The following is a 72,089-nucleotide window of genomic DNA, read 5'->3' on the forward strand; positions in this document are numbered from 1 at the left end:
GTGTGCATAGGTGGAGGAGCATTGGATTGGCCCTGGCTTTACTACCGCAGCCGAGAAGGCACCCACCCAAACCGGAATATCCCTTTTAGCGCATTCAGATAGACTATATCACTTTGCCGGGGAACGAGCGTGTCTTGGTCTGTCCGGATATGTTTTCTGGGTGTCCAGAGGCTTGGTCCGTGCACAATGCCATTGCCACTGCCACCACGAAAAAGATCCTGTCTGAGATAGTTTGTCGCAAGGGGGCTGCCTGGAACGATCGAGTCAGATCGCGGATCACACTTCACTGGTCAGATCTTTTTAGAGGTATGTACGGCGCTTCAGGGATTAGCGGTAAGGTTGAACGGCTGAATAGAAAGAGCCATGGCTCGAATGTTTTCTCATTGCTCTTTACCCCAACAGGAATGCCCCATGGGTTATCACCCTACAAAGTTTTGTTTTGGAGTCAACCAGAGCCTGGATTGTGCTTTCCTCAGCAGCTGTCATTTTTACATTCTCAGCTGACGGGGTGGGTGCAGTCCTGGCAACGGGAGCTCCAAAAGGTCCATCATAGGGTTCGGGAGTCTCTCCCGGACCCTGACACGATAACCGGTGTACATTCTGTCCAAGCAGGTGACTGAGTAAACGTCAAGGGCCGGGATTGGAGCGGAGGAATTACCAGGTTCAGCTGACAACACCGACTTCCTTGAGGTTCTGGATCCATGCCAACCACTGCAAAAAGCTGCTCAACTCCATCCAAGAATGATAATGAGGAGTATCATTTTTATTTACATATTGTAGTGTAGGAGAAAATGGTACTAGATTTTCTGTTAGCTTCCAAGGGGGGTTTCTGTAGGGGAAGACTGCTGTTCCGGCATAGCAATAGCAGTGATAAGGTCCAAGCCCATATGGATAAGGTAACTTCATTGCAAGGCAGAGCCAGAGCTATAGCTAATGAGGGTTGGAATCCTTTTAATGCTTTGGGAGGTTCTGGGGATTTTTTTGTTCTCCATTGGATCTTGGTTAAAGGAAATGGAAGTATATATACTTATGTTGTTCTTATTTCTATTCCTCCTATATGGTCCTGTTTTCTGGTCAACCGAGTCACCAAAGATCGAGCAGATGACCTCGTCCTGATTGCTGAGACGAGACGCCCCAAGATTCCGCCCCTGCGTCCGACGCCAAGGACTCCAGCCTGACCGCTGGTCAACGCATCCCATCGTCTCAGGCCCTCCCTCTAAAGTCATCTCCCGAAGAACGGAACCCAAGTGTCGTTTCCTTTCGATGCATTGTCTTTACCCGTTATCTTTTTCTTTTTATAAACTTTTTGAAATGGATTGTTTTTATCGTGAGAAGAACTGTTCTGTTTTTCTGGAAGAAGAAGAAGAAGATTCATCAAGGGACACATGGGAGCATATGACAAAGAGGAGGGACTGTTGTGGATATTTTGATAGACATATTCTTTAGTTTAAAGTGTCATGATGTCTCCCAGTGTCGGTTTTACTGATAATCGCTATTCACAGCGATTATCACTTTAACTGTCATTGTAGGAAAGACTTGCTGGTGAAAATCTTATGGTCACTATCAAAATTGGTTTATATATATGAATCATGTTTGATGGAAACCCACCAACAGGTAATGGAGTGCATGTTTATGGATTGACATGAATGAACAATGAAAAGCCATGTGCTTCCTGGCAGTTTAGTCTTTTGTTCACTCTTGTCCATCTATGGGCGTGTACTCCACAGCTTCTATTGTGCTTTTTGAATGTATACGTATCTGTGATTGGTGGCCATGAAGCCACTCCCTGTAACTCACTTACTTGCTGTAAATAAACAAGCTCTGCACAGAACAGATCAGAACACAGAAGGAGACACACACACAGACACACACAGACACAAGCTCACATAGCCATTTAAGAGACACATAACCTCTCACACATAACCTGAAACACACAAACACTTGCTCTTAATACACATGCACACACATACATATCCAATGGAGAGATACCTGGCAGATGGCATCGAAATGACCCAGCGCATTTGTTCCTTTCTTTATCGCCGAATGCTTGGTAAATCGTTATGCAAAAGAGCGGGCCATTTGTACTTTTCAGTACAAGCCCTATTTATTTTCCACGACAGGCGCTTTCTGCTCGGGCGCTTAATTCCTTCTGGGGTTTTTCGCCGTCCGGCTTCTGTGCTTCAGGTTGGCGAGGCGGCTACCTGGTCGTCTGGTCGCGCCTTTCCTAAGTCTTATAAAGTTGATGTGCTGGCATCTGCGGATGCCTCTTTTTGCCGTAAAGTTGTGGGCTGCTATTTAAGGGGGGCCTTAGTCTCCCTTGAGGGTTTCTGTTTCTCAGATGGGTCTCGATGAGTCCTGTTTTACCTGGTGGGCTATGTTTAGCCTTGTGGATTTGTTTCTGCTGTCCCATCCCTCATTTATGGCACTGCTTTGGGACGTCCCTACTGATATTAATCAAGAAGTCTGCGTCTGTCGAGCGACAGAGAAAACTGGATTTTTGACTTACCGTAAAATCCTTTTCTCTTAAGCTCATTGATAGACGCAGTACCCGCCCCTCTGTTTTTTTGAGTTGGGTTGGTATGATTTCTCTGACACTGCTTTGTTACAGAACTGGCATCCTATAGCAGGAAGTGAAAGGGTATACTCTCTGGGACTGCCCATAGGCGTAGCCAGAACTTTTTTTCTGCCTAGTGTCCTACTCCTGTAGGGGGCAGTATAACCCTACTGATATTAATCAAGAAGTCTGCGTCTGTCAATGAGCTTAAGAGAAAAGGATTTTACGGTAAGCCAAAATCCAGTTTTTATAACATTATGGGGCTAATTTAGGGAGAATTATGGCTTTATCATGTGTGGAACAGACTATGGCAGTTTAAATAAGAGTCCAGATTTTTTGGAATAACAGCCACACTGTGAACATATCTATGCAGTGATGTGGATCTGTCATGATCCCATTATGAATAGCTAAGAGGTAAGGAAGTGGTAATATGACTTTAGATTTCATAATCCTATCCCCCTGAATGCATTTTTGCACTTTATAGATGGGGAGTAGAGTTGAGCAAACACCTGGATGTTCGGGTTTGGCGGGTTCGACCCAGACTTAATCCGAACTTTGTCCCGATCCCAAACCCCATTGAAGTCAATAGAGACCCAAACTTTTGAGCACTAAAATGCCTCTAAAACAAACATGGAAAGGGCTAGAGGGCTGCAAATGGCAGAAAAATCATCTTAACAGCATGGCAAGTGCTCTGCAAACAAATGTGGATAGGGAAATAACTTAAAAGATCATAAAAAACATAAAAATAAAAAATAATCATCTTGAATGATGTAGGAGGAGGACGAGGCCCATATGGAGTAGGAGGTTGGGGTGGCGGTGGATATGGCGGTGTAGGTGGAAGTGGCGGCGGCAGTGGAGGAAGAGGACGAGGTAGCCAACGCTGGTTTTGGTTTTTAATAAAAAAAAATGTAAATTCGGGTACACCCCAAAAGAGTAAGAAAGATCAAATCCAGCAATGGCTGGGTAAGGCCAGTATACATGTCTATTCTGCACAAGGTACGGACAAGTCCTGTGGGATCCATGCCTGGTTCATTTTAATGAATGTGAGCTTGTCCACATTGGCTCTGGACAAGCGGCTGCGCTTGTCTGTGATCACGCCCCCAGCCGTGCTAAATACCCGTTCAGATAATACACTGGCTGCAGGGCAGGCCAGCACCTCCAAGGTGTAAAGGGAAAGCTCAGGCCATGTGCCCAACTTGGAGACCCAGAAGTTGAAGGGGGCAGACCCGTCATTCAGTACGTCTAGGTGTGTGCACACATACTGCTCCACCATGTTAGGGAAATGCTGCCTCCTGCTAAGACGTTCCATATCAGCTGGTGGTGCTACTGCTTGTTGTGGCGTGCTGACAAAGCTTTTCCACATTTCGGCCATGCTAACCCTGCCTTCTGAGGTGCTGGTGGTGCCCTGGCAGCTTTGGTGACCTCTTCCTCCTGCTCTTGCCTTGTGCTTCCACTGTACCCCCGCTGTCAGGTGGGGATGCCAACAGCAGTGCGTCTACCAGCCTGCGCTTGTACTCGCGCATCTTCCCATCACGCTCCAGTGAGGGAATTAAGGACGGTACGTTGTCCTTGTAACGGGGATCCAGCAGGGTGGCCACCCAGTAATCGGCACAAGTTACTATGTGGGAAACTCGGCGGTCGTTGCGGAGACATTGCAGCATGTAATCGCTCATGTGTGCCAGTCTGCCCACAGGCAACGAAAAGCTGTCCTCTGTGGAAGGTGTGTCCTCTGTATCCCCCCAGCCATGCACCAGTGATGGCCATGAGCTGGCCTGGGTGCCATCCTGCTGTGAACATGGTTCCATATCCTCCTCCATCTCCTCATCCTCCAGAACTGTGCCCCTGCTGGACAATTGTGTCCCTGGCGTTTGTGTGTGCACGAACCCACCCTCGGAGCCACTTGTGAATGACTGCCCTGAAAGCCTTGAAAATGTTACCTCTTCATCATCCTCCTCATCCTGTGCCACATCCTCTTCCATCATCGCCCGAATTGTTTTTTCAAGAAGGCATAGAAGTGGGATAGTAAAGCTGAGAACGGCGTCATCGGCACTGGCCATGTTGGTGGAGTACTCGAAACAGCACAACAAGGCACACAGGTCTCTCATGGGGGACCAGTTATTGGTGTTGAAGTGCTGTTCCGCAGAGCGACTCACACGTGTGTGCTGCAGCTGAAACTCCACTATGGCCTGCTGCTGCTCGCACAGTCTGGCCAGCATGTGCAAGGTGGAGTTCCACCTTGTGGACACGTCACATGAGGCAGTGAGCAGGAAGGCCGATTTTAGGCTGCAGCGCTGACAGGCGAGCAGCAGCAGGGTGAGAACGTCGAAAGTGCGCACAGACGGCCCGCACTTTCTGCAGCAGCTCTGACATATCGGGGTAATTTCTAAGGAACCTCTGCACCACCAAATTCAGCACATGCGCCAAGCAAGGGATGTGTGTCAAACCGGCTAGGCCCAGAGCTGCTATGAGATTTCGCCCGTTATTGCACACCACCAGGCCAGGCTTGAGGCTCACTGGCAGCAACCACTCATCGGTCTGCAGTTCAATGCCCCTCCACAACTCCTACGCGGTGTGTGGTTTTTCACCCAAACAGGCACGTTTTAAAACTACCTGCTGTCATTTACCCCTGGTTGTGCTGAAGTTGGTGGTGAAGGTGTTACGCTGACCGGAAGAGGAGGCGGTAGAGGATGAGGAAGCAGAGTAGGAGGAGTTAGGTACAGGAGGCAAACTGGAGCACCCTGCAATCCTCGGTGGTGGAAGGACATGCGCCAAACTGCTATCCCCTTCAGGCCCAGCCGCCACTGCATTTACCCAGTGTGCTGTTAGGGAGATATAACGTCCCTGACCGTGCTTACTGGTCCACCTATCTGTAGTTAGGTGGACCTTGCCACAGATGGCGTTGCGCAGTGCACACTTGATTTTGTCACCCACTTGGTTGTGCAGGGAAGGGAGGGCTTGCCTGGAAAAGTAGTGACGGCTGGGCACGACGTACTGTGGGACAGCCACCGCCATAAGGCTCTTAAAACTCTGCTTCTCCACCAGCCGGAATGCCAGCATTTCAAAGGCCAGGAATTTTGAAATGCTGGCATTCAGGGCCAGGAATCGCGGGTGGGTAGGGGGGTACTTCCTCTTCCGCTCCAGTGTTTGGGAGATAGAAAGCTGAACGCTTCCACAGGACATTGTTGATATGGTTGTTGTTGACGCAGGTGGTGGTGTTGCTGGTGGATCCTCTGTTTGCGGGGTGGCAGGTGCCACTGTCACTACAGAGGTGGATGAAGAGGCCGAGACTGCAGCAGCAGAAGAGGAAGCAGGAGGAACCAGAGACATTTCTTGGTTTTTGAAGTGTGCTCTCCACTGCAGCTCGTGCTTTGCACTTAGCTGCTTGGTCATGCAGGTTGTGCTCAGGTTGAGAAGGTTTATGCCTCGCTTCAGGCTCTGATTGCACAGCACTCGTGTCCTGTCATCAGCACATTGTCTGAAGAACTGCCACGCTAGGGAACTCCTGTGTGCTGGCTTTGGTGTGTTCGGTCCCTTGCTGCGTTGGGCAGTAGCAGGTGTAGTGTCTAGGGCACGGCCGCTCCGCTTTTGCACCCTGCTCCCTCTTCTGTTGTGCTGGTGGCTCTGTGCGACCACCGTCTATTCCTCCAAACTACTCGGGTCACCTGCATGACGTTCATTCCATGTGCGGTCGAGTACCTCCATTGTCCTCCACATCGTCTTCCACCCAGTCTTCACCCCTGCAACCCTTGTCGGTCTCCACAATTCGGAACTCCGCAGCAGTTGGCACGTGTTTCGTCATTATCCGAGACGTGCTGCGATGGTCCTCCCATGTACTCATCTGGAAACATAAGTGGTTGGGCATCGGTGCACTCAATCTCTTCCACTTCTGGTGCAGGGCTAGGTGGATGGCCCTGGGAAACCATGCTAACAGAGTCCTCAAAAAGAAGAGATTGCTGCATGAATTGGGGCTCAGACTGCTTGGCTGATTTGCAAGGGGATGCGGTGACAGATTGATGGACATCGGCTGCAGGTGCCAACTCAGACCTTTCAGCAGAAGACTAGGTGGGAGACAATGTGAAGGAACCGTCAGCAACCCAATCTACTATCGCCTGTACTTGTCCTTGCCTCAACATTTGTAGAGGCACATTAGGCCCTGCCAAATACTGCTGCAGGTTCTGTCGCCTACTCGCAGCTGAGGAAGGTGTTTCACCTGTGTGTGTAGCTGGCACAGATCAACCACATCCTCTCCTTGCAACAGGAGCTCCACTAGCAACGCCACGACCCAGGCCACGTCCCTTATTTGACCTTCTCCTCATATTTATTGAATTTTGGATCTTCCCCGAAAGTGGTTTTTATTGCAAGGCGCAATACAACAGCATGCAATGGGTGTATGCCAATGTAACATATGCAGACAGGGCCGCAATCTCTTTTGTCCCCTAAATCGTTTTTTATATTGCAAGGTGCAATACAACAGTATGCAATGGCTGTATCTCACTGTAACACATGCAGACAGGGCCGCAATCAACTTTTTTTGCCCCCTAAATAGTATTTTTATTGCAATGCGCAATACAACAGTATGCAATGGGTGTATCTCACTGTAACATATGCGGACAGGGCCCCAATAAACTCTTTTGTCCCCTAAATAGTTTTTTTTTTTATTGCAAGGCACAATACAACAGTATGCAATGGGTGTATCTCACTGTAACATATGCAGACAGGGCCGCAATCAACGTTTTTTGTCCTCTAAATTGTTTTTTTTTTATTGCAAGGCGCAATACAACCGTATGCAATGGGTGTATCTCACTGTAAAATATGCGGACAGGGCCGCAATCAACTTTTTTTGCCCCGAAAATGTTTTTTAATTGCAAGGCGCAATACAACAGTATGCAATGGGTGTATCGCACTGTAATGTATAAATGAAAAACTGGAAAATCTTTTTTTTTACCCTAAATACTGGAAAATAATTATTTTCCCCTCACATTGGTGCTTTTTTGAAGAGCAATGTCTGTCTGGCATACAGTCTTTAAAGTTAAATAAGGAAAAAAATTTTTTCTTTTTTAAATGCAGATTAAGCACACACATATGCACTGAGGTTGCATGAAATGTGCAGCACCGCACGCCTAACAGACTGATAACATTTTTTTCTCCCTTCTCCTCCTCACTTGGCTCAGGTCAGGGCATAAAGATTGTTCACTGCACCCCCACACAATACAATCAATGTAGATCGCTGTCTGATTAAAGCAGATTGATCCTATCCTATGCTTTCCCATCAAGCAATCTCTCCAGCCTGGCCCTACATTAAACTCCTATCTCTCCCTCCGGGCAAAAAAATTGTTCACCAGTGGCGGCTGGTGAAGTTTTAAGATGGGGGGGGGGGGGGGGGGGCGCAAGACCCCGCCCTTCTGTTTTGACCCCTCCTATTTCTCAGAAGCCCCACCCCTTATAGACTCCACCCATTTTGTCCCCTGTATTTTGCTTGCGTGAACAAATTCTCCCAATATATCACATATTAAGGGGTCCATCAGTACTAGTATATCCCATAATAGGGAGCAGGGGCCCTATTATGGGATATACTGTGAGAGACACCCTATTATGGGATACTGACTGAGAGTGGCACAAACCCCACAGTACAGACCCCCTAGCACAAACCCCACAGTACAGACCCCCTAGCACAAACCCCACAGTACAGGCCCCCTAGCACAAACCCCACAGTACAGGCCCCCTTTCAATGCAGTGACAAGCGTACAGGCCCCCTTTCAATGCAGTGACAAGCGTACAGGCCCCCTTTCAATGCAGTGACAAGCGTACAGGCCACCTTTCAATGTAGTGACCAGTATACTTGCCCTCTTTCAATGTAGTGACCAGTGTACAAGCCCCCTTTCAATGTAGTGACCAGCGTACAGGCCCCCTTTCAATGTAGTGACCAGCGTACATGCCCCCTTTCAATGTAGTGACCAGCGTACAGGCCCCCTTTCAATGTAGTGACCAGCGTACATGCCCTTTCAATACAGTGACCAATGTACAGGCCCCCTTTCAATGCAGTGACAAGCGTACAGGCCCCCTTTCAATTGTCGTGGAAATTAATAGCTTGTACTGAAAAGTACAAATGCTCCGCTCTTTTGCATAAGGATTTTCCAAGCGCTCAGCGATAAAGAAAGGAACAGACGCGCTGGGTCATTTCGATGCCATCTGCCAGGTCTCTCTCCATTGGATATGTATGTATGTGTGTGTGTGTAAGAGCAAGTGTTTGTGTGTGAGAGTTTATGTGTCTCTTCATGGATGACTGATGTGTTCGCTGGTGTGTGTGTGTGTGTGCCGTCCTCTGTGTTCTGTGAGTGCAGGGCACAGCAGGTTTATTTACATAAAGTGAACAAAAGAAAGTTACAGGGAGTGGCTTCACAACCACCAATCACAAAGTACAATGGGCAGTGCTTATGTAGAAACACAGCCATGTGCAGAGGACAGAAATGGCTGCCATCTTATCACTAACAAGTCTTTAAATGACAGTTAAAGCAATAATCACTGTAAATATTGATTATCAGTAAAACTTGACACTGGGAGACATTATGACTATTTAAACTAAATAATATGTCTATCAAAATTTCCACAACAGCTCCTCCTCTTTGTCATATGCTCCCATGTGTCCCTTGATGAATCTTCTTCTTCTTCTTCCAAAAAAACAGAACAGTTCTTCTCACGATAAAAACAATCCATTTCAAAAAGTTTATAAAAAGAAAAAGATAACGGGTAAAAACAATCCATCGAAAGGAAACAACACTTGGGTTCTGTTCTTCGGGAGATGACTTCAGAGGGAGGGCATGAGATGATGGGATGCGGTGACCAGCGGTCGGGCTGGAGTCCTTGGCGTCGGATGCAGGGGCGGAATCTTGGGGCGTCTCGTCTCAGCATTTAGGACGAAGTCATCTGCTCGGGCTTTGGTGACTCAGTCGACCAGACAACAGGATCATATAGGAGGAATAGAAACAAGAACAACGTAAGTATATATACTTCTATTTCCTTCAACCAAGATCCAATGGAGAACAAAAAATCCCCAGAACCTCCCAAAGCATTAAAAGGATTCCAACCCTCGTTAGCTATAGCTCTGGCTCTGCCTTGCAATGAAGTTACCTTATCCATATGGGCTTGGACCTTATCACTGGTGTTTGCTATACTGGAACAGCATTCTTCCCCTACAGAAACCCCCCTTGGAAGCTAACAGAAAATCTAGTACCATTTTCTCCTACACTAAAAACACCCGGAGTTTCATTGGTGAGATGACTGCTATACCTGTCCCACAGGTTGTAGATCCTACAAATCTAGTTCCGGTGCCAAAACTAAAATTAAAGCCCAGCTGTGGACTACCTGATTGTCCCGATACCCAAATTGTATTGACCAGAAAAGAACAGGAGCCAGAGCTAACATTAAAACTATAACTGATGTTATCCTCTAGGAATGTGTCATTAAATTCTGTGCACAAGTGTCTCTTGGTTGTCTTCATGATGATACGAACGTCTGCCATTGCTTGGGTGTAATAGCTAGGTGGGGGTTTGGAGCACACCCAGCCATTAGACCTGTTTGCCGTCTTGGCCAGCTGAAAATGCATTACCCTTGCTAAAACACACTTGCTAAATATGTAAATAAAAATGATACTCCTCATTATCATTCTTGGATGGAGTTGAGCAGCTTTTTGCAGTATCTGGCATGGATCCTGAACCTCAAGGAAGTCGGCGTTGTCGGCTGAACCTGGTAATTCCTCCGCTCCAATCCCGTCCCTTGACGTTTACTCAGTCACCTGCTTGGACAGAATGTACACCGGTTATCGTGTCAGGGTCCGGGAGAGACTCCCGAACCCTATGATGGACCTTTTGGAGCTCCCGTTGCCAGAACTGCACCCACCCCGTCAGCTGAGAATGTAAAAATGACAGCTGCTGAGGAAAGCACAATCCAGGCTCTGGTTGACTCCCAAACAAAACTTTGTAGGGTGATAACCCATGGGACATTCCTGTTGGGGTAAAGAGCAATGAAAAAAACATTTGAGCCGTGGCTCTTTCTATTCAGCCGTTCAACCTTACCGCTAATCCCTGAAGCGCCGTACATACATCTAAAAAGATCTGACCAGTGAAGTGTGATCCGCGATCTGACTCGATCGTTCCAGGCAGCCCCCTTGTGACAAACTATCTCAGACAGGATCTTTTTCGTAGTGGCAATGGCATTGTGCACGGGCCAAGCCTCTGGACACCCAGAAAACATATCCGGACAGACCAAGACACGCTCGTTCCCCGGCAAAGTGATATAGTCTATCTGAATGCGCTAAAAGGGATATTCCGGTTTGGGTGGGTGCCTTCTCGGTACCGTTACCGTTTTCAGCTGCGGTAGTAAAACCAGGGCCAATCCAATGCTCCTCCACCTATGCACACATAACCATCTTTGACTGGTGCCCGGGGTAATGAGCCGAGTGGGCCATCATTGGAAAAAGGGATCTGGGTAAACACCATTTACCATCAAGACCCCAGATGTCATCTGGACCCTGTGTAGCCCCCAAAACCATCCATCTCCTCTTTTCCTGCACTTCCGCTTGGGACTGCAGCTTCTTAACACATCAGAGGGGATGGCTAGCATCAGGGTCTCTGTTACCGGACTCAGAGCACCTTCCTTAGCAGCTCTATCTGCCAAGGCATTTCCATTGGCTTCCATAGTCGTCTCAGTAGTATGAGCCTTTACCTTCAGAATGGTTATCACGTGTGGCAAGCAAAAGGCAATGAACAGCTCTATTAACCCCGCACGTTTCACCGACCTCCCCAAACTAGTCAAGAACCCTCTTGCCTTCCAGACAGGACCACAATCATGTGCCAGCCCAAAAAGCGTATCTCAAGTCTGTATAGAAATTGATCCTCTGATCTCTGTCTTACCATCTGGGGTGTAGTACCTGGAACCATCGACCAAAAGCTTAGCAACTGGAATGGGGGTCTCATTCACTGGACTGACAGCCGCTGATTGCCACTCCATCAAAGAAAGACAATCATGTTGTCCCTACTAAAGTTGGAAATTGATGAGAGAGAGAGAAAAGAGAGAGAAAGAGAAAGAAAGCAATTTGAAAATTACCATTTTTCTGCACGGCCTTCTCCCCCCTTCTCTTCCTCCTTAACAGGAAGAAGAGACGCAGGGTTCAAAAATAGTGCATCGTTTACGGTTACGAGGTCTTTGGGGGTCCTTCAATGTCTGCATTCTCTGAGTGGTTAGATGTTGGGTACCTAGAGAAATGCAATGACCTAAAAAAAAAACAAGCTTCTCCTTGCAAAGCTGGCCTAGCCTGCAATAGAGAGGTTCAGTCACTGACACTGTCTGGCCCGTGAGACCTACAGTGGGAGTTGTCTTCCCTGGAAGGGGAACCTTGCCTCTAGGTTTTTGAGATCTTAAAACCGTGTTGGCTGCATTGGTGTCAGCGAGGCAAGGGAGGGGCTATTTTAATTCCTCTAGGATGTGAGCTGACACCGGTTTATCAATGCCCTATGATAAGTCATAGTCGTTTCTGACCATACCTACCTTTGAAATTTCTGGATCCTCCGGATTAAATTGCCACTTACCCCACGGACCAGCCGGGTTGGTAGGACAATTATGCCTGATGTACCCTGACTTTCCACATCCATAGCAGACCTGTTAAAAGAACTTCTAGTTTGCCAAAGAGTTAGGAGAGGGTTCAGCTGTTATGACAGGCTGTTGAGAGATAGAGACACTGTGAGGTGGGAGGGTGTTACCAGTATCAAAGTCTGCACTGTGAACTGAAGAAAACAGAGATTAAAGTGCAGAGACAGTGACAGGTTCAGTGTCAGCGGATCTGGCTCGTCTCTGTAAAGTTAGCCCAGGAAGAGCTTCCTCCACTTCTCTCACCAGATCGCTGGACTCGGCTATCTCATCAGGCCAAGCGTACATAATGCGGTTCTTCCGGACTGAAACCGCCTCTTGCACGCCTTGCTGATTGACCATAATAGATCTCTGAAGCCACAATTGCGCTACACTTTGCATCTCTGTCACCTGGAGCCTAGTTCTGAATTCAATAGTGAACTCCTCCCATCTCCAGACGTCAAAAACACCTTCCAAAAGGGATGTACCAACTCTTTCCCTTGGTTATTCCCCTTCCTGAGGGGTCTCATGGCCCGAGCCCCAAACTCAGACTTCATGTACTGCGAAAGTTTGGCTAGCCTGGGGGACCTGTGTTACCCCCCATTGCATGGATAAACCATTAACCATGACAATTCGAATCGCTTCCTTGCACCTGGTTTAGGAGCAACACTGCCTAGTGCCAACTTTGACAGTGTTGGCCTGCTTCCGGACTCACGCGCCGGTCAGCTAGAAGACTTCAACCCGGTGGCTTCGTACGGCTATACAGCTCATCAACCCCCACACGTACCCCAACTTCCGATTATCTTACACGGCCAAATGTGGGGCGGGTTTCGGTATCTACTCCTCACACGTTGAAGGCTGAAACAAGCGTGTCGCAATCACCCGTTTCACGTAGACAGCTCAAAGTACACACGTTCGTTTCCACCTAACCCGTGCAGCCAAACAACCCCCGAAAGCACAATGAAAGTCTTCCCTATACAAACCTTGGCTTCAGTCTATTCCTTGATGTTGCATTAAAAATTTAAATTTAGATGCCGGTTACTGATTGCACACTGGAAAGTATAACCTCTCTACCTAAAATCCAACCTGCAGTACCGAAAACTACCTCTGTGAGAAACCAACGCTCAGTACAAAACAACCCTGAAAACTGAATCCAATATCAGTCACTCCACAATGTACACTTATCATTGTAAAAAAAACTTAGTTACAACAAAAATTAGACAAAATACACCACAAAAACAGCTTAACCAAAAACTTACAAAACAAAAAAATAGTTACTCCTGAAAAACAGACAAAAACACAAAAAACAAAAACTGATGGGTTGGATATGTATATATCTGTGCTAAATATGAACAAAAAGATGAACAAAGCTAGCTAGAAAAACAACTGCCTAGATGGCAAATTTCAATTAAAATGAAAAAACATTACTTTTAAACTGAAATACAGTGCAAAAATAACATCACAACGTTGCCATTTAAAACTACCAAAAAAGAGAAAAATGTTTTAAAGCTCAAAATAGCATTTCAGCCACATGGGTCTCAACTCCATTTAACAAAATGGTAATGTGGATTCCAAACAGAGTGGCTGCCACACAAAGGAAATGACATCATAAACACATGTTACAAAATGGCTGCCAAGCACATAGTCCACACAAAAGAGTTGCACAAAACAAAGAGTTTGAGCAACCATGTGCTTCTTCGTACACAACAACAAAGATGTATACAAAAGACAGGAAAAACAGGTTTTACAGGATCAGCTGTATTTCAGAGACAATAGCTATCCTGGTGGAATGCTGATTTTTAGACTGCTACTTAAAACAGAAACTCAGTCCAAAACTTTCTGCTCTATGCTCAATTCAAGCCTCAGAGTCCAAAGCAAAAAATAGTTTCACTAATAAACGAGTTCCCGCCAAAAACCAATCCAGCACACACACCAACCAATCTGCCGCCCCAAACCAACATCGCTTGATAATATATTGTTATCTCATCGAACAAAGCTGATATTACAACCCCAGGATGTATTAACTGAGAACGTAACAGACCTGATCCCTAGCCACAAATATTAATAGAAATAACCCCATTGTTATACAAAAGAGCGAACGCTGCAAATGAAAAGGTTCTTTTGCTAAGCTTTATTTCTAGCTTCCACAGCGGACAAAGAAAGTAAGCCTTGGTTTAAAACAACAAATTTTCAAAAACTGAAATGAAATGTCTTACCACACGGCGCTTTTGTTGTAACAAACTGGACTCACTTCCCTCCTGTTTGTCCGCTGAGAACGCTAGGAACTGTTAGGCCTACCAAGCTCGCCATTACTGTCGTGGAAATGAATAGCTTGTACTGAAAAGTACAAATGCACCGCTCTTTTGCATAAGGATTTTCCAATCGATAAAGAAAGGAACAGACGCGCTGGGTCATTTCGATGCCATCTGCCAGGTCTCTCTCCATTGGATATGTATGTGTGTGTGCGTGTAAGAGCAAGTGTTTGTGTGTGAGAGTTTATGTGTCTCTTCATGGATGAATGATGTGTTTGCTGCTGTGTGTGTGTGTGCCGTCCTTTGTGTTCTGTGAGTGCAGGGCAGAGCAGGTTTATTTACATCAAGTGAACAAAAGAAAGTTACAGGGAGTGGCTTCACAACCACCAATCACAAAGTACAATGGGCAGTGCTTATGTAGAAACACAGCCATGTGCAGAGAAGGACAGAAATGGCTGCAATCTTATCACTAACAAGTCTTTAAATGACAGTTAAAGCAATAATCACTGTAAATATCGATTATCAGTAAAACTTGACACTGGGAGACATTATGACTATTTAAACTAAATAATACGTCTATCAAAATTTCCCCAACACAATGTAGTGACAAGCGTACAGGCCCCCTTTCAATGTAGTGACCAGTATACATGTACCCTTTCAATGTAGTGACCAACATACATGCCCTTTCAATGCAGTGACCAGCGTACAGGCCCCCTTTCAATGCAGTGACCAGCGTACAGGCCCCCTTTCAATGCAGTGACAAGCGTACAGGCCCCCTTTCAATGTAGTGACCAGTATACATGTACCCTTTCAATGTAGTGACCAGCGTACAGGCCCCCTTTCAATGTAGTGACAAGCGTACAGGCCCCCTTTCAATGTAGTGACCAGTATACATGTACCCTTTCAATGTAGCGACCAGCGTACATGCCCCCTTTCAATGCAGTGACCAGCGTACAGGCCCCGTTTCAATGTAGTGACCAGCGTACAGGCCCCCTTTCAATGCAGTGACCAGCGTACAGGCCCCCTTTCAATGCAGTGACCAGCGTACAGGCCCGCTTTCAATGCAGTGACAAGCATACAGGCCCCCTTTCAATGTAGTGACCAGTATACATGTACCCTTTCAATGTAGTGACCAGCGTACAGGCCCCCTTTCAATGTAGTGACAAGCGTACAGGCCCCCTTTCAATGTAGTGACCAGTATACATGTACCCTTTCAATGTAGCGACCAGCGTACATGCCCCCTTTCAATGCAGTGACCAGCGTACAGGCCCCCTTTCAATGTAGTGACCAGGGTACATGCCCCTTTCAATGTAGTGACCAGCGTACAGGCCCCCTTTCAATTCTGTGACCAGCGTACAGGCCCCCTTTCAATGTAGTGACCAGCGTACATGCCCCCTTTCAATTCTGTGACCAGCGTACAGGCCCCCTTGCAATGTAGTGACCAGTGTACAGGCCCCCTTTCAATGTAGTGACCAGCATACATGCCCTTTCAATGTAGTGACCAGCATACAGGCCCCCTTTCAATGCAGTGACAAGCGTACAGGCCCCCTTTCAATGTAGTGACCAGCATACATGTACCCTTTCAATGTAGTGACCAGCGTACAGGCCCCCTTTCAATGTAGTGACCAGTATACATGTACCCTTTCAATGTAGTGACCAGCGTACATGCCCCCTTTCAATGCAGTGACCAGCGTAAAGGCCCCCTTTCAATGTAGTGACCAGCGTACATGCCCCTTTCAATGTAGTGACAAGCGTACAGGCCCCCTTTCAATGTAAAGACCAGTATACATGTACCCTTTAAATGTAGTGACCAGCGTACAGGCCCCCTTTCAATGTAGTGACAAGCGTACAGGCCCCCTTTCAACGTAGTGACCAGTATACATGTACCCTTTCAATGTAGTGACCAGCGTACAGGCCCCCTTTCAATGTAGTGACCAGTATACATGTACCCTTTCAATGTAGCGATCAGCGTACATGCCCCCTTTCAATGCAGTGACCAGCGTACAGGCCCCCTTTCAATGTAGTGACCAGCGTACAGGCCCCCTTTCAATGTAGTGACCAGCATACATGCCCTTTCAATGCAGTGACCAGCGTACAGGCCCCCTTTCAATGTAGTGACCAGCGTACAGGCCCCCTTTCAATGTAGTGACCAGCGTACAGGCCCCCTTTCAATGTAGTGACCAGCATACATGCCCTTTCAATGCAGTGACCAGCGTACAGGCCCCCTTTCAATGCAGTGACCAGCGTACAGGCCCCCTTTCAATGCAGTGACAAGCGTACAGGCCCCCTTTCAATGTAGTGACCAGTGTACATGTACCCTTTCAATGTAGTGACCAGCGTACAGGCCCCCTTTCAATGTAGTGACAAGCGTACAGGCCCCCTTTCAATGTAGTGACCAGTATACATGTACCCTTTCAATGTAGCGACCAGCGTACATGCCCCCTTTCAATGCAGTGACCAGCGTACAAGCCCAGCTTCAATGTAGTGACCAGCGTACAGGCCCCCTTTCAATGTAGTGACCAGTATACATGTACCCTTTCAATGTAGTGACCAGCGTACAGGCCCCCTTTCAATGTAGTGACAAGCGTACAGGCCCCCTTTCAATGTAGTGACCAGTATACATGTACCCTTTCAATGTAGCGACCAGCGTACATGCCCCCCTTTCAATGCAGTGACCAGCGTACAAGCCCAGTTTCAATGTAGTGACCAGCGTACAAGCCCCCTTTCAATGTAGTGACCAGCATACATGCCCTTTCAATGCAGTGACCAGCGTACAGGCCCCCTTTCAATGCAGTGACCAGCGTACAGGCCCCCTTTCAATGCAGTGACAAGCGTACAGGCCCCCTTTCAATGTAGTGACCAGTATACATGTACCCTTTCAATGTAGTGACCAGTATACATGTACCCTTTCAATGTAGTGACCAGCGTACAGGCCCCCTTTCAATGTAGTGACCAGCGTACAGGCCCCCTTTCAATGTAGTGACCAGTATACATGTACCCTTTCAAATTGCGACCAGCGTACAGGCCCCCTTTCAATGCAGTTACCAGCGTACAGGCCCCCTTTCAATTCTGTGACCAGCGTACAGGCCCACTTTCAATTCTGTGACCAGCGTACAGGCCCCCTTTCAATTCTGTGACCAGCGTACAGGCCCCCTTTCAATTCTGTGACCAGCGTACAGGCCCCCTTTCAATTCTGTGACCAGCGTACAGGCCCCCTTTCAATGTAGTGACCAGCGTACAGGCCCCCTTTCAATGTAGTGACCAGCGTAAAGGCCCCCTTTCAATTCTGAGACCAGCGTACAGGCCCTCTTTCAATGTAGTGACCAGTGTACAGGCCCCCTTTCAATGGAGTGACCAGCATACATGCCCTTTCAATGCAGTGACCAGCGTACAGGCCCCCTTTCAATGTAGTGACCAGCATACATGCCCTTTCAATGCAGTGACCAGCGTACAGGCCCCCTTTCAATGCAGTGACCAGCGTACAGGCCCCCTTTCAATGTAGTGACCAGTATACATGTACCCTTTCAATGTAGTGACAAGCGTACAGGCCCCCTTTCAATGTAGTGACCAGTATACATGTACCCTTTCAATGTAGCGACCAGCGTACATGCCCCCTTTAAATGTAGTGACAAGCGTACAGGCCCCCTTTCAATGTAGTGACCAGTATACATGTACCCTTTCAATGTAGCGACCAGCGTACATGCCCCCTTTCAATGCAGTGACCAGCGTACAGGCCCCGTTTCAATGTAGTGACCAGCGTACAGGCCCCCTTTCAATGTAGTGACCAGCATACATGCCCTTTCAATGTAGTGACCAGCGTACAGGCCCCTTTCAATGCAGTGACCAGCGTACAGGCCCCTTTCAATGCAGTGACCAGCGTACATGCCCCCTTTCAATGTAGTGACCAGCGTAAAGGCCCCCTTTTAATGTAGTGACCAGCGAACATGCCCTTTCAATGTAGTGACCAGCGTACAGGCCCCCTTTCAATGCAGTGACAAGCGTACAGGCCCCCTTTCAATGTAGTGACCAGCATACATGTACCCTTTCAATGTAGTGACCAGCGTACAGGCCCCCTTTCAATGTAGTGACCAGCATACATGTACCCTTTCAATGTAGTGACCAGCGTACAGGCCCCCTTTCAATGAAGTGACCAGTATACATGTACCCTTTCAATGTAGCGACCAGCGTACATGCCCCCTTTCAATGCAGTGACCAGCGTACAGGCCCCCTTTCAATGTAGTGACCAGCGTACATGCCCCTTTCAATGTAGTGACCAGCGTACAGGCCCCCTTTCAATTCTGTGACCAGCGTATAGGCCCCCTTTCAATGTAGTGACCAGCGTACACGCCCCCTTTCAATTCTGTGACCAGCGTACAGGCCCCCTTTCAATGTAGTGACCAGTGTACAGGCCCCCTTTCAATGTAGTGACCAGCATACATGCCCTTTCAATGTAGTGACCAGCGTACAGGCCCCCTTTCAATGCAGTGACCAGCGTACAGGCCCCCTTTCAATGTAGTGACCAGCATACATGTACCCTTTCAATGTAGTGACCAGCGTACAGGCCCCCTTTCAATGCAATGACAAGCGTACAGGCCCCCTTTCAATGTAGTGACCAGCATACATGTACCCTTTCAATGTAGTGACCAGCGTACAGGCCCCCTTTCAATGCAGTGACCAGCGTAAAGGCCCCCTTTCAATGTAGTGACCAGCGTACATGCCCCTTTCAATGTAGTGACAAGCGTACAGGCCCCCTTTCAATGTAGTGACCAGCATACATGTACCCTTTCAATGTAGTGACCAGCGTACAGGCCCCCTTTCAATGTAGTGACCAGTATACATGTACCCTTTCAATGTAGTGACCAGCGTACATGCTCCCTTTCAATGCAGTGACCAGCGTAAAGGCCCCCTTTCAATGTAGTGACCAGCGTACATGCCCCTTTCAATGTAGTGACAAGCGTACAGGCCCCCTTTCAATGTAGTGACCAGTATACATGTACCCTTTAAATGTAGTGACCAGCATACAGGCCCCCTTTCAATGTAGTGACAAGCGTACAGGCCCCCTTTCAATGTAGTGACCAGTATACATGTACCCTTTCAATGTAGTGACCAGCGTACAGGCCCCCTTTCAATGTAGTGACCAGTATACATGTACCCTTTCAATGTAGCGATCAGCGTACATGCCCCCTTTCAATGCAGTGACCAGCGTACAGGCCCCCTTTCAATGTAGTGACCAGCGTACAGGCCCCCTTTCAATGTAGTGACCAGCATACATGCCCTTTCAATGCAGTGACCAGCGTACAGGCCCCCTTTCAATGTAGTGACCAGCGTACAGGCCCCCTTTCAATGTAGTGACCAGCGTACAGGCCCCCTTTCAATGTAGTGACCAGCGTATAGGCCCCCTTTCAATGCAGTGACAAGCGTACAGGCCCCCTTTCAATGTAGTGACCAGCGTACAGGCCCCCTTTCAATGTAGTGACCAGCGTACAGGCCCCCTTTCAATGTAGTGACAAGCGTACAGGCCCCCTTTCAATGTAGTGACCAGTATACATGTACCCTTTCAATGTAGCGACCAGCGTACATGCCCCCTTTCAATCCAGTGACCAGCGTACAGGCCCCGTTTCAATGTAGTGACCAGCGTACAGGCCCCCTTTCAATGAAGTGACCAGCATACATGCCCTTTCAATGTAGTGACCAGCGTACAGGCCCCCTTTCAATGTAGTGACCAGCATACATGCCCTTTCAATGTAGTGTCCAGCGTACAGGCCCCTTTCAATGCAGTGACCAGCGTACAGGCCCCTTTCAATGCAGTGACCAGCGTACATGCCCCCTTTCAATGTAGTGACCAGCGTAAAGGCCCCCTTTTAATGTAGTGACCAGCGAACAAGCCCTTTCAATGTAGTGACCAGCGTACAGGCCCCCTTTCAATGCAGTGACAAGCGTACAGGCCCCCTTTCAATGTAGTGACCAGCATACATGTACCCTTTCAATGTAGTGACCAGCGTACAGGCCCCCTTTCAATGTAGTGACCAGCATACATGTACCCTTTCAATGTAGTGACCAGCGTACAGGCCCCCTTTCAATGTAGTGACCAGCATACATGCCCTTTCAATGTAGTGACCAGCGTACAGGCCCCCTTTCAATGTAGTGACCAGCGTAAAGGCCCCCTTTTAATGTAGTGACCAGCGAACAAGCCCTTTCAATGTAGTGACCAGCGTACAGGCCCCCTTTCAATGCAGTGACAAGCGTACAGGCCCCCTTTCAATGTAGTGACCAGCATACATGTACCCTTTCAATGTAGTGACCAGCGTACAGGCCCCCTTTCAATGTAGTGACCAGCATACATGTACCCTTTCAATGTAGTGACCAGCGTACAGGCCCCCTTTCAATGTAGTGACCAGCATACATGCCCTTTCAATGTAGTGACCAGCGTACAGGCCCCCTTTCAATGCAGTGACCAGCGTACAGGCCCCTTTCAATGCAGTGACCAGCGTACAGGCCCCTTTCAATGCAGTGACCAGCGTACATGCCCCCTTTCAATGTAGTGACCAGCGTAAAGGCCCCCTTTTAATGTAGTGACCAGCGAACATGCCCTTTCAATGTAGTGACCAGCGTACAGGCCCCCTTTCAATGCAGTGACAAGCGTACAGGCCCCCTTTCAATGTAGTGACCAGCATACATGTACCCTTTCAATGTAGTGACCAGCTTACAGGCCCCCTTTCAATGTAGTGACCAGCATACATGTACCCTTTCAATGTAGTGACCAGCGTACAGGCCCCCTTTCAATGTAGTGACCAGTATACATGTACCCTTTCAATGTAGCGACCAGCGTACATGCCCCCTTTCAATGCAGTGACCAGCGTACAGGCCCCCTTTCAATGTAGTGACCAGCGTACAGGCCCCCTTTCAATTCTGTGACCAGCATACAGGCCCCCTTTCAATTCTGTGACCAGCGTACAGGCCCCCTTTCAATTCTGTGACCAGCGTACAGGCCCCCTTTCAATGTAGTGACCAGTGTACAGGCCCCCTTTCAATGTAGTGACCAGCATACATGCCCTTTCAATGTAGTGACCAGCGTACAGGCCCCCTTTCAATGCAGTGACAAGCGTACAGGCCCCCTTTCAATGTAGTGACCAGCATACATGTACCCTTTCAATGTAGTGACCAGCGTACATGCCCCTTTCAATGTAGTGACAAGCGTACAGGCCCCCTTTCAATGTAGTGACCAGTATACATGTACCCTTTAAATGTAGTGACCAGCGTACAGGCCCCCTTTCAATGTAGTGACAAGCGTACAGGCCCCCTTTCAATGTAGTGACCAGTATACATGTACCCTTTCAATGTAGTGACCAGTGTACAGGCCCCCTTTCAATGTAGTGACCAGTATACATGTACCCTTTCAATGTAGCGATCAGCGTACATGCCCCCTTTCAATGCAGTGACCAGCGTACAGGCCCCCTTTCAATGTAGTGACCAGCGTACATGCCCCTTTCAATGTAGTGACCAGCGTACAGGCCCCCTTTCAATGTAGTGACCAGCGTACAGGCCCCCTTTCAATGTAGTGACCAGCATACATGCCCTTTCAATGTAGTGACCAGCGTACAGGCCCCCTTTCAATGCAGTGACAAGCGTACAGGCCCCCTTTCAATGTAGTGACCAGCATACATGTACCCTTTCAATGTAGTGACCAGCGTACAGGCCCCCTTTCAATGTAGTGACCAGTATACATGTACCCTTTCAATGTAGTGACCAGCGTACATGCCCCCTTTCAATGTAGTGACCAGCGTACATGCCCCCTTTCAATGCAGTGACCAGCGTAAAGGCCCCCTTTCAAAGTAGTGACCAGCATACATGCCCCTTTCAAAGTAGTGACCAGCGTACAGGCCCCCTTTCAATGTAGTGACCAGCGTACAGGCCCCCTTTCAATGCAGTGACCAGCGTACAGGCCCCCTTTCAATGTAGTGACCAGCATACATGCCCTTTCAATGTAGTGACCAGCGTACAGGCCCCCTTTCAATGCAGTGACAAGTGTACAGGTCCCCTTTCAATGTAGTGACCAGCGTACATGCCCCCTTTCAATGTAGTGACCAGCGTACATGCCCCCTTTCAATGTAGTGACCAGCGTACAGGCCCCCTTTCAATGTAGTGACCAGCATACATGCCCTTTCAATGTAGTGACCAGCGTACAGGCCCCCTTTCAATGTAGTGACAAGCATACATGCCCTTTCAATGTAGTGACCAGCGTACAGGCCCCTTTCAATGCAGTGACCAGCGTACAGGCCCCTTTCAATGCAGTGACCAGCGTACATGCCCCCTTTCAATGTAGTGACCAGCGTAAAGGCCCCCTTTTAATGTAGTGACCAGCGAACATGCCCTTTCAATGTAGTGACCAGCGTACAGGCCCCCTTTCAATGCAGTGACAAGCTTACAGGCCCCCTTTCAATGTAGTGACCAGCATACATGTACCCTTTCAATGTAGTGACCAGCATACAGGCCTCCTTTCAATGTAGTGACCAGTATACATGTACCCTTTCAATGTAGTGACCAGTATACATGTACCCTTTCAATGTAGTGACCAGCGTACAGGCCCCCTTTCAATGTAGTGACTAGTATACATGTACCCTTTCAATGTAGCGATCAGCGTACATGCCTCCTTTAAATGCAGTGACCAGCGTACAGGCCCCCTTTCAATGTAGCGATCAGCGTACATGCCTCCTTTAAATGCAGTGACCAGCGTACAGGCCCCCTTTCAATGTAGTGACCAGCGTACATGCCCCTTTCAATGTAGTGACCAGCGTACAGGCCCCCTTTCAATGTAGTGACCAGCGTACAGGCCCCCTTTCAATGTAGTGACAAGCGTACAGGCCCCCTTTCAATGTAGTGACCAGCATACATGTACCCTTTCAATGTAGTGACCAGCGTACAGGCCCCCTTTCAATGTAGTGACCAGTATACATGTACCCTTTCAATGTAGTGACCAGCGTACATGCCCCCTTTCAATGTAGTGACCAGCGTACAGGCCCCCTTTCAATGCAGTGACCAGCGTACAGGCCCCCTTTCAATGTAGTGACCAGCATACATGCCCTTTCAATGTAGTGACCAGCGTACAGGCCCCCTTTCAATGCAGTGACAAGTGTACAGGTCCCCTTTCAATGCAGTGACCAGCGTACATTCCCCCTTTCAATGTAGTGACCAGCGTACAGGCCCCCTTTTAATGTAGTGACCAGCATACATGCCCTTTCAATGTAGTAACCAGCGTACAGGCCCCCTTTCAATGTAGTGACCAGCATACATGCCCTTTTAATGTAGTGACCAGCGTACAGGCCCCCTTTCAATGCAGTGACCAGCGTACATACCCCCTTTCAATGTAGTGACCAGCGTAAAGGCCCCCTTTCAATGTAGTGACCAGCATACATGCCCTTTCAATGTAGTGACCAGCGTACAGGCCCCCTTTCAATGCAGTGACAAGCGTACAGGCCCCCTTTCAATGTAGTGACCAGCATACATGTACCCTTTCAATGTAGTGACCAGCGTACAGGCCCCCTTTCAATGTAGTGACCAGTATACATGTACCCTTTCAATGTAGTGACCAGCGTACATGCCCCCTTTCAATGTAGTGACCAGCGTACATGCCCCCTTTCAATGCAGTGACCAGCGTAAAGGCCCCCTTTCAAAGTAGTGACCAGCATACATGCCCCTTTCAAAGTAGTGACCAGCGTACAGGCCCCCTTTCAATGTAGTGACCAGCGTACAGGCCCCCTTTCAATGTAGTGACCAGCGTACAGGCCCCCTTTCAATGCAGTGACAAGTGTACAGGTCCCCTTTCAATGTAGTGACCAGCGTACATGCCCCCTTTCAATGTAGTGACCAGCGTACAGGCCCCCTTTCAATGTAGTGACCAGCATACATGCCCTTTCAATGTAGTGACAAGCATACATGCCCTTTCAATGTAGTGACCAGCGTACAGGCCCCTTTCAATGCAGTGACCAGCGTACAGGCCCCTTTCAATGCAGTGACCAGCGTACATGCCCCCTTTCAATGTAGTGACCAGCGTAAAGGCCCCCTTTTAATGTAGTGACCAGCGAACATGCCCTTTCAATGTAGTGACCAGCGTACAGGCCCCCTTTCAATGCAGTAACAAGCGTACAGGCCCCCTTTCAATGTAGTGACCAGCATACATGTACCCTTTCAATGTAGTGACCAGCGTACAGGCCTCCTTTCAATGTAGTGACCAGTATACATGTACCCTTTCAATGTAGTGACCAGCGTACAGGGCCCCTTTCAATGTAGTGACTAGTATACATGTACCCTTTCAATGTAGCGATCAGCGTACATGCCTCCTTTCAATGCAGTGACCAGCGTACAGGCCCCCTTTCAATGTAGTGACCAGCGTACATGCCCCTTTCAATGTAGTGACCAGCGTACAGGCCCCCTTTCAATGTAGTGATCAGCATACATGCCCTTTCAATGTAGTGACCAGCGTACAGGCCCCCTTTCAATGTAGTGACAAGCGTACAGGCCCCCTTTCAATGTAGTGACCAGCATACATGTACCCTTTCAATGTAGTGACCAGCGTACAGGCCCCCTTTCAATGTAGTGACCAGTATACATGTACCCTTTCAATGTAGTGACCAGCGTACATGCCCCCTTTCAATGTAGTGACCAGCGTACATGCCCCCTTTCAATGCAGTGACCAGCGTAAAGGCCCCCTTTCAAAGTAGTAACCAGCATACATGCCCCTTTCAATGTAGTGACCAGCGTACAGGCCCCCTTTCAATGCAGTGACCAGCGTACAGGCCCCCTTTCAATGTAGTGACCAGCATACATGCCCTTTCAATGTAGTGACCAGCGTACAGGCCCCCTTTCAATGCAGTGACAAGTGTACAGGTCCCCTTTCAATGCAGTGACCAGCGTACATGCCCCCTTTCAATGTAGTGACCAGCGTACAGGCCCCCTTTTAATGTAGTGACCAGCATACATGCCCTTTCAATGTAGTAACCAGCGTACAGGCCCCCTTTCAATGTAGTGACCAGCATACATGCCCTTTTAATGTAGTGACCAGCGTACAGGCCCCCTTTCAATGCAGTGACCAGCGTACATACCCCCTTTCAATGTAGTGACCAGCGTAAAGGCCCCCTTTCAATGTAGTGACCAGCGTACATGCCCTTTCAATGTAGTGACCAGCGTACAGGCCCCCTTTCAATGCAGTGACAAGCGTACAGGCCCCCTTTCAATGCAGTGACCAGCGTAAAGGTCCCCTTTCAAAGTAGTGACCAGCGTACATGCCCCTTTCAATGTAGTGACCAGCGTACAGGCCCCCTTTCAATGCAGTGACCAGCGTACAGGCCCCCTTTCAATGTAGTGACCAGCATACATGCCCTTTCAATGTAGTGACCAGCGTACAGGCCCCCTTTCAATGCAGTGACAAGTGTACAGGTCCCCTTTCAATGCAGTGACCAGCGTACATGCCCCCTTTCAATGTAGTGACCAGCGTACAGGCCCCCTTTCAATGTAGTGACCAGCATACATGCCCTTTCAATGTAGTGACCAGCGTACAGGCCCCCTTTCAATGTAGTGACCAGTGTACAGGCCCCCTTTCAATGTAGTGACCAGCATACATGCCCTTTCAATGTAGTGACCAGCGTACAGGCCCCCTTTCAATGCAGTGACCAGCGTACATGCCCCCTTTCAATGTAGTGACCAGCGTACAGGCCCCCTTTCAATGCAGTGACCAGCGTACAGGCCCCCTTTCAATGTAGTGATCATCGTACAGGCCCCCTTTCAATGTAGTGACCAGCGTACATGCCCCTCAATGTAGCGACCAGCGTACATGCCCCTCAATGTAGCGACCAGCGTACATGCCCCTCAATGTAGCGACCAGCGTACATGCCCCTCAATGTAGCGACCAGCGTACATGCCCCTCAATGTAGCGGCCAGCGTACATGCCCCCTTTCAATGCAGAGACCAGCGTTTTTTTTTTTAAATCTTTTTTTCTTTTTTTTGGGGGGGGGGGCGGCGCCCCCTATGGGCCGGCCGCCACTGTCATTCACTGCACCCCACAAAATCAAATCAATGTAGATCGCTGTATGATAAAGCAGATTGTTCCTCCTATGCTTTCCCTACAAGCAATCTCTCCAGCCTCGCCCTATAGTAAACTCCTATCTCTCCCTCAGCAGCAGTCAGGAACCTGTCCTTAGTATAGTTATAGCAGAGTGACGCGCGGCGCTTTGTGACTCCAGTTTATATAGAGTCTGGGTCACATGCTGCACTGGCCTATCACAGCCATGCCATTAGTAGACATGGCTGTGATGGCTTCTAGGGCACACTAGTTAAACGCTTGCTGATTGGCTGCCTTGCACCTGTTAAAAGCGCGCCAAAACATCAAATAACGTTACCGAACAACGGACAGTACCCGAACATACAGTGAATTTTCCGGGTCTGGGTACCGAATACCCAAAAGTCCGGTACGAACAATACAGTCCAGGTTCGCTCAACCCTAATGGGGAGTATATAAATCGTTTGATTTTGGTTAAACGTAATATATTTATATAGTCCGTCTTTCTTCTGGTTTCCCCTAAGCTTATTTAAAATCACAGCATTACCATCTTGCTTGGGTCCGCCCCCTCTCCTCCATATTATCATAAGTTTGATGTCAAGTGACAACTTTTGGTAGGTGCCTAAATATTTACACATGAACTTTTTTTTACTATGAAAGCTAGAAATCTTACTATGCATTATCCTTTGCACAACTCTGGAAGGTGAGGACAAGTTTCCCTTTTTTCCAGTAATATTTATGAGCACTTTACTTGATTATACATTTTCAAATTCACCCTTTTTTTCTGCCCCTGCACTCGCCGGGGAGACGTTTAAAAAGTCTCCCATGATCAGCAGGGGAGCGTCGGGTTTGTTTGCCAGGTACGGCAGCAGCAACTGCAGCACATCCCGTGAAAATGGGGGCAGGATGTACACAAAAGCTAACAGCAGAGTCCTAGTATACAGCCTACAGTACAAAGATACAAATTTACCTAAGACATCAACTAAGCTCCTGAAAGGCCAAAGCCCTATGTATCATGACATTTACCGTACATGCCCCTCAATGTAGTGACCAGCGTACATGCCCCTCAATGTAGCGACCAGCGTACATGCCCCCTTTCAATGCAGAGACCAGCGGTTTTTTTTTTAATCTTTTTTTTGGGGGGGGCGGCGCCCCCTATGTGCCGGCCGCCACTGTCGTTCACTGCACCCCACAAAATCAAATCAATGTAGATCGCTGTATGATAAAGCAGATTGTTCCTCCTATGCTTTCCCTACAAGCAATCTCTCCAGCCTCGCCCTATAGTAAACTCCTATCTCTCCCTCAGCAGCAGTCAGGAACCTGTCCCTAGTATAGTTATAGCAGAGTGACGCGCGGCGCTTTGTGACTCCAGCTTGCTGCACTGGCCTATCACAGCCATGCCATTAGTAGACATGGCTGTGATGGCTTCTAGGGCACACTAGTTAAACGCTTGCTGATTGGCTGCCTTGCACCTGTTAAAAGCGCGCCAAAACATCAAATAACGTTACCGAACAACGGACAGTACCCGAACATACAGTGAAATGTCCGGGTCCGGGTACCGAATACCCAAAAGTCCGGTACGAACACGAACAATACAGTCCAGGTTCGCTCAACCCTAATGGGGAGTATATAAATCGTTTGATTTTGGTTAAACGTAATATATTTATATAGTCCGTCTTTCTTCTGGTTTCCCCTAAGCTTATTCAAAATCACAGCATTACCATCTTGCTTAGGTCCGCCCCCTCTCCTCCATATTATCATAAGTTTGATGTCAAGTGACAACTTTTGGTAGGTGCCTAAATATTTACACATGAACTTTTTTTACTATGAAAGCTAGAAATCTTACTATGCATTATCCTTTGCACAACTCTTGAAGGTGAGGGCAAGTTTCCCTTTTTTCCAGTAATATTTATAATGAGCACTTTACTTGATTATACATTTTCAAATTCACCCTTTTTTTCTGCCCCCGCACTCGCCGGGGAGACGTTTAAAAAGTCTCCCATGATCAGCAGGGGAGCGTCGGGTTTGTTTGCCAGGTACGGCAGCAGCAACTGCAGCACATCCCATGAAAATGGGGGCAGGATGTACACAAAAGCTAACAGCAGAGTCATAGTATACAGTGTACAGTACAAAAATACAAATTTACCTAAGCCATCAACTAAGCTCCTGAAAGGCCAACGCCCTATGTATCATGACATTTACCCCACGAGAGTAAGCGGAGTGAGTGGAATGATACGCCCTACCCACCCAGGGGTACTGAAGGAGTCCTACGTTGGTCCCCAGAAGATATACGTTTCCTGCAGACCAATGATAGCAGGATGGAATTTACGCAGACAGGCGCACATCATAGTTCGTTTCAGGGGTCATTCACTCCGCGAATATTCCAGGACACAATTGGTGTGGAAGACATTGCATAATAATAAATATAAACGGAGGGTAAAATCCAGCAAGGGCCGACTGACCCTCCACCGTCCAACGAGATTGGGCACAACAGGCATTTGGAGTAGGCCGGATGTATGAGAAGCAAGACATGCCCTTCAAGAGGGCTGCACATTGGAAAGACATGGAAAGTGCAAAACAGTCAGTCTCGCGCGACTGCGCGGTAAACAGATTAAGGCAAAAATAGGAGTTGAAGGAGAATTGTTCCAGATACATGGCCATTATCAACCGGACATGGCTCCCCAGGAGCAGCATAAAACAAGTGTTGAGCAAAGGCTTTGTGCCCACCGAGCCTCAGGCCATGGATCCCATGACCCCAGGAAGTTCACAAATAACCAGCTTGCCAGTAACAAATGCTTATGGCGGGGTTGGTATGCATAAAGATAAGATGGTGGTGTCACACGCTGAGTAGCAGAGCACAGTACAATTCCTCATCAAGTGAATATTATAAGAGAGGGACGTATTGCCCAAGAGTCCTGTGGTAGCAACAGACATCTTTGGGGTTCAGCCTGCCCCATCCTCACACCCAAGGCGACGGAGATCTTGCTCATTGACGTCTAGCCAGGCAGTCTCATCCTGTGAGTTTTAAAAAAAATGGTTTTGGCCCCTGGCAGTCATCCGAAGCTTAGCCGGTAATAACATAGCATAGGACAAGTGTAGCCTCTGACTTCCACAAACTTTGACCTCCTGCGTTGCACTTCTGCAGAGAAGTCAGGATATAAGGAAACTTTAGCACCATTGTAATGAATTGCCCCCCTTTTCCTGGCCAGGCGGAGCACCACCTCCTTATAGTTCAGGAGCCTGGCCAGAATGGAGCAAGGAGGGTTGCCAGGCGGAAGGGGTCTGGGGGGTACCCTGTGTGCCCTTTCTATAGTGTACAGGGGAGAAAAGGCTTCCTTGCCAAAGACTTCTGCAGCCATTCTTCAACAAAGGCCTTGGGGTCCCTGCTATCCACCTTCTCAGGGAGCCCCACTATGCGCAAATTATTGCACCTCAGGCGGTTTTCAATGTCGTCCATTTTGTCATAGGCCTGGGATGCTTGTTGGGAAGCCTGACATGAAGCGGGGGGGGGGGGGGCAGTTGGTCAGCCACATCACTCACCCTACCCTCAACTGCAGTGGTCCGCTCCCTGATTTTCTGGAGGTCTTGATGTAAAAGGGACACTGTTTCCCACAGCGCTCCCAAATTTCTCCTTGAGGTCATCCACGGATGCAGTGCACTTGTGTATAGCATGAAGGATCTCATTAAGTGAACGCTGGGCAGTGTCCTCCAAGGGTTCATCAAATATGTCTGGCATAGGTTCAGTCTGTGGGGCTAATAGCTCTGTGTCATCCAGCAAGCCCACTTCCTCCCCTTCAGCAAGGTTTGGGGAGAGCACAGGGCCCTGCGTGGCATGCAAGGGAGGGTCAGTGGGCATAGAGAGCTTTTGAGTATAGTACAGCATGTCTCTGGATTGTTCTTTGTGTTTCAGGGGCTTAGAGAACTTCTCCAGGCCTCGTGGCGTCTGAGGAGGCTGCGACTGCACGGCGCCATCTTGGCCAGCTTCCCCGGGTCATCATCCGCCCGGTTTCACTCCCCAGCAAATCCAGGCAAGGCAGTACTCTGATGGGCACTGATGGCAGGGAATTCCGGGCAAAATCGTATGTGAGGACAGGATACTTGTCAGGATCCGCAGCGATATCTCCGTGCAGCACGTCTGCTCACATGCCTCGTCAGGCCACGCCCCTCCGAAAACAGGATTTTTGTCTTCAAAATCCTTTTCTCTGATGTTCATTGATGGACACAGAACCCGCCCCTCTAATGAGTGGGGGTTTTATGGTCTTCTGACACTGCTTGTTACAAAACTAAATAGCTAGAGCAGGAAGTGGGAGTATACCCCATGGGACCGCCCTATGGGCATAGTCAAACTCTTAACTCTTTTCTGCCTAGTGTCCTACTCCTGATGAGAACAGCATATCCCAAGGGTCAAAGATATGGAGCTGTGTCCATCAATGAACTTCAGAGAAAAGGATTTTACGGTATGACAAAAAATCGTTTTTTTTTTGTTACAAAATATGAATACAGCTGCACACTAGTAGATCACACAAAGATACAAGACAGCCTCCAAGTGAATAAAAGTTTTGCAGGTATAACAACAAACCAAAGATACTCAAAACTAAGAGGATCGTAATAGCATGTTAAAGTGGAACTTTAGTCAGAAAATGATGTCCTGCTAGATGACTTCAGGCATCCCCCTTAGGCATGACTCCTTTTGCAAGTATAGCTATGTAAAACATTAAAAATAAGTGCCTATACTGTTTAAAAAACAGTAGTACACTGTCTCACCCTGTTCTGCACATGCTCAGTTGCTCTCTCTCTCTGTAGGCACTGCCGAGTTTGTAGAGGCCAATCTGCTGACCTTAAAGTGGAATCAAACCCTCTCACCCTTTACAGCCAAGAAAGCTGCTTCTGTTTCATCTGCAACTGCCATGGTACTGCACATGTGATCAGTTGTGACACCAACCATTTAATGATTTGACAGTTTGGTTGAGGACACAAGTAAATGTGACAGTTTTGAAATTGTTAAATTGATGAGTTTAGTTCCGCTCTATGATTTACTGCTGTTCAGGGATTTCTTGGCTTCAGCAAAATGGCAACCTCCAGCAAGAAGAAACCGGAGCAATGCTGGAGGCAATTTACAGCACACTCTAATTTAGCAAGGAATGTACATTCCACATTTATAATTATGCTACCAAAAGAGCATTATTCTATATCAATTTGTTATGGGTAAAGTTCCGCTTTAAGGCTGTAAGAACATTAAGGTTTATCAAATCAAATATTATGGTTAAACCATACACACCGAGGTAGTTGTCTATCCTACATAACAAGCCATGTATATGCCTACACCATTAAGGCTTATGCAAAGATTAACAACCTAGAAATTATCTTGATAGTGATAGATTTTCTTCCCTGTCTCCCCTCCTAAACCCCATGATGGTATCAGTTTGCTATCGCCAGTGGTTCAATAGCTTACGCGAATAGCAACGGGGATAGAGGGTGCCCCTGAAAAGGGGGAAGAAACTCTGAAGCTGAGCCATTGATTTGCATTCAAGCTCACAAAGCAGAGTATAGAAGTTTTATCCACCGTATTTCCCAAAGATTTGTCTTTTTGATGCCTTTAAAGGCCTTGGCAGCGTCAAGAGACAAAATAGCCCTGTTAAGCTTTGTGACAGGAAGTCAGGTAAATATGTGAATGTAGTCACAGACAGGAGCTACACTTCCACCTGGGTTAGACAAATCACCAATTTCTATAGGGTGTCGGCTGCAGAGGTAGCCATAACTGTCTAAGGAAGTTGAAAGGCTTTCAGCTGTTCGGAATGAGGAAGTTAAGGCCTCTATAATTTGTCCAAAGGCTGCCTCCGGAAGCTGTCTCCTGAAGCCATGTGGGCTGGGAGAAGGAGGACAGTCAGATGTGTGCCTCCCGCCAAGCTGGTGAGCATGGGAGAAGACCTCCTGAAAAGATGTGCGCTAAGGAGGGTAACCAGTTGTGAAGACTTCTCAAGGTAAATAAACAAACTATTTATATGTGGAAGAACTAAAGGAATGTTTGCCATGTGAAGAGAAAAACAAAGGGACAGCTTAAATGAACATGTGCTGTGGTGGAGAGATAAAACATGGACTATTGAGAGTCTGCTGTATGACCAGCCAAGTCTGCCCAACAGTAGGTTGGGGACAGACTTCATTAGATAGGTTCCAGTGTGTGAGAAGGTAGCCGCCCACAGTGGCAAGGATTTATTTTGTTTTATTTTATTTTGGCTGTTTTGAGGCTTGCAATTGTGTGAAGTAAATTACATGAATAAATCAGTGTTGTTTGCAACCACTGCTCGGCTATCTCTCTGTGAAAACGCACCCCCAAAGGGTTCATCCACGCCTACCACAGAGCTAATCCCTTACATATGGTGGAGGTATGTGTTGCACATATGCTGAAAGTATGGTCAATAATTCCAATGTGCGAAGGGATCGGACCGGGTGAAACCAGAATTATTTTTATTGAGAAGTTTCTGCAAATACAAGGACATCAGTGAGGTATGATTCTGAGGGACACAGCACAGCTATTCTGTTCATACATACTATTACATATCTATATATATATATAATATCAACATTCTGATATACAGGAATAACGTCCTCATAGAAAATAATAACCAATTAAACATGTGCTGATATGTTGTTACTCCTTCTGCATCACAGTGGTCTCATAATACAATCTAATATAAGATATAAACACATAACACTACAATAATCACATTTTTGGTACACTGTAGTCATGTGACCCACTAACATTTGTGCAGTATGTTATTCAATCACACAGTAGTGACAGGAGCCTTTACTGATCACAGGGATGTAAATTAAATCGACTTTGCCCTGTTTATACCCCTAAATATACTCCCTCTTACCTGCAAATACAAGGACATCAGTGAGGTATGATTCTGAGGGACACAGCACAGCTATTCTGTTCCCCCAGAAACAAAATGTCGAACTTTTAGTTCCTCCCATGCCTTGCTTGCAGTTGTGCTTTGTGCTGCCATCTACTGGTAAATTAATAGAAATGCCATAAAACAGAAATGTGTTATTTTTATGGAGTACCTGACATCCCTTACACTCTCCCCCACAAAATTATATGTCGTCCCCGACATATGCAGATTTAGTATTAGAACCATTCCATGCCCCATCTCACAATAGCCATTGGGAGCCAAGGTTAAGTAGTAATCCAATTACTGGAGGAACCGTCCTCCCTGCGACATCTACTCCCAGTTATGTCACAGTTTCCCACCAGGTCCAGAGCGCTCATGCACCTGGTGAGGTATTGTTGCATATAGCCAACCAATTAGTAAACCTCTACAACACAGGTTTGTGTAAGTTATTGAGAAGATGGTGTGATGGGGAACTAGGGAACATCTTATTACTTCTGTCCATTGTTTTGTTTTTAAGGTGGAATACCCATGGTACGTTATTAATACAATACAGCATAACCACCTAATACTCTCTATCCATTTTGTTGTCGGCCGAATTTACCTTAACTTCCTAGTCCCATCACTTGAAGCAATTTTTGCTTGACCTGGAAAATCTGCAGTGAGAGTGCAAGACATGTCCTTTTGATAACTACAGAAAATAACACCTAACATCTTCGACATAAGTAAACAACTGTAACATAGTGATAATTAATAGACCGTATCAATATATTCATGACTATTTTTACCAGTTTTTAGAGTCCTCAGCAAAACATTCTGGACTTAAATACCAGCTAGGGCAAACAGGTAGTGTATGAATACAGTCTATGGCCTGTACAGCTGCATTTCTGGCAGTACTACTGGGTTGACCCAAAGTGTCATAAGTCAGAACTTTTGGTTGTTTCCTGTTCCTGCTGGGTTGTATCCTTCGTAGAGGAAGGGCATCCGAAGTGTTCTCATACTCGCCTTCGTCACAGTCAACTGTCTCTGTTGGCTTTCCTGGTGAAGGATTTTCTTCTTCTATATCTCCTGGTGAACATGCAGTTTGTTCAGGTTGATCCACAGGCTTGTCCTCTGTAGTTTCTACTGTAGCTTCCTCTGTAACTTCCGCTGTAGCTTCCTCTGTAGTTTCTTCTTGAACTTCCGCTGTACTTTCTTCTGTAACTTCCTCACTCATTTCAAACTGACAAGGGTAGAACTCTGCTGCTTCTGGATTCAACTCTGTGTCTTTCCTTGCGTAATCTCTCTGAGTTACAGGAATGAAAGATCTCCATTGCTCTTTTTCATGGTTGGATTCATCTTCTGATACTTCCTCAGATATCTGTGTAGACCGTTGAGTATTCTTTGGAACTTTGCCTTGTTTTCTGGCACTGGGTCTGTCAGGTATCTTCTGATCTCTGTCCACGGGTAGGTAATCGCATTGTAATAACAAATTGCGGTGTAGAATCCTTGTTCGGCCTTTTCCAATTTCTGGCTTGACCTCGTACACTGGACTATCTTCACACTTTTTCCTAAGGACAACATGTATGGCATCTTCCCAGAACGATCTCAATTTTTCTGGTCCTCCTCTTTCAGTAAGATTTCTTACAAGAACTCTGCTGCCAGGTGCAAGCTCAACTCCATGAGTCTTCTTGTCATAGTGTTCTTTTCCTCTTTGTGCAGCTTGAGTAGCTACCTTTTGAAGCAACTTGGTAGGCCTCAGTCATCCTATCTGTCCACGTTTTCACATACTCAGAGTGAGTCTTGTATTTTTCTGTTACTGGAGTGTCAAACATGCTATCTATGGGTAATCTTGGAGACCTTCCGAACAGTAGAAAGAATGGAGAATACCCTGTAGCTTCACTCTTGGTGCAATTGTATGCATGTACGACCTGTGCAAGTGAACTTTTCCAGTCTTTCTTGGAATCTGATGACAGGGTCCGAAGCATAGACAACAGGGTACGATTAAATCTTTCACATTGTCCATTGCCTTCTGGATGATATGGAGTTGTGTGAGAGTTCTGGATATGGCAGTGTTTCCCTAATGCCAAGAACAATTGGTTTTCAAATTCTTTGCCCATGTCATGGTGAATTCTGGTAGGAAATCCAAACTTCAAGACAAAGTCACTAAATATCTTGTCGGCAACAGTCTTTGCTGACTTGTTTTTGGTTGCATAGGCTTGAGCAAACCTGGTAAAATGGTCGATAACCACTAATATGTACTCATAACCTCCTTTACAAGTCTCGAGATGGAGAAAGTCAATGGAGACCAGCTCAAAAGGATAAGTGGTGGCAATACTGTTCAATGGAGCTCTAGTAGGCTTATGTGGGCGTTTGTCTTTCAGACAAGTGCACTGGTGGTTGATGTATTGCTCAACGTCTCTCTGCATATGTGGCCAAAAGAATCTTTCTCTGATCAGGTTTACAGTCCTTTCGACTCCTAAGTGCCCCATATCTTCATGTAATTCTTTCAACACCAATTGATGATACAACTTGGGCAACACTAGTTGAGAACCTGATGATGTTTTCCGTCTCAAGATTCCATCTTCATCAAGGTATAGCTTGGTCCACTGTTTCATTAGTATGAAGAGATCAAGTGGTCCACCTTGTCGTTCCTGTTTTGATGGGAACCGATTTTGGCTCTTGTACTTCCACACTGGGCCAATCACAGAGTCTTCTTTTTGGGCTGTCCTAATGGTCTCTTTAGGTATTTGAGCTACCTTATTTTGGGTTCCATCTATTGTTGATGTCATATGGGCGATGGTTACTGGACACAGCCAAGGCATTTCTTCCTTCTGACTTACTTGAAGTGCTTGGGTTATGCATCCGACGATTTTGGGGTCAACTTCTTGCGAACACTGTTGCATGTATGCTTCAGGACTTAATGGCATACGGGAAAGTACATCTGCATCCGCATTCCTTTTTCCTGGACGATACTTGATGGTGAAATTGAAGTCAGCTAATTCTGCAATCCATCGATGACCTGTTGCGTTTAGTTTAGCCATAGTGAGGACATAGGTTAGGGGATTATTGTCAGTATATACTACAAAGGATGGACAGTAGTATAGGTAATCTCGGAACCTATCACATATGGCCCACTTCATCGCTAGGAACTCTAGTTTTCCTGAATGCATGTGATAGTTCTTCTCGGCAGGTGTGAGAGTTCTAGACCCGTAAGCAATTACCTTTAACTTTTCCTCTTGCTCTTGGTACAGCACAGCTCCTAGTCCTTCTTGCGAGGCATCACAGTGTAGAACAAAGGATTTGCTGTAGTCAGGGTAGCCCATTACTGGAGGATGAGTTAACACATCAATAAGCCGGTTCAGCACTACCTGGTGGTGGTCAGTCCAGACTATCGACTGATGAGAGGGTAGTTGACCTCTTAGCTTTGGTGATGACTTCTTCTTCTTCCTGGACTGGCTAGTTGGTGCTGATGATGCGGCAGGTGCTGTATCCGCTGACAGTAATTCATAGAGGGGTTTTGCAATTCTGGAAAAGTTTTGGACGTAAGGGCGATAGTAGGAAAGGAATCCTAGTAGTTTCCTGAGTTCTCCAACAGTCTTTGGCTGGTTGTCCTTCAATGCCAGCACAGGTGCAGTGTCTGCTGGATCCACGGAATGACCATCTTTGGACACGATCTTGCCCAAGAATCTGACTTTGTTTCGGAAGAGTTCACACTTCCCTGCTGTTAACTTGACTCCATGTTGTTGGTATCGCTGCAGTACCAACCTGACATGCTCCACATGTTCTTGGAATGATCTGCTGTGAACAAGGTTGTCATCTAGGTACGGCAGACATATCTCATCCCTCAGTCCCATTAAACAGGTTTCCATGCTGCGTTGAAATTCAGCTGGTGCAGAGCTAAGGCCAAAGGGTATTCTGATCCACTCATACAGACCCCAAGGTGTGATAAATGCAGTCAGTGGTCGACTGGATTCTTCCACAAATCCTTGATGGTAGGCTTTCCCTTGGTCTAGCACCGAAAACCATGAACTTCCTCCTAGGCTGTCCAGCATGTCTTGGATCCTAGGGATTGGATGGCGGTCAGGGATGGACTTCTGGTTCAATTCTGAAGTCACAACACAGTCTTAAACTACCGTCCTTCTTCCTTACGCACACAATGGGTGATGAGTATGGAGATTTTGACTCCGCAATCCATCCACGATTCAGTATATCCTGCAGGTACTCTTTCACTTCTCGGTGCAGTGGTTTCGGCACAGACATGTAAGTTCTCCTAACAGGTGTGTTGTCTTTGAGGCGAAGTTGCAATTGTAGGGAAGGAATACATCCTACATCAGAGTCATCTTTGGAGAAAGCATTGCATTCTTCCCTTAACATCGTCTTGACTACCTGCTGATCCTCCTCAGGTAGGTGTTCGAAAGCCACTGGTGGATCCCAGTGTTCTCGATTAGCATCGCTTACCGGTGATTGACTCGTGTTTAGGTTATCCACTCGACCTTCTGGCCCTGGTCTGGATATTGGTGGCCGATGAGTTACTGAGTGAGTTGTCACACTCACTGATGGTTTCAGTTTCACCTGAGCTGGGTAAGTTGCCTTTATGGGCTCGAAGCACCCCATCCTAGTCTGACCTGATAAAATAATGTCCTGCTTAGTTGTGTTCCACACCGGGATGGATAGTTTGGAAAATCGTCCCTTTTGGAGTGATACTAATGTCTCGCCTACATGCAGTCCATCAGGCCAATGATGGGCCTCATCAGGTGTAAACAAAACTGTCTGATCTTGCAGTACTGGTTTGGCGTGAGCCCTACACCTGAGATACGTCCCAGTGTTTGCTGGAATTCTTTGGCTCTTAGTACCAGTCTTTAGTGTAGCACCACCAGTTTCCCTGTGACTGGCTTGTAGTAGACTTACAAGGATCTCTGTTTTGGTGGTCGACAGTTCCAATGCTGTCCCTAGTACATCCACAAAACCTGGAATGGCTTTCTTTCCTTTGGCAGATGTCTCCTTGAAGAGTTCTTCAATGACATTATAACCGATGATGGGCTTATCAGCTACTTTCTCATACTCTGATACCACAAGGGGCACTATTAACTGTTGGCAAGTGTTACTTCCCGATGTTAGCTGAAAAACTACCTCAATCCTCCCGGAGAAGGGAATCTCAGTCTCATTCGCTGCTTTACCTAGGAGGACTCCGGGCCCAAGCAATTCTTCAAAAGATCGTAGCACCGTATGTGGCAGAACCCGCTGTCTCCAGCTCTCATTGATAATGCTAACCTGAGAGCCGGTATCCCATAAGGCCTGGACAGGAGTATCATCTATTTCACAGTTCACAAGGCATTTTTTTCCAACGAGACTCAGTAACTTGCCGTTTTGTCTCATGGTAACACAGTCCACATGAGTTGGCACTTCCTCAGCCACCTGGTAGAATCTTTGGTTACTGCGGGTGGGTACCCTTTGCAAGGGATCTGGGCTCACCCTTCCAGCAGTGGCACTGATGGTGGTTTGAGAACTTGTTGCTTTGCTACCGACAAGAGTTGCACTTTGGGACACAGGGTTGGTTCTCACACAGGTTACTGTCGGTCCCTTGACAGCAACCCTCTCCCGTTTAACTGGTTGGGACTGGTCATTTTACAGTATCTCGCTATATGTCCAGATTGACCACAGTGGAAGCAATGGTCACAGGCAGTTCTCCGACCAGTTCTTTTACAAGATTGACAACTTCCATTGCTCATGCCCATTGTTACCTGAGGCCCTCTAAGTTCATGATCTCGTCGAGTTCTCGTGTCTTGGAGAAGTGTTTTTAATCTCTATCATCTCTTTTTGCATCTGGAGTATCGGCTTTTCCAGTTCAGAGTTGCTCTTTGAAAGCTGTTGGATGGTTGGGCTACTTGATCTTGTGTCGGCAGTAGTTGTCAGGACATCTGGTTCCTGAGGACATTGCAAGACATTGGACTGACACTCTTTCCCTTTCATCGAATTGCTGGGCTGAGTTTTCTTTTGCTTCTGTTCCCTTTCCATCTCCATATTAGTGGCTTCATTTGTTTTCTCTATGAGCACCTCATCTGGAATGGACAGATCATCTAAATACTGCTTTAACTGGAACTTGATGTCGTCACTTCTCAGTCCAGTACCCACTGACCTTAGGAATTTCTTTTGTATCAGCTCAGCGCTGAAGTGTTCATCCGAACCTTCTCCTTGTGAGACAAACAACAGGCGGTCCTTCAATTCAATAGCTCTGAACAGGAAATTCTGAGGAGTTTCCTTACTATTCTGTGAGATGTTTATCAGTTGTTGGTATAGTTCAGAAGCATTTTCCTCCTTGTAATGGCTTTTAAGGATTCTCCTAAGTTGCACTAGGGTCAGTCCATTCTTCATTTCCAACATACCTCTGAGACTAAGGCCGGGACTAATGGCTTTTACCACAGCTTCCACAATCTCGGACTCGGGATACCCTTTTTGTAGTCCCATGTCGATCTGGTGCATAAGGTTTGTATAGGACAACTTGTCTTTCTGTTCTTTTTCACCTATCTGACCAGCAATCTTAAAGTCCTTCCTGATTGTCACCTCTGGCAAGTTATCATGGTGAAGTCTCTGAGTAACTGGAATAGGTTCTTGTTTTGAATGGCTGTCATTTGAGTCCTTGCTTTTAGTACTCAGCTCTTTTATCTGTTCCTCGATCATTCTGGACGTTTCCTGGAACTTTTCCTGCATAGTGTGGTATTGTAGTTTCAGATTGGCTAATTGCTGTTCTGGTTGGGGGTCTTTCTCACTGGTGTTTGGTGCTTCAGCATTGTCCCTCTTCTTCTCTAGCTCGCTGACGAATATCTTAGTTGCTTGGAGAAATTGTGTCACCGCTTCTTCACTTTCAGTCTCAACCAGTTCATCTATCACCTCATTGACTATCCGCATGTAGTGGCGCCGGGTTTTTCCTTTTGCCATACTTGCTTCGGAGGCCTTGATAAACTGGCAAGTCTCTATGAGATCACTGACTGTCATGTGAATCAGATGCCCACTGATTTCATCTTGCAACTTTTCTACATCCATCTGTCTGCGATTCCTGTGCAGCAACGGTTAATACTTTATTCTTCTCTCAGCTTCGCTACGGACAGCGTAACAGCTTTCCACTTCCTTGACCTTTACGTTTCCTTCACCCGGTCCCTGTTCGGGCGCCAATTTTGTTGCACATATGCTGAAAGTATGGTCAATAATTCCAATGTGCGAAGGGATCGGACCGGGTGAAACCAGAATTATTTTTATTGAGAAGTTTCTGCAAATACAAGGACATCAGTGAGGTATGATTCTGAGGGACACAGCACAGCTATTCTGTTCATACATAATATTACATATCTATATATATATATAATAATATCAACATTCTGATATACAGGAATAACGTCCTCATAGAAAATAATAACCAATTAAACATGTGCTGATATGTTGTTACTCCTTCTGCATCACAGTGGTCTCATAGTACAATCTAATATAAGATATAAACACATAACACTACAATAATCACATTTTTGGTACACTGTAGTCATGTGACCCACTAACATTTGTGCAGTATGTTATTCAATCACACAGTAGTGACAGGAGCCTTTACTGATCACAGGGATGTAAATTAAATCGACTTTGCCCTGTTTATAACCCTAAATATACTCCCTCTTACCTGCAAATACAAGGACATCAGTGAGGTATGATTCTGAGGGACACAGCACAGCTATTCTGTTCCCCCAGAAACAAAACGTCGAACTTTTAGTTCCTCCCATGCCTTGCTTGCAGTTGTGCTTTGTGCTGCCATCTACTGGTAAATTAATAGAAATGCCATAAAACAGAAATGTGTTATTTTTATGGAGTACCTGACATCCCTTACATATGCAGTGGGCAGAAGCAGAGATCCCTGCAAAGAAGTGCATGTTTGATGAACTTTGTCTAGTGCACGAGATTGCACAATCTATGTGTGCAGGAGAGAAGATCCTGAAAGAGAAAAAAACGTGTTTTAAAGAGACAGCGGTCTAAAAAATTTTGATGAACTGTGTCTGGTGCAAGGGACTGCACAAACTGTGGGTACAGGAAAGGAAATCCTGCAAGAGAGAGAAAAACTACTATTTTTTAAAGGGACAGTGGTCTCAAAATTTTTTGCTGGACTTTGAAACAATTTTTTGTGGAGTGACTAAAAATGGGGCGATCCAAACGCCTGAAAGATGCAAGGATCGCTGAAATGAGAGACCGAATTCTATGGATGGAGGGGATGCTACCGTTTGAACCAGCCCCATCCATGCCTGAACGGAATCGGCTAAAGAGAAAAGTTGTTGTCCCTAGCAACGCTGGTGTAAATGAAACGGTTATGGAGACAGTGTTCTCAGATGGAAAGTAAGCCCAAAATGGAGGAGATGTTGAATCAACTGATTATATCAAATGCAGCTCAACAGCAGGCAAATGCAGCTCAACAGCAGGCAAATGCGGATTTTCAGCGGAGCTTTGCAGCTCAACAAAAGGCTCATCAAGAGAGCATGGCAGGCTGGAAACAGAGACGCCAGCAGCAAATGGAGGCCATCGGTAGGGAGGAAACCGAGTATCTGTGCAGGGCTGAGCTGGATGTCGTGCAACGGAAAATGGAAGAAAAGGAACAACCCCTGGGGGTACAGTTACAGTGGGAAGAAACCACTGCTCTTCTTTTTTCCGAGTTGAAAAACCATAGAAAGGCTATAATGGAGAAAGATACCATCCTCATGGAAAAGGAAATTGAAATTCAGACTTTGCAGAAGCAAAGTATGTGTGAAATGTTGGAGTTGCATAATCAGCTGGAAAAAAATCGTCAGTGTTTGGAAGCTACAAAAATAGACCTGCAGGGGGCGCAGGAACAGAATGTTGCTCTGAAAACGACATTGTCTCTCAGCGACAAAGAGAAAAATGAAAGAGAGGCTAAATTACTGAGTACTGTGTATGAGCTCACTACTTTGAGCAATGTGGTAGATGAATTGCGTGCGGACTGTGAAAGTTGGAAAGGGGAAGCCCAATGTGTCCAACAGCAGTTAAAGGAGAAAGAAGCATGTGTGGCAGAATTACATTGTTATTCCCAGATGCTAGGCAGTGAGGTGAAAGCTCTTATGCAGGGAAAAGGAGATTCTGAACACAAGAGAAAAAAAGTAGAGGCACAGCTGCAGGAATCGCAAGTCAAGGTGTCAGAAGGTGACCGAGTGTGTGCTAAGCTGTCAGAGAAGGCAAACCGACTGCAGGTTGAGTTGGACGATGTCACAAATCAGCTTTCTCAAGCAGACAGCAAATCTAGAGAAATTGCGGAAGATTTTTCTATCTTGGAATCGCAGCTGCAAGACACGCAGGAACTCTTACAGGAAGAGAGGTGTCAAAGGCTGAGTTTTAGCACAAAGCTCAAACAAATGGAAGATGTGAAAAATTGCTTCCTGGAACAATTAAAAGAGGAGGAGGAAGCAAAGAAAAACCTATCAGAGCAAGTCGCAACATTGCAAGCTCAGATAGCGGATATGAAAAAACGCATGGAAGAAAGCGTTGGTTCATTAGAGTGTGTTGAAGATGTGAAAAAGAAGTTTGATCAGATGCTTGGTGAGGAGAAGACTGTGTCTGCAAAATATGCAGAAGAACGCGCCCGTGCAGAGACGGAGGCGCGTGATAACGAGAGCAAAGCCCTGTTCTTGGCTCGCTCCTTGGAGGAAGCTCTAGAGTGTAAGGCTGAACTAGAAAGTGTTAACAAACAGCTGCATACAGAAATGGAAGAATTGGTCAGCTCCAAGGATGATGTTGTGACAAGTGTTCAGGAGCTAGAAGAGTCTAAGCGAGCCTTAGAACAGCAAGTAGAAGAGATGAAGATTCCGTTGCAGAAACTGGAAGAGGAATTACAGGCAACAGAGGATCTGTCCCAAAGAGGGGATAGTGTGCCTGATGCAGTTTTTAAAAGGATCAGTGTTTTGGGGTCTGTCCTGAGTAAGCCTCAGAAATGTGATGACATGTGGCTTGAATCACCCCTTTGGAATAAACCGTTCCTTCAAAAACTTCAAGCATTGGAAAATGTATCATTAGAACTTCAGCAAACAAAGGAGCTGTGTAAGAAATGTGATGATTTCTCAGTTCAGGCTGAAAACCTAGTGGAGAAAACTAAATCTGAGAAAACTAAAGCAAGTGATATAAATCTGGGAGAAAAAAGCAAACGCCACCTAGTGGAGAAAACTAAGGCTGTTGGTGAAAACGTGAAGCAAATGAATAAGTGCCTTTCAGGGAATATTTCCAAAATGGAACTGGTGAAAGATAAGTGGCAGAAGTTTGATCGTGATCTTGAGATACATTCCATGTGGAGTTCAGATAGAGAAAAGGAACTAGGTGACCTTGAGCGGTCTAATAGTTCTGCAGAAAGTGCATTGAAGAAACCTGTAAAAGAATGTGTTGCAGTTCCATGCTTCTTCACTGATGCAGAGAGGAGGTCTATAATGGATACCACCCAGATCGCTGGGTTCAACTGTGTTGTTGCCTTTGACCCATATGATGATGGAAGGAAAGTTGATAAAGTACAGACATTTCTTGGAACAAAGCTAAGTGAAGCAGAGGTTCTCAAAGTGTTGTGGAAATCATTTGTTGATTGCAGAGAGAGGCGTCTTAAGAATGTTGAAGACTTTAAGACTAGCAAAATTGAGTTGCCTATGGATCACGGTCCTCCTTGGTGGATAGGACAGACGGTTATGAGGGACAAACTGTCTGACATTTATGAGAAATCTGTCAATGAAGATGACAGAAACGAGAAGGAGCGAAATGATGCTAAAAATGCAGTTGAGGAATGTGTATATGAAATGAGAGACAAACTGTGTGGCATTTATGAGAAATCTGTCAATGAAGATGACAAACAGTTTCATCCGGAAGCTTGAGGATACTAGGAGGCTTATCAGTGAGAGTCAAGAGAAGTGCCTGACACATGCGTGCGTGGAAAACTGTGTCCCAACCCTAGGGTTGAAACAAGAGGGGGGGTATGTGACAGGAAGTCAGGTAAATCTGTGAATGTAGTCACAGACAGGAGCTACACTTCCACCTGGGTTAGACAAACCAGCAATTACTATAGGGTGTCGGCTGCAGAGGTAGTCAGAACTGTCTAAGGAAGTTGAAAGGCCTTCAGCTGTATGACCAGCCAAGTCTGCCCAACAGTAGGTTGGGGACAGACTTCATTAGATAGGTTCCAGTGTGTGAGAAGGTAGCCGCCCACAGTGGCAAGGATTTATTTTGCTTTATTTTATTTTGGCTGTTTTGAGGCTTGCAATTGTGTGAAGTAAATTGCATGAATAAATCAGTGTTGTTTGCAACCACTGCTCGGCTATCTCTCTGTGAAAACGCACCCCCAAAGGGGTCATCCACGCCTACCACCGAGCTAATCCCTTACAGCATGTTATCTGAAGGCATTAAGAAAGTTATCTCAGATTCACTCCTGTTGACCTAGTTGGGATGAAGCCCGATTGCGGTCATAGTGGCCAGGACCCTGGCTAAGAGTTGAACATCTGAATTTAATCATGAAATCGGACGATAAGACTCTGAATGCAAGTGGTGTTTGCCAGGTTTGGGCAATACTATTATGCAAGCGTCATTCAAAGAGTCTGGAAGTTTAAAGGAAGTGAATCTCTGATTTAGGATCTTCAACAGTTTTGTTAGTAAGATGTCTCCATAAGTTTTCTAAATCTCTAGTGGCAGTCAGTGCCTTGGGCTTTGCCATTGGAAGACTCCGATACTGCCAGAAATTATATAATCTAGTGTTAGTGGGGCATTAGGTCGCTTCTCGGCCTTATGGCTAAGATCAAGTGTAGTATCGACTTTAGCCCTTAGGGGTGTCTCTGCGTCACAGCTAGGACGTTGAGAGCCACTTGTTTCTATCCAAGCCATTTGGTCCTTGTGGGGTACCCTCTGCTCGGCCTTGTAGGATCGTCGATTAAATTCAGCTTCACCTACTCGCTGCTATTGGGTTAGAGGCTTAGCCCCCACAAGGAATGAGACTGTGATCTTGCCCCCCCCCCCCCACTCTACGCTACTACTTTTGGGCAGTAGGCGCAAAAAGGGCCTTTTTAGAGGCTTCAAAAGAGTGAAGACGCCGAGGAACAAGAAGGAAGCCGCCAAAGCCTACCTGAAGCGACTCCCGACGAACTCCTCTGTCATGGGGAAGAGCACCGGGAAGAAAAAGAACGTCCCCGCCACTTCAGCCAAGACTCCGGGAGAAGTCGCCTCAACCTCCACCCCCACCCCGGCCGATGTCAGCCAGTCGGGCTCAGCAAGGCCAACCAAGTCTGCAGATGGGCTTCCTACCCTGGAACCCTGGATGAAGCAGACAGTGGTGCTGCAGCTGAAGGAGGTGGACGGAAGAGTCCCCGACATGACCCGGGAAATCTTCGGCAAGAAGATGATCCTCGAACAGGGGTTCAGCAAGGCGGAGACACTGTCCGTACAGACCTTCATGAAAGGTATATTTTATATCACTTTTGTGTCTCTACAGGTCTGTAGAAGATACTGGGAGGCGGTGAGGAATTGTGGCCCGGAATCCCCTTTCCGCAACTTTGTTGTGAACACTCCCATTCAACGGGATGAAAGGCGGGTAATGGTGTCCATGAGGAACCCCCATACCCCAGGAAAAGACATCGCTACCTACCTCCAGAGGTTTTGCATCGTGGCTAAAGACCCAGTCAGGATCCTCAATGTCAACGGCTTCTGGATAGGTAAATGGACGGTGTCTTGCAGGCTAAGGAGAGAACCTTCGGGGGAACTCCAGCACCTGAAGCCCTACTTCTCTCTGGGAGCCTCCGCAGGACTCCTTTACTACACAGACATGCCCCAGACCTGTCACAGGTGTGGCAAGCAGGGTGACGTAAGTTTTGGATGTCAGGAACTTGCTTGCAGGTTCTGTCGGGCTACATTCCATGAGACCAAGGATTGCCCGAGGTCCAAGACCTGCAACCTCTGCGGATTGGCGGAGCACGTCTACAGAGACTGCCCCCAGAGATCCCGGTCCTACGCTGGAGCCCTGATCAAGGAGAAAGCTCCAGCCAGCGCTGGGAAAAAGAAGTCAGGGGAAAAGACAGCAAAGGAACCCCGGAAAGCCACTGGTGAGTCCCCCCTCCCCAGGCCCCTACCACCTCCTCCGACCCATCCCTCCCCACCCCCTCTGAGTCGGAGGTGGCCCCACCTGCCCCCCCCACCCTGTCCTCCATAGAGGACTTCCCCACTCTGCCCACCGCCCCACCCCCACCAGCAAAGGCCGGAAACGGAACCTAGACAGTCCGACAACAGAAGAACCCACCAAACGGCCCACCGTTGCCCAGCAAAATGACATCGCTGGACTGAACCCAGTGGACCTCAAGGACCTCGAGTCTGCGGGGGAAGACGAAGTAGAAATGCAGGAAGGTAAGGATATGACCCACCCAGGGACTGTCCTCAACCAAGAGCTGATGAACAGTGTCCTCGAGGAGTGCGGCCTGGACCAGGACACCGGACAGGCACAAGAAGCAGTGGAAGAACAATCCCCCCCTCAGGGGAGGTAAGTTTGGCCCCCCTGCTAACTAGCCCTTCATCTCCTTTACATGATGGCAGAGATCTCCATCTTTTCCATTAATGTTAGGAGCATCAAGGATGCCTCTAGAAGGCAGGTGGCGCTGACCTTTCTTTCCACTCAGCAGAGTGACGTCTACATGCTCCAGGAGTGTGCCCTACCCTTCTCGAGGAGGTACACTCATCTGTCCTCCCAGTGGACCCATGGTCCCTCCTACTGGTCCGGGGGTGTCGATTGTAAGTCTGCAGGGGTAACCATTCTTGTCAGGGGTGGTCGTTTCACGGTTGACTCCGTCCAGGAGCTCGTCTGTGGCCGTCTTTTGGTCGTAGACGGCTCATGGGCGGGAGAGCCAGTTAGGCTCATCAACGTGTACGCTTCCCCAGATAAGAATGAGCGACTGGAGCTTTTCCAGACCCTGCGGACCCAACTCGTCACCACCAGGGCAGTAGTAATCGGTGGTGATTTTAACTGTCCGATTGAGGAGGATGGGCGCAGCTCCAGCATGTACGCGAAACTCGACACCACGTCTAGACTGCTCAAGGAGATGATCGCGGAGGCTTCCTTGCAGGACGCCGTGGGATCCATAGGGAAAGGTTCCGTGAACTATTCGTGGTGCCGTCCATGGTCCCCTGCTTTTTCTCTGACCACAGGGCCATTCACTTTCGGGGTGACCTGGGCGAGGGCTTTGCCCCCAGTCCGGGCTCCTGGAAGCTAAATGGTACCCTGCTGGAAAATGAGGGACTGCTGGAGGAACTCAGGGAGGCCTACATTACCTGGAAGGAGGACAAGAGGTTCTTCGGAAAGGTAAGCAACTATTGGGAGTTTGTGAAAGTCAAGCTGCGCAGCTTCTTTCAGGCAAGGGGACGCCAGCAAGTGTGTGCCAGGAAGAGGGAATTCAGGAGACTGCAACGTCAGTTGTAGTCCCTGCAGGACCTTCACCACTGCGGCTGGGACATTAGGCAGGACCTGGAGGACACCAAGAAGAACCTGAAAGGACACTTTGAGGAAGAATTCAGGCACCTCGTCTTCCGTTCCAAGGTGGAGAATCTTGAGAAAGGTGAGAAATGTAACTTTCTTTTTCAGGAAACTTCACTCAGGACACACACCCTTGTCGGAGCTGCGGGACGAGACCGGAAAACTCCAGAAGGGGAAGGAGGCTGTGATGCAAGTGGTCAGCGACTACTACACCAACCTCTACTCCCCAAAAGAAACAAACACGGCTGAGGCCGACAGGTTCTTGTCAGGTATCACTAACCAAATTGATCCTGCAGGTATGTCTGCAATCAACGCCCCCTTAGCGCTGGAGGAGCTGCACTCTGCCATCAGATCCTTTAGGCAAGGCAGGCCCCCGGGCTGCGACGGTCTCCCATTGGAGCTCTATGTAGCGCTGTGGGATCTTGTTGGCCCGGACCTGCTCGAGCTGTATGAGGAGATGGAAGTGGAGGGCACAATGCCTCCTTCGCTAAGGGAGGGGATGATCACGATTTTGTATAAGCGGAAGGGGGAGAGATGGGATCTGAAAAATTGGCGTCCCATCTCTCTCTTGAACGTGGACTACAAAATCCTTGCCAAGGTTCTGACCAACAGGCTGAAATCGGTCATCGGACAGATCATCCACTCGGATCAGACTTGATGCATTCCTGGTCGCAGGATTTCGGACAGCCTTGCGCTTGTCCGGGACACGGTCCAGTACATTCGAGGCCGTCGTGTGCACGCGGCCCTGGTCAGTCTTGACCAGGAAAAGGCCTTTGACCATGTCTCCCATGAGTTTATGTGCAGAGCTCTGCGCAGGTTTGGTCTTGGGGACATGTTTTGTTCGTATGTGAATGTGATGTACCATGACATTTGTAGCACGGTGTTGGTGAATGGCTGGAAAACTGACTTTTTCCCTATTCTCTCTGGGGTCAGACAAGGCTGCCCTCTCACACCTCTGCTTTTTGTTTGCTGTATAGAGCTCTTTGCCGAATGCATCCGACAGAACCCAGAGATCAGAGGGATCACCGCACCGGGACCGGACAGAAGGGTTGTCAAGTGCTCACTCTACATGGATGACGTAACGGTGTTCTGTGCTGACCAGCACTCCATCGACTCGCTCGTCCAGACCTGTGAGGACTTCGGCAAAGCTTCAGGGGCAAAGGTCAACTGCGGGAAGTCAGAGGTCATGCTCTTCGGAAAGTGGTTCCTGCCTTCTTCTGCATCCATCCCTTTCAGCGTCAAGGCGGACTTCATCAAAATTCTTGGAGTTTGGTTTGGAGCTGAGGGCGCAGCCCTGAAGTCTTGGGAGGAGAGACTGTCCAAGATGAGACAAAAGTTTGGACTATGGAGCCTCAGAGAACTCACCATCGAAGGGAAAACACTGGTACTCCGCAGCGAGATTCTCCCTGTGTTACAGTACCTCGCCCAGGCCTACCCCCCCAGGGTCAACACCTGTAAGGCCATCACCAGGGCGGTGTTCCACTTCATCTGGGGCTCCAAGATGGACAGAGTGAAGCAGACAGTCATGTTCAAGGAACCCCTCAAGGGCGGTAAGGGCGCGCCCGACATCGCAACGTTACTGGGGGTGTTCTTTGCCTGCAACTGCATCCGCAGGACTTTAGTGGACAGAACTTTGGACTCTGGCGGCAACTCCATGTCCCGTTTTTTCCTCCTTCCTCTTTGGAGGTCCCTGGGATGGGACAAATGGGACAGCCCCATCCCCTACAACTGAAACACTCCTTGGTACTACCTGGACACTTTCAAGTTCAAGTTCTCATTGCTGAGACTGTTCCAGGCCTCCCTTCAGCCACTTGCAAAGTGATCTGGAGGAATGTTTCTTTAAAGGGACTCACCAACAGGCATAAAGATCTGGCGTGGATGGCTGTCCAGGGGGGGCTGCCTCTCAGGACATTTATGCATGCCAGAAACTTGAGCAGATACAGGCACTGCCCCTTTTGTATCATCCATGAGGAAACGTCTTTTCACGTTTTCTGGGAGTGCTCCTTTGCACAGAGCCTGTTGAGGGCCTTGGAACCTGAACTTAGAGACTTTGTTCCACAGACTGCCATCACACACTTCGGTGTGCTGAACGGACTTTTTCATGGAACTTTTTCCCAGGAGGACATTGACAACGCCTGGCGGGTGTTGTGTTGCTTTAAGGACGCTTTATGGTGCGCCAGAAAGCACCTTATCCACCAGCGGGAGAGGATGTCCATTGAGGACTGTCGCAGACTGGTCTACAGTCTGCTCAGAGACTATAACCTGATGGATCTCATGGAGGAAGAGGAGGTCTGAAGACTTCCCCTTCCCCCACTCTCCCTTGTGTGTCTTTGTCCATTCAATAAAGCTTCGGGCTTGTGATTTCATTCCCCTCCCACCCCCCCCCCCCCATCACACCTGTTACTCCGCGCAACACATCAGGCATCATACCGCAGACTGAATGTATTTGATTGAATGTATTTATTTGTATGATCGGAAATGTATTGTAATGTAGCGTATTTATGCGCTGCGTCGCAGTACAGGGGAGAATGTACCCCGACAAAGTATTGTTTTTTGTATATCTTTTATGTAAATAAAGATTACATTTTCAACAAAAAATTAAGTCTCCTATGATTGCTTCTCAGCCTTTTGGCTCAGATCAGGTGTAGTTTTTTCTGCCCTGGTCTGGGCCTTAAGGTTTCGGAAGGTACCAGTCCCGCTCGGCCTTGGGGTGTTTCCTTTGGGTGCACCCCATTAGGGCTGCAACTAACAATTAATTTGTTTTTCGACTAATCTATCGATTATTTTTACGATTAGTCGACTAATCTAACGATTATTTAAATTTTTTGTTTTTTTGCTTAATCTAGTGTTCTTTTGCTTAATCTAGTGTTCTTTCTTTGATTAGTTAAATAATCCTTTGAATAACTTTACAAAAAATGATACGTACAACTTCTAATATAATATTTCAACTTTTATTAAAGTTTTTCCAAAAAATACTTCAATGTGGTTGAAGTTTCAGTGGCAAAAATAAAATGTAAACAACACTTTAACATCAGGCAGGAATAATGCCATTAATTCAAAACCAAAAGCATTCAAAATGCCATATAAATTATAAAGCACTGCAGTCAGTGCTCAACAACACTAACTTGTGCAACTGTGCAAAAATAGAGACACATAAAGTGCCAAACACTTTAGGGCATCAGGCATGAAAAATGCCATATCTGCCTAACAGTACTTTAACTTCTTTAAACTACAAGTCAGCTCTCTGCCTTCAGGTAATCTTTTGCTGTATTGGCCATTACTTTTGCACAGTGTTGAGCAGTGCTTTTGTTGGACAAGTTGGCTCCTTTAAAACTTGGTTACTTTTTAGGTATGTTTTCCATATACAGTGTTTGACCAGTATTTTTTTGGTGTGTGTGTTACTTGTAAATGTAAAACATACCTAAAAACTAACATAGTTTTAAAGGAGCCAAGTCCAACAAAAAGCAAGCATTGCTCAACACTGTGCAAATTATAATGGCCAATACTGAGGAAAGATTACCTGAAGGCAGCCAACAGCCATCTTGTAGTTTAAAGAAGTCCAACAATACAACCCAAGAGAGTGCAACAGGTACAGGTTGGGGGCCTGTACCTATAATATAGCATTGCAATGGAGGAAGGTTAGCATATCGACATGCTCTGCAGTTAGGCTTGCTCTTTTTTTAGTCACAATGTTGCCAGCAACTGAGAAAAGCCTTTCAGATGGGGTTGATGTTGCAGGCACACACAAGTAACTCTTTGCCAGCATGGCCAAGATGGGAAACCTCCCTTCATTTTCCTTCCACCATTTCAGTGGATTGTCTTCCTTTGGAATGGCATGCTCACTAAAGTACATGTGTATCTCATTCCTCACAACTTCACTGTGAATTTCTGGATCTTGGATGTGAGTGTCATCCTCACCATTACTGTGGTGTTCATCTGAATCTGAACCGAGCAAAGAGTCCAACATAGACACTTGCCTCTTTTCTGAAAGTTTCATGTCTGGACTCATTGCACTGGCTGACTGGACCTGTTCCTCACATTGACGTTGATGTGTTTGCTCTTCCTCATATCTTCTTTTCTCTTCAAGAGCAAGAGCTTGGACCTTGAGGTGAACTTTTAAACTATCCTCTGCTGCCAGGAATTTTAGCTTGCGGAATCTGGGGTCCAGGGCTGCTGCAATAAGACATATATTTTCTCCTCCGTCATCTCTGAATTTAGTTTCCCTCTCCCATCTTGTGGTCATCTCCTGTGCAGCAACATTTTGGAAAGCCTTGACTGCCGCTATCTCGCAAATTGTGCTCTGTATGGATTTCTGGAGGCCTTTTACCAAAGGAGGTAGAGCGGAACCAGTCACATAGGACTCTCCACTCAAAAAAACAGTAGCACACTCAAAAGGCTTCAAGACTTGTTCCACTTCCTCAAGTAAGCTCCACTGATCATGTTTTAAATCCAGGAAGCGCTTCCCTCGTGGTGTGACATCAGGATCGGAAAGTGTGGCAGTCACAGGCCACCTCTGTTCAAGCAGGCGACTGATCATGTGTAAAGTACTGTTCCATCTTACAGATACATCATTTATTAGTGCATGATCAGGGGTACCCATTTGTTGTTGCTTTGCTTTAAGCTTTGTAGTGGCCAGCTCACTTTTTTTAAAATGTTCCACAAGGCACTTCGCAGCCCTCAGTGTCTTGCTGATCTGGGGATCCCTCAGGGCATGGTTGACAACTAGCTGCAATGTATGACCAGCACACCTGAGAGAAGAGATGCCAGGATGCTTTTCTTCCAAAATACGCAGAGCAGCGACAACATTTGAAGCATTATCATGAACAACTGCAATTACATTGGCCATGGATATCTCGAACTTCTCAGCTGCTTTTTCCACCCAGTTAGCAATGTTTTCAGCTGTGTGGCGATCTTCAAGTGGCATAGTGGTCAGATTGTAGGATGTAAGCTTCCAGTCTTCATTAATGAAGTGGCATGTGACACCCAAGTATGCCTCTGTGGCAATACTGGTCCATGCGTCTGTGGTGAGAGCCATTTTGAATTTGACATCTTTGATTGACGGTTTAAATCTTTCAAAATTCTCCTCATATTTCCTCTCCACCGGCTTCGTGAAATGGGACCTGGAGGGAAGTGTGTATCCTGGGTAAAATGTGCTGATCATCTCACGAAATCCTTGACCGTCTACAATAGAAAGAGGTCTCATATCTTTTACAATCATGTGGAGTATGCTATTGGTAAGTGTAATGGCCACTTGGGGTGTACAAGCAGTGACATCCTTTTTATGAAAGTAGAAATCTTGTACACAGCTTTGCCTCTTCCTGAGGAAAAACAACAATAATAATAATAATAATAATTAATAACATTACCAATTTACACATCTATGAATGCTCAGCCTCAATGCTAACAATATTAATTGTATTTTTTCTAGTAGAATTTTGAGATATCCATGGCCAATGTTGTAATTAATAATGCTGCAGAGTGCAGTGACAGTCAAAATAGCTCTCAGGTGTGCTGGTGGTCAGATCATTGCACTTGTTGTCAATCATGACCTGAGGGATCCACAAGACAGACACTGAGGGCTGCAAATGCAAAATGCCTTGTATGTAGTCCACTCCATTTAAGAAAAGTGAGCTGGCCCGGCCTAAGCAATCATCAGCTAGCAATGCAATGCATTAATTAATATTGTTGAAATTAGTAGTACTAGTACTTACAAAGATGGCTCGTCCTTTGTGGTCAGTGCGCCAGGATGTTTTCTTCTGAGGTGCTCATGCATAGCAGTTGTGCTGCCGTGGTATGCCATTTCACTTTTGCAAAGGGAACAGAGGACCATTTTATTTGGCCTCTGCTGAAAGTATTCCCATACCCTTGATGAACGTGATCGGGCTCTTGCTGTCTTTTGTACTGGTGGTGTGCTGCTGGAAGCCTTTTGTACTCTGCTGCTGGACGTGGAACCACTGCTGCTGCTGGCTTTTTCTCCTCCAGGATCAGATGTCGCCATTACCGCTGCTGTTCAACTATTTTAATGCAACTCGCGCGAGATGCGTGTGACGTCACGTGCTGACGCGTCAACGCTTTTTCCGCACGTCGACGATTTTTTGTCGTTGACGTAGTCGACTACGTCGACGCGTCGTGGCAGCCCTACACCCCATGCTGCTATTGGGCGGGACGCTACCTGATGTTTACGAGAGCGATCCCTCTCCCCTACTTGTCCTTGTGACTTTTCGTGGGTGAGTGTTTTTGGGCGGAGATATGGCGGCGAAAGCACCGCAGGCTCCGAACACTGTAAGGCTGGTGGTTGCCGAGCCTAGAAGAGAGACCGTTGGGCTGTTCATGATACAGAAGAAGGTGATTGAGGAATTGTTGGGAATGCCACGAGAGAGTATTTTCTGCATGCAGTGTTTTCCTAATACTGGTTGGAATGATGTTACCTTCTGGAAGAAGGATGATCTGCATACATGTATGGCGAGGAAATCGGAGAAGGCGGACGATCCCCTGTTGGAGAGTATTACTTTTTTATGTGGCGAGTGAAAGCAGCGGGTACCAGTGACCGTACACATGTACAACCCCTTTGTGAGGGATGAGGAGATGAGGGCTTTCCTGCTGCGACATTGTGACTTTGTGTCGGCCGGAACAAAGCTCACAAATGTTTTGGGCACATTTAATGGTCATAGATGGTTTTGGGCGCAATTCAGGGCTGACACAGATGGGGTAGGGGGGGTCCGGCACCCCCCCAGGTGTTTTCTATTGGGAGTAACCGTGGTTACTTGTGGTATCCCGGTCAGCCTCAGTTTTGCCGGTTGTGCTTCTCCTTTGGACACTCCAAAGAAAGCTGCAGCACTGGACAGGTCTGTCGGAACTGCTTTAAGACTGGACACATGATGTCTGATTGCCCCGAGCATCGGAAATGCCACATTTGTGGAAGTATGAGACATTTGCCTAGGCAGTGCCCGGAAGTGGATCGTGCTCCAAGGACTCACCCAGGTGCCGCTACCGTTGGTGAGGAGGGCACCGTCGGCGGGGTTGTGGATGAGTTCCAGCCCCCTCCATCCTATGCCGACGTGGCGCAGGGTATGTCACCCTGCAGAAGCCCTCCAGCAGAGGCTGGTGGTCCCTCTCTTGATCCTCCCAATTACGCAGCTGAGGCGGAGGGGGCTACCTCTGTGACTGAGAGGTGTGTCCCTGAAACCGTGGTAGCAGAGGGAGAGGAGGAGGGTGAGGAGGAGGTTGGGATAGGCCCTGGGGTGGAGGATGTGAGTGAGGAGATGGATCAGAGTGTGTCCCTAAAATGCAAGATCTATGATTCTCCCTCTCCCTCTGAATGCATTGAGGACTTCTCAAGCAGCACAGGTCCAATGAGTTCAGACCCTGCCATTGAGTCCGACTCTTCTGCCCAGTCCTTTGTCAGCCATGGGCAAGTGGAGAACTTCCAGGAGGTGGTAGGGTTCTCAAAGACGATACCCAGAGGAAAGCCCAAGAAATCCGAGCCAAAGGAGGAGATGCAAGGGGTAAGGACAGAAGAGGCTCCAAGGACTTCAAGGAGGACAAGGTCCAGGTGCAGGTGATGTTTCTTCCCCCTAAAATCCTGTCCAGATAGATGCTGCAGCTGAGGTGTTCTTCTTTGAACGTGAGGAGCATCCGGTCTGTGTATAGGAGCTGCAATCCTAAAACTTTTAGAAACGTTTTCATCTGACATTATTTGTTTGCAGGATTTCAACCTACAGGAGGAGCCCAAAACCTCTGAATGGCCACATGGGGCTGCAGTTTGGTCTCTTGGGAAAGAGAAAAATTAAGGGGTTTGCATATTGTTTAAAAGTGTGAGGTGGTGGTTTTTGAGTATGGGGGTATTGTATGTAGAGTGGTGGGGTGTATGCTAGTGCTGATAGGTAGGCATGAGAGGGTGGTTTTCTTTGATAAATTAAAGTTTTTTTCTGGGTGGTGTAACGCTCCTGCGTTTTACTTATGATGTGGATTTTCAGCTGCAGAAATATTCCACTTCAGTAGTCATGTAGAGAAACGCTGAGACACCATTCCCAACTCTCAATGACTCATCATGTGTGGATGATCTCAATTCAGCAAGTAAATACACACACTCAATAAGATGTTTCCTAGAGTGACTTATGTATATAGTAACACAGTGATGATAGGCTGAAGAGACAGGTTGGGTAGAGATGGTAGATGACAGACACTTGAAAGGAAATGTTCTTGAAAGTAAGATAGTAGCAGATGGGATGCAGATAGGTTTAGCAATCATGTATGGTAGTAGATGACAGAGTAGCAGGTGGACATACAAGAGAGATCAACCCAGTGCAAGAACAGGTGGTAGTAGGCTCAAGAGCTAGCAATCTTAGATAATGCAGATGTAGTAATAGTCCTTAGTATGCAGAGCTAGATAGTGTAAGCTTTAGTATAAAGGTTATAGAGGTTTCTCCTGTGGGGTACTTATCACTAATAGCAATGTAGCAGAGGAGAGGTTCGGCAAGAGCGGATGATCCGGTAGCGGGATACAGGGATCAGCGCAGCGTGGTTCCTGTAAGGATCCCGAGTTTGGGTGCACCCTAGGTTTGTCCTGTGGATGAATCTTCAGCTAGCCGGACAATCAATGAAAACCATACACAATAGCTTGGTTCTAATGACTGCATTTATTTTCAGACATCGTCAAGAATATATAGCCTTAAACCACAAAATTATCTTATCAAACCACAAAATTATCTTATCCAACCCACTACTTAACACACCCTTTCAGCCAATCAATTAGCTAGATCATAAAGTCTCCCCAGAAACATAAAAAGTCGAATATAGTTCAAGATTATAAAAAACATAACATGTTATTGTGACATCAGTTCATAACACCTGTTACCACAAAAAAAAAATCCCCTATTTCTACTCTCGGCATTGTCTGAACATTTTACGGTTACGTAACTTCAGCAAAAACCATCTCAGCTTTTGCAAAATCATCTCTCATACTTAATAATATGTTTAGTAAATTCCTATTCACTGTGTCAATTATTAATTATTGCTAAGAAACTTATTCAAGCTATATTAATGTAAATATATGTTATGCATTATAGCCGATGCTGATATATTGGCAATGTTCTATCAATATATGTATAAAACATCTCTTATAGCTTGCATGTCTTTAACTTGCAGAACATCCTGTCTCTGATTCTAATCTCTAACCGCAGACTAGATATCCGGCGTAAAAAGTGCAAGTGTGATTTATAATCTGAAACACTAAGCAAAGATACATCCAAGAGATATAAAGGGATACTCTAACCTTCTAATATATACTGAGATGACTTATGCTAAGCTGAACACTACAAAATGGCATTTCAAGATACACATTTTCCTCACAATCCCCTCTTTTCCCAATGCCTGGAATCAAATGGATTCCAGGCATTGGGAAGATTATGCAGTTCTCCCTGAAGTCTCTCTCTAGTTGGTGGCCATTAATAATGTCATAATAATCTGGTACTTGAACATCCTTAGTCTCTTTGGTGAAGTTGTGAAAATATATGCAACATATTTGTTTGTTTTGTGTTTGATCACACAGACCTGTTACTGCCATCATTAGTCTTTCCTGTCGTTGTCTAATTACCTCCTGCTCCATCCTAATTTTCCTCATTTCTTCATTGATTAAGCCTATATCCTTTGTTGTTGTGTTGATCCATTTTTCCATAATATCAGCAAATGCATCAAGCTTAATAAGTGCCAGTGCTGTACCCCCTGGTAGGATGCTCATGTAGAATTTCTCCCATGAACTAGTCAGTGCCCTCTTATATCGTCCCTGATCGTGAAATGTGAGTACCCCTGAGGCTGGCACCATACTCACACGTCTTCCTGACTCAGTACTCATGTAAGGGAACAATCTAACTATGGTGCACCACCCGGCTGATTCTTCTCCCTTGGGAAAAGGGATAGTGGTGTGACACCATAGCCCGCAGCAAACTACCCAGCCCTCTGGTAACATTGGGGCAGATATCATCTCCTGAGTAGTCAGATCTGTTCGCATTCCAATTAGACATAACCACTCAGCGATATGTATTAATTTGACCTTATTGTCAAGTACCAATGTTTCATTCACCAAATTTAACCATTTATATACCTCTGACTTGTTATAGGTTGGTTTTGATCTAGGGCATGAAGAAATATTGTACATTGACAAGTTTCTCATTTTTGTATTCATGTCAGCAGTGGTATCAGTGTTTAGGCCTGTAATGTCTACCAAGTTAAATGTTTTGTATTTCTCCATGTTTAGAAGTGTAAAATTGACATCTGTGACATAACAAAATTCACCATTGGCATAAATGTTTGTTTCATTATTCAGTGGGTGCCCATTCAGAAAACAAAATTTTGGTGGTTGTGTGTATCCCTGTATTAAAAATGGCCTATTGTCTGGTTTTGCCTGTCCAGTGAACACATGTGTCTCATTCATTAACTGTGTTATAGATAATGGTTTTTCTATCATTGGGAATAAATTTTCTCCTGTATGCATATGAGAACAAACCCAACAATCTCCCTTTCCCTGTGATTGTTGTATACCATATTCATGCATCAACAGAAAATGATGGGGAATTCTATTCATATCTTGGAAACCTTGAGGATGTACATTCCCTAGAATCGATGGTAAGGGATCTATGTACTTCTGTATTGCTAAATTCAAATGTCTTGCTACTTGTTCTGTCTCCCTAAAGTTTGGTTTGGGTAGAATATCTTTCTTATTAGACTGAGGAATTAATTGTTTAAGTTCCTGTATTTTCCTTCTGGTAGCTGTATCATTTGGGTTGGGTGTCAGACACACGGAGATATTCTGGGGCAAGGCCCTAATGATCAATGATATGGCTGCTATTTTACATGGCCCTCCTAGTTTCTGCTCTTTCCATCCTATGACCTTATTCATCATTGTCTTTTTCAACCTATTTCCAGCTCTTGTACAGCAAGCAACCTTTGCATTTCCAAAATTGGGTCTCTCAAAAATAGAAGTGGACCTCTTATGTCTACTAGCGCGTGGGAGGTTGCGTGTTGCGTTAGTCAGTGTGCTTTCGGGACTATACAAAGTATTACAACACCTATTATAACAAATATAATAACAATGATAATTCCTAACCGCACTAGGGTTTGTTTTCAAGTATTATACCATCCAAAATACTGATCCCAAGGGTTGTCAATGCCAAGAGTGACCTTCCATTTGGGGCCAGTATTATCAGGAATGTAAGTACAGCATCTATCTACTTTATCAATATATACACAGGTACCACCTTTTCCTGCGTGGGTCATATCCAGAGCCATTCTGTTCTGGAATGTCGTCTGGGAAGTGGCTTCTAGTTGTTCTGCTATGCTCTTTAGGGAATTCTTTATATAGTTAACAAATCTCTGCTGATTATAATAGATACAATTTATCCAATCTACATTTTTATTTATGGTGACAAGGGGAGAGATAAAGGACTCATAACTGGCTTTAACCTGATCTCTTTCCTTGAACTCATTAGGGACCTATCTTGGAACCCCGATGGCATCTATATATATATATATATATATATATGGGTCAAAACTTCCTATGGGAGCCTCTCTCTTTTGTTTCCCTGTAATTACAGTGTTCCCTTTAAGTAGATTTGCACTCCCAATCGTCTCCCGTGTTCCAACCCACTGATCCCCAATAGTCACAATTGTCTCCTCAATCAATATTTGTCCGTGACACATATAAATACAGTTCCTGGGCCTAATCTCCTATCATAAGGCAATATAAAAGTAGCTACTTGTGTGTTAGGGAAATTCTACTAAAATTGTGTCCTTGTGCCATTTGTGTGTGTGATGGCTATCTGGGAGGGTGTACTATGGGACAGGGCTCTTTTATTCCTTTTCTGAGGTGTCTCTGATACTATGTCTGGGCTGGTGGCATTAGGGGTCCCACAAATTCCTCCAAGGGGCCACAGATATACTAGTTGATATATACAGTTAGTTATGATCCAGGTTGGGATGAACACTAAAAATACTAGTGCCCCCAACAAAATCCACAGCTTGCCAAAGCTCTTTGTTATGAGTACAGTCATTTTGCAACTTTTCAGAGACTATAACACCTGCTTCACTCACTCTTCGAGGATTTCAACACCTGTTTCACCTCCTTTATCTGTGTCTTGCTTCCACCTTGACCTTTTACTCGACTTGCATGGATGCGGGCTTGTTGGTTTTCCACAAGGACGGCGATTCTGGTCACTGCGACTACCTTTGTCTTTTGGTCCAAAACGAAATCCAGCCTTGGTCCTGTGATGTGGTGGCAGCTTGATCACTACTTCATCTCTCTCCTTCAAGGGATGGCAGGGAATCTGTGAAGAAAAAGAGAAAGGTGCGAGCAACCTTTTCGTTCCACTTGATTCAAAGTTTCAATTACCTTTTTTTTATTTTCTCTACTTCTCTTTACTTGTCCTATTCATCCTTTCCACTATACCTGAACTCTGTGGATGACAATCTATTTTCAGGATTTCAACTAGTTCCTGGTATCCTCTTTGATATGAAAGCTGGCCCATTAGTAGAACTAATTCAAAGCAGGCATCCTCATCCAGGAATAATCTCCCGATTGAGAATGTGTGCCACTGTGTGGGCATCTCCCTTTTGTGGTCCTAAAAGCTTCTACTCATCTGCTGAACATGTCCACTATTAACTCTTGTTTCTACCCTGTGTTGGGCTTATGTGTGAAAACATTTTGTAGATGTTCATGTTTGGCCTTATGTGTTTGGTTGTATTGTTCCTAATACAGTTGATGCACCTGGAAAAATATGCTTTCACTAATTTAGGCCTGTAAATAGAGAAAAAAAACTTCAGTAATACTTCATATGTTCTTTCCCACCCCCTACTCCTATTCCACGATACTAGGCAATAGACAGTGGGGCGGCGCTAGCTGTGGGGATCCTGTTGTGGTGAAACACACCCTTTAATACCAGTAGCCCATTCAAAACTGGGGCCTACCTAGGGCAAATGATGTAGCCATCCCTATTACCATCTCACAAGATGCTATATGCTATGTTCTGAGTCACTTCAGGCATGCCTTTAGACCTGGACTGCAACCATCTTTGGACAAAAACTTTAGGGCAAATTCCACCCCCATACTCCTGGGCAAGTACACCTGTCATGGTCTTACAATTGTCCCTTGCATAAACACAAAACATTTTTCCATGATTTGGGAGGCCCAGTGCAGGCGCTACAACTATAGCATTTTTCAGATACATAAACACATTCAACAATTCTTGTGACATTTCTGGACCTGTGGTTTGTCTCAAAATGTTATTATAGATAGGAGCAGTCCTGATCCATAACAATCAATGATCCTGTGGGCGGGCAAGACCCACTGTGGGCTGGCAAGACCCACTAGAGCAGCAGGTCTTATGTGACTGACTCTACTATCACCCTCTGTGAGAACAAAACCAAGGTAAACAACACTCTCCTGACACCACTGTCATAATTCCTGTGACACTTTGTGTCCACATACATGTACATTTCTTCAATAAACTCACTCGCTCTGACTGGCCTCCACAGAGTGATTACATATGTCATATACATATTGTAGCGGGACTGACCCATGAGCAGGTGCCCATCCCCTCTTGCATGGTCTGGGGAACTTATAGAGCGGACAAGCGAACTGCTCTACACCAGGTCAGTTACCTGGACTGAAAAACAAGAAACAAAGATGGCTGTGTCTCCTCGTCCAATAGGACGCTAAAAAAAAACGTTTCTTAAACCAATCACTGTAAAGTGGGTAGCATCAGATGGTATGGCTGTCAGTAGAGATGGCACATCAGATACCACTTGCATGCTATGATCAGATAAAGAACTAAAAAACTTTTTGGCTTAGTGACAATTTTCCCAAAACGTATTTATTTATTTATTTTTATTTTTTGCTTCGTGCCATTCTAACAGAAATCTGGCCAGAGGTTCCCCTCTTTCAATAGAGGATACCCATAAAATATAATTTAAAAACTATAATCAGATAAAAAGTTAATCTGATTTGAATCTTTTGGCTCTGTGCCAACAGGGTCCAATGGTTACACTAATTGCAGTAACTCTTCCTGTCCAAAAATTAAATTCCATAACTTTAACAGGAATAGAGATATGACATTTGAACGCTTTCTTGGCAAGTAGCCAATTTTCAAAATTTTGCAGGAAGGCTCCCCTTCACATAGGGGACAATTTGCAGAAATGTAATTTTTCATTATCTCTAATTCTATAAAAAATAACTTCAAAATATCCTGCCGACAACGGCAATTTATATTGTTTTCTAGTAAAATAGTGTTTTTATTCACTATTATTACTGTTCACAGAGGTTGCTATGCTATATACACAATGTATAAATTGCAAAACTCCAAAAAACTTCTATAAAAATAATTGTATATGTGTGGGAATGCTGAGACCGTTCATTTGCAGAAGTGACCCCCTCCCTAGGAATGTGTCAACTTCAAGCTCAACATTGCAGCTTCAAACAATTATGTATGTCCAGTTTGGAAAATGAATTTTCAGAACAACAAAAAACAGGGGCGTAGTGTTATCTTGTGAGGTAATACTATTGTAAATGTACCTTCGGCCAAGAATCTATCTAATGTATACCTAACATGGAATCAATTCTACATCCAGGGGACTTATGGCCCATACCCCTGGATCCCGATGTCACTGTAAATACACTCACTGTTGTGCTGTTGTTGTGAGGCTGTTAAATTGTGGGGGGACCTACAATTTCCTACTTTGCCTCTGAATTCCCCCTTTCTTCTGCTTCTCTGATAACACCCTTGAAAATGCGTGCTGACAGGCTGTTTTCCTTTCAGCAGATCAAAAACAGACAGCTGCATTTTTTCCTATTATGGCTTTTTGAAAACCATCCATGTCTTTATCAGCCCAGTATGAAACCTTAGCATGTACTGGGACTTTAAAATTACTGATAAATGTCTGAATCATGAGGCTGTGCCACTCCTGGGTGACACTTAAACCGGCCTCATAAGTCCATACATTTCTAAACCTTGTCCAAAACTCCAGGACAGTTTCACTTGACTTCTACTTACAAGCAATTGCTGTGGGTAATGAGGACCTACTCTTAAAAGCCCTAGTTAACTATTTATTATTCCTTTAATGCCTTTCCCCATTTCTTACAACATTGCATCACATACATTTCATCCCAGGCACCCGGGGGAGATAATTATATTTTGGGTGAAGCCCCACCATTTTTTTAACCTCCGCCCAGTCCCCTTCATTGCGAGGACCTATAGCGCTGAGCCGCGTAATTTCCAATTGCGGACCGCGCTCATATATGTTCGCCCAAAATGGATCAGTAACTGTTATCCCACAGGTGCCTGATACAAAGAGTAACGGTGTGGGTCTGGTCTCCGGCTCACCATCCGGATCCTTTCCCAAATCGTTACCCATAACTTTTTAAATGAAATATAAAACAAGCTCTATATATTCTTTCAAACAATAGCACAATGCGGATTATAAATAGCAGCAGTTGTATAATTAGCGTTATGTTAGTGATAAGCTTGAGCAAGCACAATAAATACTTAATACATAAATACTTTAAAATACCCTTACAATACGTTTAGAATTTCTTTGACAATGTGGGCACCACAATCTATGAGTTTGATAAGAAGTATTCACAAATACCACTATTTGTACCTTTCAACGAATACAAACCAAATCTGACTGTACAGTTATGTTTCACAATTGATTCAATCCACAGACAATCCAAGTAAGTTAAAAACAAACATATACTTTTCGATATATTAGTTTCACTTACTGTGCGTATATTCCTTTTTCCTTTATATATATCTTATTTCACCTTTATATATATATATCTTATTTCACCTTTATATTTATTTCCTTGTACTTTCTTGTACTTTCTTTTACTTCCTTGTACTTTATATAAATTCCTTGAGTGATCCTTAAACTCAATAAGTCCTACCAACACCAAACTAGACTAGCTCTTCGTTTGGAAAATATCCTGCCAACGCTCAAAGGAGACTAATTCTCCATTTGAAAATTCCTGCCAACTCTCAAAGGAGACTAATTCTCCGTTTGAAAATTCCTACCAACGTATGACGCGTGTTACTATAAAACACCGTCCCCTGCCAGCCACGCTGCGTGTTGTCCAGGAGTACGCCCCTCCTGGAAACCTACAGAACACAGTGTACTAATCTGTGCCTGTCACAGCCATGCAAAAACTAAACTAGCCTGCCAACACTAACCTACCAATAACCTGCCAACACTAATAATAGTACCGGGTTCTACTGTATCCAGGAAAGTAACATCTCAACCAGCATAAAAAAATGGAAGAAATATCACTTACCCGAATAGTCAGCACCCCACTTCTACTGGTACCATTCTGTAAGGATCCCGAGTTTGGGTGCACCCTAGGTTTGTCCTGTGGATGAATCTTCAGCTAGCCGGACAATCAATGAAAACCATACACAATAGCTTGGTTCTAATGACTGCATTTATTTTCAGACATCGTCAAGAATATATAGCCTTAAACCACAAAATTATCTTATCAAACCACAAAATTATCTTATCCAACCCACTACTTAACACACCCTTTCAGCCAATCAATTAGCTAGATCATAAAGTCTCCCCAGAAACATAAAAAGTCGAATATAGTTCAAGATTATAAAAAACATAACATGTTATTGTGACATCAGTTCATAACACCACAAAAAAAAAATCCCCTATTTCTACTCTCGGCATTGTCTGAACATTTTACGGTTACGTAACTTCAGCAAAAACCATCTCAGCTTTTGCAAAATCATCTCTCATACTTAATAATATGTTTAGTAAATTCCTATTCACTGTGTCAATTATTAATTATTGCTAAGAAACTTATTCAAGCTATATTAATGTAAATATATGTTATGCATTATAGCCGATGCTGATATATTGGCAATGTTCTATCAATATATGTATAAAACATCTCTTATAGCTTGCATGTCTTTAACTTGCAGGACATCCTGTCTCTGATTCTAATCTCAAACCGCAGACTAGATATCCGGCGTAAAAAGTGCAAGTGTGATTTATAATCTGAAACACTAAGCAAAGATACATCCAAGAGATATAAAGGGATACTCTAACCTTCTAATATATACTGAGATGACTTATGCTAAGCTGAACACTACAAAATGGCATTTCAAGATACACATTTTCCTCACAGTTCCGACAGCGAGGTATGCTTGCAAGCATGTGAGCTTCAAGACAGGTTAGCATCAAGGCACAAAGCAGTTTGAACGAACACATGTGAGTGAGAGCCGGCGATCAAAATAGCCATCCAGTCCGGCGCTCAGTGATGACAGCATCAGTCTTAAAGGTGTATGCGCACCTTACCAAAAGAGAATGGTGGGGCGCATACACTTATGAAAGAGTAATTAGGGTACCCAAAGGTACCAGAACATTACAGTACCCCCCCCTTAAGGCTGGCTCCTGAAGGCCTCTGGAGCTGGTTTGTCTGGGTACTTCGCATGAAAATTGCGGATTAATCTAGAGGCATGTATGTCAGAGGTATTTAGCCAGGTGTCGTCTTGGGGCCCATAGTTCTTCCATCGAACCAAGTACTGAAGTCTTCCTCTGTGGATACGAGAATCCAGAATCTCTTTTATCTCATATTCTTCTCCACCTTCAACTTGTACAGGAGGAGGAGGAGGGATAGTAGGCCTTATTCCTTGGTCAGGAACATGGGGCTTCAGTAGCGACACATGGAAAATGGGATGTATTTTGAGGTCTATTGGCAATGTAAGCTGTACTGCAGCTTTTCCAATAAGTTTCTTGATTGGGAAAGGTCCCAAGAACAGAGGTCCAAGCTTTTTGCTAGGGATTTTCAGTCTTACATTTTTTGTTGAGAGCCAAACGAGGTCCCCGATAGCGTACTGAGGAGAAGGTCTTCTGCGAAGATCATAGTACTTCTTTTGTTGACTATGAGCGTGTGCAATGGTAGTTTTAAGCAAACCCAGAGAGTCCTTTATTTGGGTAAGATAGTCTGAAGCTACTGGGTTATTTGAAGGAAGGATGCGTGGTGGAAGAATAGAGGGATGAAACCCATAGTTCAAGTAGAACGGACTCTGCTTGGTCGTACTGTGGGTTGCGTTGTTGTAGGCAAATTCTGCCAGAGGGAGAAGATCCACCCAATCATCCTGTTGGTAAGAAGTGTAACAACGTAAATATTGCTCGATGCATTGGTTGACTCTTTCAGTCTGTCCGTTGGTCTGCGGATGGTAAGGAGAAGTGAGCTTCCGCTCGATCCGTAGTATGTGACATAGTTCTTGCCAGAACTTGGAAATAAATTGTGATCCACGGTCAGACAGAAGAGTTTTTGGGATACCATGTAACTTAAAGACATGTTTCATCAGGAGTTCTGCCGTTTGTTTGGACGAAGGTAGTCTGCGAATAGCAATGAAATGTGCCATTTTTGTCAGATGGTCCACTGACACTAAGATGGTATTAAATCCTTTGGAAGGAGGCAATTCCACTATAAAGTCCAAGGACACAACTTCCCATGGAGTTTGGGGTATTGGTAGACTGCATAGTAGACCGGATGGTCTCGTAGTGTCAATTTTGGACCTGGCACAGACATTGCATGAAGAGACGAATTTTTGTATAGATGTTTTCATGTCAGGCCACCAGAATTGCCTGGTAATCAGATTAAGAGTCTTTGTCATACCCATATGTCCTGCCATAGGCACATCATGCGATAATTCCAAGATCTTGGTGCGTATGGTAGGTGGTATGTAAAGTTTGTCGTTGTAGTAGAGGAAGCCTTCTGGATCAGTATTTAGTTGTGGTGGGGGTGAATCCAAACTTATACCATGCAAAACCTCTTCCTTCAAGGAACGGACAACTCCAATAATGCGTTTGTGAGGTATTATAGGAACGGAAGGGATTTCAAAGTAGTTTTCTTCAGTTAGTCGTGATAGTGCATCCGCCTTTTTGTTCTTATCTGCAGGTGTGTAGGTCACTAGGAAGTTAAACCTTAGAAAGAATAGTGACCATCGTACCTGTCGGTGCGAGAGAGTTTTGTTAGTCTGAAGATATTGGAGATTTTTATGGTCCGTGTATATAAGTATTGGTAATTGGGTGCCTTCGAGTAGATGTCGCCAATTCTCCAGAGCCAATTTTATAGCAAGCAGTTCCTTTTCACCCACGGGGTAATTTATCTCTGGACTGCTTAGGGATTTAGAAAAAAAGGCGACTGGATGAAGTGGTGAAGTGTGAGTTGGTCGTTGGGAGAGTATTGCTCCTACTGCCATGTTTGACGCATCTACTTCCAGAATGTATTGGAGGGATGGGTCTGGATGGCGTAGTATGGGAGCAGAAGTAAACCTTGTCTTTAACAGGTGAAAAGCTTTATTTGCTTCATCTGACCATTTGAATGTTTTTTTAATGCTAGTGAGCTGTGTGAGGGGTCTCACAATGGCAGAGAAGTTTCTAATGAACTTCCTGCAGAAATTCGAAAATCCAAGGAATCGCTGTAGCGTCTTGCGTGTGATTGGTGTAGGCCAATCCTGAATGCAGGATATCTTACTCATGTCCATCTCGATTCCTGTTTTGGATATGATGTAGCCTAGAAACAGTACCTCTTCTTTATGAAACAAGCATTTTTTCAGTTTCACATAAAGGTTGTGTGCAAGCAATCTCGATAATACTAGTCTTACATGTCTTATGTGTTCAGACAGGGATCGTGAATATATAAGTATATTGTCCAGATATACCACAACACAGACATCTAGTAAGTCTCTGAAAATATCGTTTATAAATCGTTGAAAAACTGCAGGGGCGTTGCATAGCCCGAATGGCATTACAAGATATTCGAACAATCCGTATCTGGTTCTGAATGCAGTCTTCCACTCGTGTCCATCACGGATTCGAATGAGATTGTATGCTCCTTTCAGGTCCAATTTTGAAAAATAGGTAGCTCCACGCACCTGCTCAATGAGCTCAGGGATAAGCGGTAGAGGATAGCGATCTTTTATTGTAATAGCATTCAATTGCCTATAGTCGATGATAGGCCTGAGACTTGAGTCCTTATTGCGGACAAAAAAGAGTCCTGCTGCTGTGGAAGAAGTGGAAGGTCTAATAAAACCTTTTTCCAAATTCTCATCCAAATAGTCTTTGAGATGGGAAAGTTCATCCTGTGAAAGAGGATAAACATGACCGAACGGCAATTCGCTATTTGGGAGTAGATCAATGCTACAATCATAGTCTCGATGGGGAGGTAGTGCTTGAGCATTTTTCTCAAGAAAAACCTCAGAGAGATCCTGATAACATAGTGGTGCAATCTCATCTGTCACCACAGACAGGATCTTCCCGAAAGACGGGAGGTTACACGTACCCTCGCAATAGCAAGAGAGGAAGGTCAGGGTCCGTTCCTTCCAATCTATGGTTGGTTGATGTGTGTGCAACCAGGGAAGTCCCAAAACAATGGGAAAGTGGGGTGAAGGTATTAGATCGAAGGTAGTGGTCTCCATATGAGACCCGTTAGTAGTGACTAGGAGTGCCTGTGTCTGATCAGTGATCGGACCAGAGGATAAAGGAACACCGTTAATAAGACTCACTGAGACAGGTTTAAGTTTAGAAATAATAGGAACTTTATTTAAAGCAGCAAAACGTATGTCAATATAATTTCCACAAGATCCTGTGTCAATCATGGCCTTAGTAGTAATCCTGTTCTGGTCCCACTGTAATGTTAAGCAAACAGAAAGGTAAGGGTTAGTCGGGGTCAACGGCCGAAATCCGAGAAGAACTGGATAATGGCATTCCCATTTTCTCAGCCTTTCTTTCTCGTAGTCTTCTATCTATGGTGATACTGAGTTGTATCAATGCATCCAGGGTTTTTGGCAGATCCGCTCAGGCGAGCTCGTCTTTAACGGCCTCTGATAGGCCAAGCCTAAATTGGGATTTCAGAGATGCATCATTCCATTCTGAATCAAGGGTCCATCTCTTGAATTCTGCGACAAAGTCTTCTACAGGTCTCCCACCTTGTTTCAAGGATCTTAATTGAAGATCGGCAGTACTCTGCCTATTGGGATCATTATATAGGCTAGTGAGTTCTGCTAGGAACAAGGCATAGGAGTTGAGAAGCTGGTCGCTTTTCTCAAAAAGAGAGTCTGCCCAGGCCCGAGGATCGCCTGTTAGGTAAGAAATAATAGTACAAACCTTAATGTGATCAGTAAGGTAGGTACGGGGTTTTAGCAAGAAAAGTAACTCACATGCGTTTTTAAATTCGCAAAATTTTTTGCGATCGCCTGTAAATACCAAAGGAGGATTTATTTTGGGTTCAGGGGACTGAGCAGTGGTAATTTGTGTCAGTCGAATTACCTGCTGCGACAGAGCCTGATTGTCTTCTTTTAATTCAGCAAGTGCGTGTATTAACGCAGGTACTTGCTGTTTTAATTGTGTCATCTGAGTGGTTATTTCTGCTGAATCCATTTGTGGTTCGTTCAATCTGTAACGCTCCTGCGTTTTACGTATGATGTGGATTTTCAGCTGCAGAAATATTCCACTTCAGTAGTCATGTAGAGAAACGCTGAGACACCATTCCCAACTCTCAATGACTCATCATGTGTGGATGATCTCAATTCAGCAAGTAAATACACACACTCAATAAGATGTTTCCTAGAGTGACTTGTGTATATAGTAACACAGTGATGATAGGCTGAAGAGACAGGTTGGGTAGAGATGGTAGATGACAGACACTTGAAAGGAAATGTTCTTGAAAGTAAGATAGTAGCAGATGGGATGCAGATAGGTTTAGCAATCATGTATGGTAGTAGATGACAGAGTAGCAGGTGGACATACAAGAGAGATCAACCCAGTGCAAGAACAGGTGGTAGTAGGCTCAAGAGCTAGCAATCTTAGATAATGCAGATGTAGTAATAGTCCTTAGTATGCAGAGCTAGATAGTGTAAGCTTTAGTATAAAGGTTATAGAGGTTTCCCCTGTGGGGTACTTATCACTAATAGCAATGTAGCAGAGGAGAGGTTCGGCAAGAGCGGATGATCCGGTAGCGGGATACAGGGATCAGCGAGGTATGCTTGCAAGCATGTGAGCTTCAAGACAGGTTAGCATCAAGGCACAAAGCAGTTTGAACGAACACATGTGAGTGAGAGCCGGCGATCTAAATAGCCATCCAGTCCGGCGCTCAGTGATGACAGCATCAGTCTTAAAGGTGTATGCGCACCTTACCAAAAGAGAATGGTGGGGCGCATACACTTATGAAAGAGTAATTAGGGTACCCAAAGGTACCAGAACATTACAGGTGGGAGGGAACCTATGGTTATATTGGGGGACTTTAATTGTATTATAAGGGCTGGGGATAGGAGTGGTGGTGGGCGTGGAGGGGGGGGGTGGTGTGGATAAGTCTGGGAAAGAGTTGGGGGATATTGTAAATACTTTTAACCTAAGGGATGCTGGGAAGGAGGGAGGGTTTACGTTTTTCAGTGATAAAGGGAATGTATGTTCACGGATTGATTTTTGTTTTTTATCCAGGTGTTGGGATGTGGAGTCTTTTTCTGTGCGGAGGGAGCCTTTCTCGGACCATGGTAGGATTGACTGTGTCATGAGCATGAAAGGGGAAGATGTGTATGGAAGGGGAGTATGGAAATTAAATGTGAGTTTGTTGGAGGATGTGGGGATAAGGTGTGAATATGTATGTTTGTTTAATAAACTTATGAAAAGAATGAATGATTTTGAAAATCTAGTTGAGTGGTGGGAATGGATGAAGGTAAGAACAAAGTATTTTTTTGTCAAGAAAGGATGTGAGAAGGCGAGGCGAGAGAGAGAGGAGTTAACGGATGGCAGAAGCACTTTGAATATTTAAATGAGTTAAGAAGATTGGGGGAGGATGTAAAGTGTGAGTTGGTGGAGGCGAGGGAAAAATTAAATAAATATATGGAACAAAGGGGTAAAAATATATTATCGCAAGCCAAGGCTGTGCTTAACCACTTCAATACAGGGCACTTTCCTCCCTTCCTGCCCAGGCCAATTTTCCCCTTTTAGCGCTGTTGCATTTTGAATGACAATTGCGCGGTCATGCAACACTGTACCTACACCAAATTTATGTCATTTTTCCCCCACAAATAGAGCTTTCTTTTGGTGGTATTTGATCACCTCTGGGTTTTTTTCCTTTTTGCTAAACAAATAAAAAAAGACCGAAAAGTTTGAAAAAAAAAAAAGTTTTTTTGTTTATGTTATTCAATTTTGTAAATAAATAATTTTTTTCCTGCACTGATGAGCACTGATGAGACTGCACTGACAGGCACTGATGAGGAGGCACTGATGGGGTGGCACTGATAGGCGGCACTGATATGCGGCACTGATATGTGGCACTGATAGGTAGCACAAATACGCAGCATTGGTGGGCACTGATAGGCGGCATTGATGGGCACTGATAGGTGGCACTGATGGGCACTAATGGGCACTGATAGGCGGCACTGATGGGCACTAATGGGCACTGATAGGCGGCACTGAAAAATGGCAATGATGGGCACTTATGGGCAGCACTGATTGGCAGGGCACTGGTGGGCAGCACTGATGGGGAGGGCAATGGGGGGCTCCCTGAGCCCTGATTGTCATCCCTGGTGGCCATAGTGGGCATCCCTGGGGTCATAGTGGGCATCCCTGGGGTCATAGTGGGCATCCCTGGTGGTTCTAGTGGCACCCCCCCCCCTGATGGTCTGCACTGGTAATCAATGATCTGATTACCAGTGCCGACCCCCCCCCCTGTCAGGCACGAACTAAGGAAAGCCGATCAACGGCTCTTCCTATTTACTATGTGACCAGCTGTGATTGGACACGGCTGATCACATGGTAAAGAGCTACGTCAGTAGTCTCTTTACCGAGATTGGAGATGCAGGGTGTCAGGCTGACACCTCGCATCACCGATCGCTGCTCTGCGCGCCCCGGGGGGTGCCCAGAGCTGTATTATCCTGCCGCCGTCATATGACGTCCGGTCAGGATAATACAACCACATTCCCGCCGTCAATTGCCTATAGGGCGGGCGGGAAGTGGTTAAAGAAGAGGTGGGAAATTTTTTCTATCTTTTTCTATCCAAATCCAGCTTTAAACTTCTCCACAACAGTATCTCGGACCTGCCTGGTGTGTTCCTTGTTCTTCATGATGCTCTCTGTGCTTTAAACAGACCTCTGAGACAATCACAGTGCAGGTGCATTTATACAGAGACTTGATTACACACAGGTGGATTCTATTTATC

The 72,089-nt window shown here is 45.9% G+C and overlaps 1 protein-coding gene and 1 pseudogene across 2 annotated transcripts; one reads left to right on the forward strand and one right to left on the reverse strand.

Moving 5' to 3' along the window:
- The first annotated feature begins 47,515 nt into the window (after positions 1 to 47,515).
- On the forward strand, positions 47,516 to 57,091 carry LOC309567379 (annotated as a pseudogene). The gene is made up of 4 exons: positions 47,516 to 48,138; positions 48,847 to 49,419; positions 54,695 to 55,374; positions 57,017 to 57,091. The product of its transcript is annotated as an uncharacterized misc_RNA (transcript).
- Positions 57,092 to 57,146: 55 nt separating this feature from the next.
- LOC309567380 (uncharacterized protein) lies at positions 57,147 to 58,118 on the reverse strand (the record flags this gene model as incomplete). Its single annotated transcript, XM_082272788.1, has 1 exon — positions 57,147 to 58,118. One exon carries the CDS (start codon positions 58,116 to 58,118, stop codon positions 57,147 to 57,149), a length of 972 nt encoding a protein of 323 aa, XP_082128914.1.
- Between the last annotated feature and the right edge of the window lie 13,971 nt (positions 58,119 to 72,089).

The sequence above is a fragment of the Pelophylax lessonae genome, assembly GCF_965119305.1.
Source record: "Pelophylax lessonae genome assembly, chromosome: 11".
Classification (NCBI taxonomy): Eukaryota; Metazoa; Chordata; class Amphibia; order Anura; family Ranidae; genus Pelophylax; species Pelophylax lessonae.